Raw genomic sequence first — 72,089 nt, 5'->3', positions numbered from 1 at the left:
TATCTTTGTCTGAAGCATCCTTGTCAATTATTTTTTTTTTTTTTTTTTAATTATCATTATCGTAATTTATTATCTGTACTCGCTGTATAATTTTACCCGTTTTCTACCGATGCTGTTCGATGTGGGTATAAGTCATAGATACTTTTCATTGTTATATCTAGTGTTTTGACCTTTTGAAATTTCAACTGTCATATTAAGTAATTGGCGACACGCGCGACGAAATATCAAAATACATTTCTTTTAGACTTTCGAAATTGTAATCGTTATCTTAGTAATTGCTAACACGCACAACAAAATATCAAAATACATTTTTTTCTATACCTACCTTCCTTTCTACCTAGGTATAGTTATTGGCACCAACTCGTCGATTATATATTATCTGATTTAGTCTGTTTTTAGCAATCGATGTGAAAGGGACTTGTTTTCATACACATTTATATATCTAATAAATACATTGTTTTCCTGGTGAGTAACTACTTAAGTTAATAATTTTAATACCTAGTAGGCACATACTATATAGGTGCAATGGTATGTTTACGGGAGCCGGTAGGTGATCCGAAAGATATATCATGTTTTAGATCCATACTTTAATTTTGAATGAAATTTATTTAATATTATTATTTGTATATTGTCCGGGCCACCTTCTTTTGTTTTAATAGTATTATAGCCCATAGTAGTGGAGCTTGCTTAATTGTAAATATCACTTTGCGTAGTACTTAAAGCTTGATAATACTACACAAAACTCAAATTATAGTTATAATTGGTCTCCATATTATGTTTTTTTTAAATTATATTTTTTCATCATAAATCTACTCATGTTTCATATTGATAAATTATTTATAATTTATAATTATAGTTTTTCACAAATTATCATAATTTTATGCTTCAACAATTTTCAAATGCTAAACTGAATACTATGCTCAGTAAAACAATTTGTGAGTCGATGTTTTTAGAAACGTCACGAGTTGTATATTTTTTGAAATTGAGATGTTAGTAAAAATGTATATACTATTATAGTAATATCATGTGTTTTTGAGTGAAAAAAACCGTCTTTATAGTTGTAGTATTATTAGTAGGTGTATGATATATTTTAATAAATACGTAACTTTTTCTTAAACTAATTTATTTTTCAAAAATATTTATATTATACAGTTTTTATCAATTATCCAAAAGTTTTAAATAATTGTCCCATATGACGCTTTTGCAATCATCGATTCGTGTATATACCTATATATAATATATTAGTACCTATGTCAAGAATTTCCTCATGTATGAGAATAATTTTTTTTCTTTATCAAGTTGTGTAGCGTGTATGTACATTGTACATTTTATGAATACAACAATTAATTAAAATTAATCGCTGAAGAAAAGTCTGTTTTAAAAAAAGTTTGACATTAAGTCTAAGCACATTATTTAGTTTCTAACAAAAAGTCGGAAAATACAAAATATTCTTTATAACTAATATTTATTTTTAAAATTTAAAAATGTCTGTACATATAGGTACGTATTATGTTAAAGTGCGGCCAGCGATACTAGAAGCTTGACGGCCACGCTGCAGGTAGCCGTTTTTTACTAGGGGTACGAAGAATGCTTCATTTCGAAAAAAAAGATCATGCAGCTCCACAAACAACCAAAATATTTAGAACTCCTGGTTTTTACGAAAACGCCCACCGGTAGCGTGACCGTCAGCGATATAAGAAACCCTAGACGCTGCAGAGCGGTCATAAAATGCGAATTTCTTATTGGTCGGCTGATCGTTATCAATAATATTAAATTGTTATCACTCGAAATTTAAATATCATTATTTGTTACTTATCTCTGATAAGAATGTTATATTAATAGTAAATAGGTATATTTGATTATTTAATTTATTTGCATTTAAATTTGAGTTTATAATTTGTTTATTATTTCATAATATATTAACTTATGTTACATTTTACGATTATCTACGAAATTTAAACGCAACATTATGGATATCAAAAATATTATAGATGAAATAAATAATAGTAATAGAGATTTTCGTTGTGAATTAGTGGATATTAAAAATAATATTGCAGTGATACGTTGCAATTTAAATACAGCAGATGATGTTGAAATTTTTTAATCTGTTTAAAGAAAAAAGTGCCACTAATTGGATTGTTCAGGGGCAATTAAAAAATCCAGAGAAGTTTGTTAAATATATAATAAATCTAAAATTTAGAATTTTTAAAATTTGTGTAGGTAATATAATTTAAATTTTGTTATCGTTTTATAGAGTTGTGTATCATAAGTATTGGTTGTGCCAACATAGCCAAAGAAATAAAGTGTATCAACCAAATGTAAAAGAGTTAACTCCTAGAAATACCTTGTGTGGATCTAAAATTGATATTTAAATAGTTAAATAATATTATATAGACTTTATAATAATAGACAAATAAAATGAAGTAAAATAAACAAATAAAATGAAACAAACTTTTCAAGATAAATATTAAATATATAAACAAATGACAACTTTTATAGTAAGTAGGTAATTATTCCAATTTTAAGCTGATCTGCCATGGTAAGTTGCATTCATTTGGTTTTTAGTAATATTGTGGTTAAGATTATGAATCCTTTTTTTAATTTTACATTTTTCTGCTTTTGGAGGTCGCCCAGATGGAACCTTTCTTGAACCTCGAGTTAATCCTTGTCTTCTCCTAGAAATAGCAGTTGGCTGAACTTTTATTTGACCTCTTTTTTTGTTGACTGATGTTAAGCTTTTATTAATATTTACAAGAAACGATGTTAGCTGTTGTGGATTTTTTATACATTTTAATTTGGTAGCAAACTTTTCACGAATTTCTAGTGGTACATGTATTAGATAGTCTTCTAATCTGGAAAATTCATCTTTTATGTTTTTCGTTACAGTAGTATTCCTTTCAGTTTCATTTATGTCATTTACAATAGGAAAATCAGTATAATTTGAACTGTCTTTGAAATTGAAATTAACTTGATCTATTGAGTCATTACTTAAAGTAGTATGATCAATATTAGTGGATATTGAATTACTTTCTTTAAGAGCATGAAACCAGCCACTTGAGGGACATTTTTCTCCAAGAGCCAATTTCCCAAGTAAATGTCGTTCTTCAGATGTTACAGATGGTGCATTAGGAAAAGGTAAATTAAAGTTTTTATGGAGCCAAGCCTGATGTTTACAAAATGCTCCTACAATTCCTACAGAGCAATTACAAACTCCAATACTTATGTTTACTGTGTACTGAACATCAGCTTTTGAGGAGCTAGGTATTAAAAACAATCCATTACCTTGATTTGTAATATCGTTTACAGTTATATTAGACATTTTTTTATATAGTTCAATATATTTTCTTTGAATTTCATCTTTACGGACATGTGCATGGTCTAATATTCTTGTGATGAAGTATTCTTCCCATACTTTTGAAACTGACTCAACTAAAGCAACAACATTGTATGCTTTAGTTCTACATAGAACAATTTCTTTTAAAACCCTTATTGATGCTTCAGCATAATTATTAGTGTTATTCCCGCGTGTTAAAATATTTAAACGATGTAATTGAACCCATTGTGTTCTTCGTTTGTAAAAAATTTCAAAACGTTTAACAAACTTTGGAAAATCATTTGATAATTTTTTAATATCTAACACAGCTTCTTCCAAATTCTTTTCATTGTCTGCATACATGACCTATTAATTAAAATAGTATATCATACCACTAAAATAATTAAAAAAATTTTATTAGTAGGATTATTTTTTTATACTTTTTTAAAAAACTCCATTAAGGACTGTCTTTTGTCTTGGACAATTTGATTTTTTGAGTCGGTTAACCAACGCCATTCTTTCTGACCTACATGGAAATGACATAATAATTGCTTGCTAGTAGGCCAAACTTCATGTAATGCCTGTTTCTCAGCAGCTGAGTCATCTGTCATAAAGACATATGGTGCCTAAAATTATAGACAATGGTTAATCAGTATAATAATAACAAATGTTATCTATATGTTTAAATTAATACAAAATAAACTTACATCAATATTCCCAAAACACTTTGGGTATATTAGCTTTAAAAATCCAAAAGCAGTTTTATAGCTTTCAGCAGATTGTCCCGGATGTAATAAAAGTGCTATAGGTACTGCTCCAGCTTTAGTTACTGTTAATAGAATAGTGATAGTCGTTTCTAAAGTATCACAACTACTACTACTGTCACAAAATATTAATTCTTTTGAAGAACTTAACATTTGAGCTCTTTTCATTACTGATGTTGAAACAAGAACAACCCAATTAGACTTTTCCTCAAGTATATTTACAGAAATTCCTAAGTAATAATTATAAATATTTTGTATTCATGTACATTTATATTTAATTATTCAGTTGATAAATTAATACATTTGATATGGATGTGTATTTTTATAATTGTATTGATTTAACAATAAAAATGCTAATATTTTCATTAAAACCTGATATTTTATATTTTTATACAAGATTCCAAAACTTATTTTTGCAAATTATCAATTTTATACCTTCAATGTGAATTTAATAAAATATTGGTTTTATAATAATGTATATTTATTTAATACAAAATTATATGTATTTTAAACACTTTTAAAAGTATTAGCATTAAAGTATTAATTAAAAATAATTGTAATGCTTATTAGTAAAGTTATTACTACCCACTACATTTTCTAATCATGATATGATCTTCAAACATAATTCTAGCAATATCTTATAATTTATATCGTTGATTAAATAATGAAATAATAATTATTTATTATTTAATCAATTGTTATATTGTTCATTATAAATTCACCTTGGGAATCATACAAATCTATTTTTTCTTTTAACTTCTCCAATGGAGCATCTATACTACCAAAATTTAAGTTTCTCCAAACGTTATGTAAATGATAAACAGTATTTTTTATTGGATTTATAGATCCATTGGCTAGAAGTTTTAATGGACTTTTGTTTTTCATTATTTGATTTTGATGAAATCTACAAGCCTCATTTGGTCCCATTCCATCATTAAAATACTGCATAAATGTTTGTTCAGTCTAAAATGCATATATTATAATAATCATGAATATAGTAATAACATTTGAAGTATTGGAAAACTGTAGTTTATAAATTGTGGATTCAATACCAAAAACACTACTAATTTGATGTTTTCAAAATGTATACCATTAAGTTTAGTAAGTAAGTTTAATTAATAAGTAAGTAAAATTTAGGTGGAATGTATATGTATTAGATAAGTTTAGTATGAGAAGATTTTTAAATGGGTCAATAAATTATGATTAATTTTGCTCCCCCCATGTTAATAAGAGCCAAGTGCCACCTATACATACTACATACTACAATATTTTAAAAAACTAGAACTGCTTACTTCTGAATTAATACGTAAATATTTTAAGGAACCACTTGTATTAATGGTATGATTATGCTTAATCATTAAAGTGATTTTTCCACATAATGGAGGATTCTTTTTTAGAAATAAATCATTTTTCCTAGTATTTCTGTTATTCTTTTTAATCAAAATATCAATTTTAGATTCACACAAGGTATTTCTGGGAGTTAACTCATTTACATTTGGTTGATACACTTTATTTCTTTGGCTATGTTGGCACAACCAATACTTATGATACACAACTCTATAAAACGATAACAAAATTTAAATTATATTACCTACACAAATTTTAAAAATTTAAAATTTTAGATTTTATTATATATTTAACAAACTTCTCTGGATTTTTTAATTGCCCCTGAACAATCCAATTAGTGGCACTTTTTTCTTTAAACAGATTAAAAAATAATTCAACATCATCTGCTGTATTTAAATTGCAACGTATCACTGCAATATTATTTTTAATATCCACTAATTCACAACGAAAATCTCTATTACTATTATTTATTTCATCTATAATATTTTTGATATCCATAATGTTGCGTTTAAATTTCGTAGATAATCGTAAAATGTAACATAAGTTAATATATTATGAAATAATAAACAAATTATAAACTCAAATTTAAATGCAAATAAATTAAATAATCAAATATACCTATTTACTATTAATATAAACATTCTTATCAGAGATAAGTAACAAATAATGATATTTAAATTTCGAGTGATAACAATTTAATATTATTGATAACGATCAGCCGACCAATAAGAAATTCGCATTTTATGACCGCTCTGCAGCGTCTAGGGTTTCTTATATCGCGGTCAGCGATAAGCTTCTAGTTTCGCCGGCCGCACTATATCATATTTTTTTCTATTTTCTTATTCTTATTATTTCGTATAACTAAAAAAAATATAACGGAAATCTACTATAGTTAATTACCTATATATTATATTATATTAAATATCTCTTAGATCGTATATGATCTAAGATATATTTATCGCTATGCTATGTGGCTGTATGTCTACATGTTATCTACCTTAAAGTTATATTATGTACAAGGAATAATCAATATTACCACGATTATTATATAAAAGAACAAACATTATATAGATCTAGATTCTAGATAAATACATGTATCTAGTTACCTATTAAAATTGAATAAAATGAATAATAAATTATATAATTATCTCGATAATTATAAATGAAAATTTTATAGAATTATTTGTATTTTGACACTAAAAATGTGTTCGGACTTTTTTTCCATAGACTTTTTGACCGATTACCAATTAAAAAGTAGGTACTCGTATATTATGATTTTGATGTTGAACAATAATAAATACCTATAATAGTTTAATATAAATAAAGCTCTTTAGTTTTAGATTCTGAACGTTTTTTGTTTCCATCAAATATTTAGCATTTGTTTATTGAATACTATTGTAATATTTATTTATATTAAACATTTAGATCAGTCAATTTTGCTGGGTAATTGAATGGATAATATTATTGTCATATATATGTGTTTAAATTTGTATATCAATAGGTTTGAGTAATCTTGGTTAAGTCACAAATCTGAATAGAGGGATTGATAGTTGTCCAACAACTTATATTATATCATAATATGTATTTATATCCATGTGTTTTCTATAAAAATAATTAAATTTATAATTTTTTTTTTTTACCGTTTAATGAAGTGATAAAATATATTTGAGAGTAATGAACTTATATTAATTAAGTGAATTTATAACAATTACTCATAATACTAAAGTATGATACTAGTTTTTATTAAAAACATAAGAACGTGTGTAGAACAAAAAGCAGTTTATGTTTTTTGTCTAACTAAGTCATTTGAAAAAAATATTAACACATTTTTTATCATAATCAAATAACAATAAATTACAAAATTATATTATTGAATTTATTATTCATTAACTAAATCAATATTCTAATTACTTTTCTTGGTAGTAAAATAACATTAATTTGTTTAAAGAACGATTTATTCATAAGAAATGTAAACAAAACATAATTAATTTTAAAGTTTTTTTTTCTATGTTCCTTTTACATATTTTACTTATTAGATACTATGAGTAGGAGATATTATTAATATTTAATTGTACCTAATTTTTAAAATATTAGATATATTTATTATTTATTAGAGGACGCTACCCATGCATTTGTTGTCTCCGTCTTACACACACCCGATATAGCAAATTTCGTTCACTAGTTTCAATAATGTGCTGTTAGTTTTGATATTAGATTAAATTGACCTATTATCAAACTTTTAGGTAAGAACATGATCTGTGCTTTTGGCGATTTTTCAATTTTTTCAAGCATACTATGAGCAAGTATGCAGAGAAATATCACAAATTAAAAATGCTCATATCCCGCTTGAAAATTAAACTATGGAATAGAAGCCAACGCTTAAACACAGATAATGTTATTATATAAAAATTGTATAATTGGTCAATTTACTCCAATATCAAAATTAACAGCCCACTATTGAAACTAGTGAACGAAATTTTGGTATGTCGGGCGTGTGTATGACGGAGACAACAAATGCACGGGTAGCATCCTCTTAAAAAAATAACTACTTTATTTAATAAAGGAAAATGAATAAATTAGGAATTTAGTATGTATTTGTATATTAATTGTAAATGTAAAATTCAGGTGTTTTTATTATATATTTCTTTTTGGTAACATTCATAATTTTGTTTTAGATCATTTTCGTTTTTCTTGATTCATTTATTGGATTTCTGTGATTTTGACTTGTGTTAAGGTAATTTTCAAGTTAATTATTTCATAATATTATACACTCTAATTATCAGCTAATTTTGTATTTTTTTTTTTGTTTGGTTGACAGAGGTAGCAGTTGTTGTTGTTGTTGTTTTTTTTTTTTTTTTAAAAACTTTTAGTATTAAGGTTTTTTTTTTAATGTAAGTTTATTTTTATTTATTTTTGTCTTATATATATATATATTTTTTTTTTTTTTATAAAATGGGACGTCCGAGTAAACGTACACACAATAAAAAAGAAGCAATAGAAACACTTTTTTCAGAAAACATTGTTCTTCATTTGCAAGAACTTGAAAAGGATAAATTGAGAAAACAATTAAGCCGTGCGTCTGATGATATTGTTGCTACAAATCAAAGAAAATTGTTAAATTTAAAAAGTACAATAAAACAATTGAAAACCCAGTTTTAAAGAAAGCAAACCAGATCGCCAGTCATAAGAGCATGTTGAAACGACTGCAAGATCCGGATTTCAAAAAAGCACATCAGGTCGCCTGTCGTAAGAGCATGTTGAAACGACTGCAAGATCCGGATGTTAAAAAAGCCAACCAGATCGCCAGTCGTAAGAGCATGTTAAAACGACTGCAAGATCCGGATGTTAAAAAAACCAACCAGATCGCCAGTCGTAAGAGCATGTTGAAACGACTGCAAGATCCGGATGTTAAAAAAGCCAACCAGATCGCCAGTCGTAAGAGCATGTTGAAACGACTGCAAGATCCGGATGTTAAAAAAACCAACCAGATCGCCAGTCGTAAGAGCATGTTGAAACGACTGCAAGATCCGGATGTTAAAAAAGCCAACCAGATCGCCAGTGTAAAGAACAGATTGAAACGAATGGAAAATCCAGTTTTCAAAAAAACATATCAAATTCAAAATGTTCGAAACATGAGAAAGCGAAGATTACCATCAGATAGTAGCCTATGTCAAAATGTATCTACTAAAAAGAAAACACCAAATTCAGTATCTTATAAAAAAAGAGAACGGCAAAAATTAAATGAAACTAGGCAGAAGGAAGATGTTTTGATATCTGAATATATTTGAAAAGGTCTCAAGGTTTATCAGAAAAATGTTATTCGTGTCATAGATTACGTTTCCCATCCAGTGTCAATAAATGCAACTCTGATATCTTCAGTCGATTAGGATGTCAATTCCAAGTGATGCCAAGAATACTGTGACGATATGTTCCAGTTGTCTTCCGCATATAAAAAAATCCAAAGTTCCTCCGTTGTACATAGGAAATGGTTATGAGTTAAACAGTGTTCCGTCTTCAGTTACGCAATTAAATCAAATAGAAAAGCAAATGGTTTCCCTTAGATTACCGTTTATGAAATATTCAAATGTCTTCGCAGTGATGGACAGCTAAAAATTAAAGGTAACGTTATTTGTGGTAACGTTATAAATTTGTATAAACTGCGTTACTCCAAAACGTTGTCTGATGATTACTGTCCTAACTTATGCTCAAAAATCAGATTTAATTCGACAAGACCCAGTTTTGTGCTACTTATTTTGATCATAGGTTAGAGCACTTTTTAAATTGATCAAATCCAAAAATGTTATTTTCAAAGAACACAGTGTGAAACATTTCTTTTATCGTGTCGAATATCAACATAGGGGCAGTCCACATGTACACATGCTATTGTGGTTAGACAATGCACCTGTTTTCGACCCAGCCGAACCAGAAACTTTTGGTGCATGTGTAACACTTATCAACAAATACATTACGTGTATGGTAGACGATGGCAGTCCGGCCCGTGAGTATTTGCATAAAAATACTCATAGCCATACACACACTTGTTACAGAACTGACAAAGACAAACAAATGAAAAAGTGTCGCTTCAACATACCATATCCGCCAATGAATGAAACCTGTATATTGATTCCGCTAACAGAAGACATAAGTAATCCGATCACAAGAAAAATTCGTATACTACAATATGAAAAACTTCTGCAATACCTCAGGGACTTCAAGGACAGTGATTCATCTTCAGATCCATCATTAGAAGACATTTTACAAAAATTGTCAATTAAAAATGTTAATGAATATAAATCCATTATTCGAACTGTTATCAGACGGCCAACAGTTTTTCTAAAACGTACAATAAAACAACGAATGGTTTCTGGATTCAATGAAAAATTATTTCCGTTATGGCAATCTAACATGGATATACAGTTCATATTGGACGTTTATTCTTGTGTTAGATATGTAATCGAGTATATTGGAAAAAGCCAACGTGGAATATCAAAACTAATGAGATACATTGTCAAAAATTTTAAGTCTTCTACTGATTTATCGGTTAAAGAACAACTGAAAAAAATAGCGTCAACTTTTTCAGGGAGTCAAGAAATCTCTGCACAGGAAGCAGTGTACACTTGCTTAGGTATGAAGCAATGCAATACTTCAACTGGGTATATATTTATGAACACTAGCCATCCTGATAAAAGAACTCGAATGTTGAAACCAATGGCAGTTAGAGGAGAAATGGATCCAAAATCTGATGACATTTTTTTTTTTACGGTCCCAATGAATACTATTTATGTAGACCACACAGTCTTGAAGATGTAACTTTAGCAGAATTTGGCTCCAATTATGAAGTCCGCGGTAAAAAAAAACCGGCTAACAACAGTTCTGATTCTGACACTGATAATGAACCTGATACCACTTATCCGATTGACTCCACTCTAATCGGAAAACCAAACAAGTATATACATAAACGTAAAATTAGAAAAATCATACGGCATGTTAGGTTTAATGTGGATAAAAATGAACAAGTCTTTTACAGAGAAAATATTATGTTATTTTTACAATGGCGCGGATGAAAAAACTGATTTATTAGATATTAACTGTAAACAAGTGTATGAAACAAACATTGATCAAATAAAAAAGTTGTACCAAAAGTTTAATACAGTAGAAGAAACCCAATTAGACGATAATGAAATCCAAATAGACGGGGAACAAGGCCGTAACAACAATCAGCTTGTAGACGATGAAGATTGGGTACCAGACGATGTACTAATAAAAATGTTGGAGATTATGTTGAAAATACAAACACATCAGATGTAGATTCACCTAAAGATGGTGGTAAGATAATAGTGCACCTCATAGACAATGAACAGTTTAAAGACTTAATCGGATGTCTAAATGACGGTCAACGCCAACTCTTATATCATACAACTAATGTCATAAGAAGTCAATTATGGGGAAAAGGTCATCCTGCGATGAAAGTATTTGTCACTGGACCAGCGGGAGCTGGAAAGTCAATGCTTATACGAGCATTAGCACAATCTGTAATTAGGATAGCAAATCTTAGACCAGATATAGATGATCTGTCACTTCCTCCCGTATTGCTGACAGCACCAACAGGTAAAGCTGCATATGGAATAAAAGAATTAACACATTATTCCGCGTTCAAACTACCATTGAATCAATTTGCCGGATTATTACCAAAGTTAAGTTCAGATATTTCAAATACACTACGTTGTCAGTTTTCCAATGTAAAACTTTTGATAATTGATGAAATTTCCATGGTTGGCATAAAAACACTGGGATACATTGATCAGCGATTGAGGTCTATATTAAGAATAAATAAACCATTTGGTGACATAAAAGTAATAGTGTTTGGCGATTTCTTTCAATTAGCACCGGTATTAGCAATACCATTGTACGATAGTTTTGAAGAAATATTGTCTAAATTTCCAAGTGCTGTAGAAATGTTATCGATTAAATCTATTTGGGAAACATTCAAGTTTTATGAGTTGACTGAAATAATGCGCCAAAAAGATGACAAACAATTTGCAATAATGTTAACAAAGTTGGCCAGAAGACAGTTGGAGGAAGCTGATGTAAAATATTTCCAAAATCTTATAACCCACCTAGACATTACTTTTCAACCACAAGTAATGCATCGTTGGGCTACTAATAACGAAGTCGATGAAATGAACAAGAGAGTGCTTAACTCTATGAATCAAGTTAGTTTCATATCCGAAGCCATTGATACGTCTGCGAAACGATCGGCTATTGAATCTGCCAAGAAACTGCCAAGACAAAAGACTATGGGTTAGCTTTAAGATTATTTTTAAAAGAAACAGAAATACATGGTGATAGCTAACATTTCAACGAAGACGGCATAGTGAATGGTGCAATCGGAGAACTCATGCAAATAAACAAAGGACTGACTGCAGGAGGTAAAGAAGTTGCAAAAAGGGTTTGGATCAAGTTTGATGAGCCAGAGGTGGGGTCACTAACCAGACAGAAATAAGAGACAAACTTAAACCCGAAGGCAAACACACAGATGATATGGCAAGTGGACACCAATTGAAATATAAATTAGAATTTCAACTCGGTAATGCAGAGCACCATAAAGTTACTAGAATGCAATGCCCTTAGTGGAGCTTTGGCATTGACGGTACACAAAATCAAGGTGCCACATATCAATCTGTAGCATTTCATATACATATATAAGTATATATTTCAAATATAAGTGGTTCAATTTGTTTTGTTGGAGAATCCATTAATCATAAAGAAATAATCTGCAGCACAACATTGCTTCAAGATCAAAAGAAAAAGACACACTTAGAAGCAATTGAAGTTATCATTGAAAATATTACCTATATTGGGATATATTCATCGCCAAATTTTCCTGTACAGAAGCTTTGTGATTTCATTGAAACGGTAGCTTCCACCAAAAACAATGTTATCTTATTGGTGATTTCAAGTAAACTTCAACAAACCGCCAAAACAACTAGTTCAAATATTAAAACATTTCAATTACAAAATATTGGTTGACGGTATTACTACAGATCACGGAACAACCATTGACAATGTCATTACAAATGTTGACATTGCAGCTTTGGTGTACGAGTCCCTCATAAGTGATCACAGACCTATTCTGGTTATGGACATAGATACTTTCAAGGAAATAGAAAAATATTCTGAGACTGTTGATGACCAAATTGTACAGAAGAAGTCAAAAACAATTTTATTAAACCAAACGTTCCTGCAATCGATGGATTTCCCATGGAAAAATCTAAAAAATCGATTAAATCAACTAGGTCCTGAATAATAATAACTTGGACGATATTGAGTTATACAGGTTGATAGTGACACTATTTTGGTTCCAGAAACTAAAACTAAATCAACCAAAATAGTTGATTATAATATCATAATTAATGATATTCAATTTATTCAGGTCAATAGTAATACTCTCAAAGTTCCAGAAAATTGCAATATAAGGTCAGATTCATTATTAGAAACAATAAGTGATAATGCAACTGTGTCAAAAAATCCAAAAACAATAAAAATATCAAGTATTAAGAATAAAGTTGACATAACATCAAGTAGAACATTTTGTGGCTTTACTAACACTGATGGTGTATCATGTTATGCGAATTCTGTCATATAGGTTCTTTTTAATTGTCAATCTCTTGTAAATGAAATTCGCAATAATCAACTCGGACCAACACTTCAACATAGCCTACACGTATATACAAGTAACAGTGGATCATGTGATACTCGAACAATCAGAGAATATTTGGACAACGAGACAAAATTATATACTCTGTAACAGCAACAAGATTGTATAGAATTTTTAGAAGCACTTATGGACCGTAGTAGACCTACATTTGAATCTTTATTTGGATTTCAAGAATTATATATACCATTCGTTGCAATACTTGTAAACATACAACGGCCAACAATGCACCTACAGTTTGATTCTACATTTTGAGATTCCACAGCACAGATCACAACTTTGCAAACATTATTTTCAACAAATCAAAATGTTTGGAATACATTAGATGACTACAAATGCAATAATTGTAATAACATCGGAAGTTCTGAAGATAAACATCAGATAATAGTGGCAAATGAGTATATAGTAATTCAACTAAAACTATTTATTCCAACATTTGTAAATGGTCAATTTGTTCCCAAAAAGATAACAGATTTAAAACTTAGTGGCGTACCCACCTCTATTTTGGAAATTGCTGGAGCACAATACAAAACTCAAGCTGCAATATTACATATGGGAGAAAACACGAGCTCTGGCCATTACATTGCATACCTGAGACAAGGAACTTCCAATTGGGTTTGCGCTAATGACACTACAGTTGCAGAAAAAAGATGACCAAACAACAGCAAGGATGTATATGTTATCATTCTAAAAAGATTGTAAAAATATTCCAATTGGTAAAAAAACATAACACAGCTAAAATAAATTATAAACTTAACCTGTATACAATCTGACTGTTATTGGATTAAAAAAGGAACGTGTAAACCGCCAACTATTCACTTAGGTACAATAATATGTATAAGTTGCCAGTCCCAAGCCTGGATAAAAAGTGTGAGGGCACTAACCTTATAATAATTGTTATTTTTTAACATAAACAGAAACCTAGATTTTATTTTTATTTAAATAATATTGAACTATATATTATTATCCTCACTTCTGACCTTAATACCTTATACTATGTATGTTTGTATTCAATCCTCCAAATACAAACTACAATTTTAATTGTGCGGTCTTAAGATTATCAACATTTATTATGTATTCGCCTAGGATCATAACATATTTTAATAACTTATAGAATATCAGTTCTACAGCAAATCCTATCTTCCACTGTTAAGTATTTAGATGACTTATGCCTGTATAATAAGATGTTATTTTCCATACATAATTTAAATTGTTTAGGACATGATATTTTGTAATTTAGTGCCAAGTAAATAATTATAATTTACAGTGACTAAAAATAAATAATCAGATTTTATTTAAATTTATTTATTCATAATACTTCATATTATTTTACATTGTACATTTCACTATGATACAACTCGAATACTAACAATTTATTGAATATTATAATACATATATACATTAAGGTAAAAAGTAAATATTTAAAAAGCCACTTATTATATATGGTAATACTAATTTATTACATTAAATTTGTTATTTTTTACAGATTCAAAATATTTAATCATTTTAACGGTTGAAAGTACATGATCTTTAAATGGCCTTCATTCGGTTTAACAGTTCAAACATTTTTATTAGTTGATATTGTTGATGTACTAAGAACTATGAATCTTATAAAGAATTTATCATTACACAATGTGCTGTGATACGAAACTTTTACCATTCTGTATCTATCTGAACTTAAAATTAAACAAATGTATTAATCCACTGTTAATTTTATGAAATATAATAAAATATAAAAAAAAATTCTTTATTAAATGATTTAATTTGAATTATTAATATTGTAATAGTCCATAGTAATCTAGTCAAATTTATTTGCAATACCTCTATACTAAAGTCTACCAGTTGAAAGGCAAATAACAATTTGTACTACAGTTCACTGACTACTGAGTATAACATCAGCTGAGCTTGGTTACACTATAATAATATGCACATTTGATGATACAATTCAGCCATTAGTAATATCTAAACAATAAACAAAATACATGATTATAAGTAAATTAAGTAATTTAATGTGATAGGTACTTATTAAACTTACATTAATGAAATCTTAGGAAATAGCTCGTCCTGATGTTAATATGTAATTGTTACACAAGGAATCAACACGACGTAGAATCATATTAATTTAAAACGATTACAATTAATACAATATGGTTAATTCATAATAGAAATACAATTTTAAAAACCGTAATCAACCAACAATGTCAATATACGGAATATAAACAAAACATAAAATATCACAGATATAGATAAAGTTTATTATCTATACCAGCAGCTGCAAGGTTTATAGATTATAATCTATAAACCTTGGCTGTGTACAATATTATATGTGATTATATGGTATACCAGGTATATCTATGATAAAATAAGGTATTATGAATTATCATAGATATTATCTATGTGAATTATGATAACTACCTACATGCAATGTTTTTGGAAAAATTGATTAACCATGCCAAATGCAAATGCGTCCTAATTGAAAAATAAAATATATGACAATATTTAAATATAATATATTCTAGACTGACAAATCATCTTCGTTCAGAATCGTTTTTCGTATACAATGATACCTATCATTGCATTCAAATTTAACCTACCCTAGTCCGAGGTCAACCCCACCCCATAATGTACAGCAGAACGGTACCCACTTGCCCGCTTTTTTCAATTGTAATTTAAAAATTGTTTTGAAATTTTAAGAATACATAAGGTTTATATCACACGTGATAAATATAAAAACAGGGTAGGTAAATATTTAACCCATCTTTGAAATCCTTTATTGTACCAATATTTTACATAATTGACCAGTGTCGTGTATTCGTTATATAGTCAGTATTATTAATATATGTGAAGGAAAGATAAATAAAATAAAGAATATTAACAACAAAAGAAAATAATCTTTTGATAATTATAATTTATAGCTCAGCATTAATGAAATATAATAAGTTGTTAAATAAAAATTAGACAATTTATTGTAATAAATGTATTGGTTTATTCAGAACCAATTTAAAAGCAATAATGCTTTGTAAGTGTAAATATGAATGAGTATGTATAATGTTCAAATAACTGGTTTACATTAAACCAGCATTTTAAGCATAACGTCTCATAATATATAAGCTAAAAAAAAACAGTAGTACAAAAAAAACATGGTGCTTAGATGACAGATGTTGTATATTGTGCAATTGCATCTTATTATTATACGTATTTTCCGTGTCTATGTTATCGGTGTTCTAATACATAATATATGTATTTAAGGGGTTCAATGAGGTATTGGTTTTCTACTGTGGAAGTGAAGGCGTATAGTAATGATGGTTACCTACACTAATAATTAATAAATACTAATTTTGTATTGAGTATAACGAATTTACCAACAATAAATAGATTTACAATTCGTCAAATCGAAATCTTATCGACGATAAGATAGTATTACTATACCCAAAGATTAAATCTAACAGGGCCGCCGTTGACGTCCAATTAATATCGGACTGCGAAGATGACAATATATATTATATAAACGCCACGTAAAAATAAAATCGAAATCTCTTTTTTTTTTTTAATGTTTAATAACAATTGCATTTCATCGGTGTGCAAAAACTCGAGATAAACCTGTACGTATATAATACAAACACGAAAAACACGTCGAAAATCGGTATCGAATAACCAATCCGCCTAAAATATATAATTACCCATGTGTACAATATTGCCGAGTTCAAAAAATAATAAATATACATCAATATATAAATAGCGTATAGGTAGTAAATATATGGGAAACTATAAAATAAATATATAATATTCCAGTAATATACGTAGGTATGCATAATATATTAGAGCTTTAACTCTCGACAATCAAACGAAAAAACGAAAAAAAAAAAATCGGAAAAAAATGCAAAAAATCAAGAGCCGTGCGTTTTAAAGCGCCGCCGTCGGATCGACGACGTAACCGCCGGAGCGGGATTCGAACCTGATTACCCTAGCACGGGGACCTAAAGCCTAAACCTATCGACTACAGTTTGAGATAGGAAACCGAGTCGAACGTCGAGCTCTTAAGCCATTTCCGAACCGCAGAGAACACCGCATTAATCGCATCGATTCGCAGTCTCCGTCCTTAACGATCGTAAAAGAAGAATCGCCGTCGTTATCGTACGTACGACGACTATTTAACAGACGCGCGCGCTATTCCGACGTACCTCTCGCGGTTCGAAAATCAAACACAAACGCCCGTCGTCAAGACCAATAACGTTTATGTCGCGGAAACCGAAACGCGTGCATGAGAATCTCCGTGTTTAAAATACGCGTACGATCAAATATCGAGTCTCCGTATTATATTACGCACGGGTACGATGAACAGTAATATATTTTACGCGTAAACCCGCTCCGAGCTCACAAGAGCGCGCGTCGTTATAGACCAATACATGAGACAACAGCATTAAGATAATATTATTATCGCTGTCGAGAACGTTTTAAAGACGTTCACTGTCGAGCTACAATAATAATATACGTAACGTATTTAAGGCGGGAAAAGGTCGAGAAACGGAAAAAAGGTAGAAAAAAACGTATCGAAACGGAGCGGCGGCGGCGGACGACGTTTTCGAAAATGGCTCGGCGGAACGGAATTTTGTGATTGGTAATTGTCTATAATACGGGTGGCGCGGCGCCGGCGGAAAGACGAACCGCTTCACGCTTTATTATATAAGGAGACTACCATAAAATATTTGTCACACTTAATTTAAAATAGAAAATATACATAAATAAATAATTTAAATGTTTTCGTCGTCGGAATCTGAAGTGGTGTCGCCTGTAATTGTTAGTGTATGTTCTCCTGTTTCCGCGTCAAAAACTTCGTCAGACAGATGATCAACTCTCAAAAATTTGTCCTCTTCTTTGATTACGTGGCCAATAAAATTTGTCCACATTTCGCTCGTGACGTGTTCCACAGCATCTTTTAATAAATTATGTACATCTTGCAATTTAAATGTCGTATTGTGCATACGTACATAATGTTTTATCCAAGACCACGTGAGCTCGATAGGATTAAGCTCACAGTGGTAAGGAGGCAACCGTAAGACTATTTTATTATTTTCTTTCGCTATTTCATCAATCACATATGTGTCACTCAGCGGTTTAAACTGGTTAGCGAGTTCTAAAAGTTGGGATTTAAGTAATTCTGGCTGAGCTATATGACCTTCATTTTCTAACCAATCTTTAATCTCTTGTTTATTCCAAGCCATGGTCGGAAATCGATTTTTTTTTACAGAATGGTATGAGGCATTGTCCATTACTATTACGGCGTTTTCTTTTAGAGATGGTAGGATTTTAATGAATCAGTCGTAAAACGTGTCCCCATTCATCTCATCATGATAGTCCGACGTGTTTTTCTTTGATTCAAAACATAGCAGGCCTCCAGGAACGAAACCGTCAGACGACCCGATGTGTAACACAATTAACCGTTTGCCCTTCCCTGACGGTTCTTTTTGTCCAGTTGTTAGCCCTTGAAGAAATGCGTCCCGAGGCGAAGATATTGTTATGTTGACCCATGACTTTGTGCACTTCGTTGCCCGTTAAAAATGCCAATTCTATATAATATGATTCGAATTTTGATTAATTTGTAATTTAATATTCGGTTTAACGGTGTTCAAAACTTAGATATTTTCATTGACCGTTTTGATTCTCAAAAATCTTTTAAAACCACCACTTTAATATGCGAATTTTGTAAAATGTTTTCTTATTGCACACTAAATTTGTGGTACGATTTTACGAATGTACCGTGTAAATTGTAAGCATCGATCTATCATTGTTCAGGCTCTACGTTTATTAGTCAGTAAGTTACTCAAGTCATAATATTATAGTCATTCTGCTTGCCGTTGCCATGAGACTCTCTTATGATTATTGGAGCAGTATATTATCATGTAGGCAATCCACACATGGTGGATTGCGGACCCCGCGAGATGTGTACGTAAGCTTATAATTTCTAACACTTAAGTTTCAAAGTTATATCATTTTTTTATTTTACTACGGTGGGTAAAATACAATAATGTGTCATCTCGTGGTTTTTATATTGTTGCCTGTTGGTAAAACAATAAAACTTGGTATAACTTGTTATGTTAGTTTATTGCTGTGAATTTGAAATTTACTGTAGACATTGACTTATTTTTCTAATTCTTATTTTTGTTGTTATGGTTTTAACAAAATATAACAACAGGTCTATAATTATTATGTTCAATCATAATCAATAGTGACCTTAATATAGTTTATTTTCTTGCTGGACTGCAGTGATAGTTGTTGTTTTTTTTACATCCAGATTCCGAAGTTTTCTGGTGGATTTTCCTAAAATTGTACTACATGAGCACCTTCTCTTGCGACCAATAGGAGCGAATCATCAGTGAAAAATGTTACAAAAATGGGGAAAATAAATAATAATAACAAAAAAATTGTTACCATGGTTACCGAAAATAAAATAATAATAGTAATAGTAGTCATCGATATTTTTTATTTTTCATTGTATTTTTATTAATTTTCCGTGCAATTTTCTTAACTTTTTCTTACATAAGAACCTGGAAATTACGACCCAAATAAAATAAGAATGAGCGAAATCGATCCAGCCGTTCTCAATTGATGAAATGTTATACATTTTTGTCTCCATTTTTATATATATAGATTTTTAATTTCTTTTTTTACTATGAAACGATTTAAGTTTGTATGTCTATTTGCATGTATTTTTAAAAACATTTTAAATAAATGATTTATTTAATTTAAATGGTTGCCATTGACTACCAAAAATAATTTAGTTGACTATTTGCTGGATAGATGGCGCTTCTGTAATTTCATCACCACCGCGTCATATTTCTCTAACCCGATAGTTTTCTCAAATTTTTCGTCCGTAAGAACCTTCTCCTGGCAATTACGACCCAAACAAAAAAAGAATGAGCGAAATCGGTCCAGGCATTGTTGAGTTATGCGCGTACATACAAAAAAGGGGTTTCTATTTTATATAGTAGTATAGATATAGATATAGATATAATAATGAAAAAATGTTCATACACCACTTAAAATATAATTGTATATTTGTATTTACATTTATTCTCTTAAAAATTAATTATATTTCAGGGTTCGGGACTATTCTTTGAATAGTTATTAGATATTTTTATTTTAAACTAGCTGAACCGGCAACGCTTTGTTGTTGCTAAATTTTTGACCCGGTTAATTCACAAATTTTTGTGAATGAGAAACCATTGTAACCATATATATTATTACTACATTATAATTATTGAAACTAATAGCAAATATCTATAAACTATAATTTCCATCATAAATCTCAAAATGTCTGTTTAAGCATCTCACGGGGTTGGTTCTATCATTTTTTAACTTAGCCTATCTTCTACCCATAGGTCTAATATATCTAGAAGGTACCAAATTTCGTCACAATCGGTTCAGCTGTTCAACTCAAAATACAAAGAAACATTTTTTTCGTAATTATCATTTTAAATTCTAAATAAATACGAGTAAACATGCATATACCTACAGAATGAATCAGGACTATTTGACAAATGCATTAACATTTTTTTTTTTAACAGAATTCTAATTTTTAATTAAAAAGTATTTAAATGCAACTTTAAAAAAGCGCAGTGCCTTGGTATTTATAAAAAAAAAAGTTGAAAATAAGTTATTGTAAATGTCAAATAGTTCACTTAACTTTATATACATTTTTTAAAAATTAAATGCTTATTTTTAATTTTTCACGCATATTTTAATGGTTTATAAGTACATATTTAAGCACTTTTAATCATGTTTAATGTGCAATGCAATGAATCCCTGCTAATTATGAATGAAAATAAAAACTGTCCAAATGTTTATTTAAATATAATATCATCTACATACCTATAATATTTAGTTATTTAAGACTCTAAGTGGAATGATGGATCTGTTGGTTTTACAATAATGATAACCTATTTTATGTATTGCTTTTATTAAATTACAATTTAATCAGTTTTATAAGACAATTATTAATATCTAATTCTTTATTTCGTATAGATACTTCTTAATCTAGATAATATAACTAGTTATGTTATTAAAATACATTTTAAGTTATTAATACTAAGTAATTACACATTAAATTCACATATTACATATATTCACAAATTCATATTCAATTTTGAAATAAATGCATTTAATCTTATTTAAAACAAACTTGATGTTACATTAAATACATGTACATAATTACATAATTTAAAATTTAAAAAATATATACATTAAAGAAATAAATATTATAATAATAATAAAAAATAAATAGGTACACTTTATGTTATTTTCATTTTTACAGAATTATTATTAAGTCATTAATCTTTTTAGTTTTTGAAGTTTTTGTAACTGAGCTTTGGCTTTTCTTTTATTGCAGAGTTTAATGGCATGTTGATAGGAGTATTTCATCCTAATTAGTAATCTTTGTTTTATATATGTTCGAACAACAGGTAAATATTTTAATGGCATTTCCATTCTTTTGAAAATTTTATTTGTCAAACGTCTTATAACACCAGAACCTTTTGGTATTTCTTGTTTGGTTATTTTTTTAAATAGCCATTCAATTCTTGTAATATATTTTAAAAAGTCATTACTTGGTATTCTTAAGTCTCCATATGACAAATGACTAATCCATGATGGTATTCCGTAATCATGACCATGGATACTTTGATTTTTGTTAATTTCTGTTGTTGTTGAGCCTAGTTCAGGAAATAGTATTCTATATTTTCTAGCTACCCAACCAGCCAAATATTCGACCGCATCTTGAGCCATTTCTTTACTACCATCAGAAGTGTCGTCCAATATTTCATTATCACTTACAACCGTTTCTGTACTGCTGCCACTGCCTGTTGAATATTCATGGGAATTACTTATTTTCAAACCAATTTGTTTCAACGTTTTGGATACCATGAACTCTTCATTATTGCTATCCATAGTATTTGTTTGAGAAAAAACAACACCAGGGGTTTTTCCTAAAATGATCATCCGTAGTCTATACAAAGCATTTAAAGGAGACGGATGATCATTTAGTCCACCTCTAGTTCAGAGCTGGGAAAATAAATTTTCTAGTGCATCTTGGTTGACTGTTGATGTTAGAAGGTACTTTAATCCATTTTCTTGAATAATTTTTGAAAGTTGTTTTAATCCATTGACATTCATCAGAAGAGCTTTTTGGAAAAGTTGTAGACCATTTTTACCATTGCACCGCATTAATAAAAAGGTTTCATAAACTTGGTCAAGAAGTGAAACTTGTTCTTCTAAAAATAATCCAAGTGGTGCTTTATAAGGGGTGCATTGGTTATTAGGATGAGACACATTAGTCAAATCGAACCAATTATTAACTAATTCGATAAAATTAGCTGTGTCATTATTTAATTTTTTATTTTCAATAGGTTTAAAGTGAAGAAGTGCTGATGCAGTAGTATGCGATAACAATTGTGAGGCTAATTTAACCTTTTGACGCTGAGGTCCTTCACAGGTTAAATGATCAGCAGTTAATTTATAACAAACACTAACTTCCATTGATGTTTTGCTGACCAGTGTCTCCAACGATTTTTTATTAATAATTTGGCCTTTAGATTGTAACCCAGTATCTAAAAACCAATTTCGGATTAATTTAAGAATATGAGGTGCATCAGGAATATAAACAACCTCTGGGCCATTAGGAATAGAAAATTTAGGATATTCATAATTGATATTCAATGTTTTCCACGTACCAATGTTGCCACCTTCACAGTCACTTACACAGCATACTACTTTAAAGACAATATTATCCAGCCTTTCAATAACACTAAAAAGAATTTCTTTGGTCATTTTCTTATCGAAATCAATAAATATTGGCTGTTTCCACTGTGAAGCAAGACCCCGAGCCATGACCACTTGCATTTGATTGTGGGAGCCAACTTCTTCATCCCAAAGCACATCATACTCTAAGGTACTTTCAACCTTCACTTCATCAAATAACAAAACCGTAAGTTTTTCATAATTATTCATTGTTTCACCATTAAGTTGCATTATTTTCAATACATCATCTAAGAAACAACATCGCATATCTATGTTTTTAGCCCACATTTGAAGAGAGGATAAACCTATAACATATTTCAAAAAAGAGAAAATTAGAAAACAAGTATTTTTTCTTATAAAAGCCTTATATAATGAAAATAAATATAATTTACCTGGCAATGGATAATGCAATTCGTCTCTCATGTAAACATATGCTCGTTTACTGAAGTACCTCAAAGTAAAAGCTTTTGAAATTTCGTCCCTCGACCAATGCACTTTTTTTTTTTTTCATTATCAAGTCTAGTTGATTTTGAGAAAATATTGATAACAAATATTTTTTAGCTTTAATTTCAACTGTCTGATTTTTATTTTTTAAAAGTAGTTGTATTTGTTTTGATTGCTTTATAAGTGAGTTAGTTGTCCTTAACTGTTTTTCTAAAAGTCTTATACCTAATCTGAGTGATTCGTTTATTTGCTTTAATTTAGTATCAGATTGTTTAAAAGATAATAGTTTTTCATTCTGCAAGCTACACTTTTTTTTGTAATTCTGTATGTTCATTAAGGAGTTTATTATATAATTGTTCATAGTCAGGTAAACAGGGTGTATTTATATGCAGTGTGGATTCTTCATTATTTATTGTTGTTGATGCACTTGAATTCAAAAATGTAATGATGATATTATCATGATCCTATAATTAAAAAATTAATATATTGTTAGATACTATGAAATAATGAAAAAATAATAATAAACAAACTAATAATACCAATAATTACTACATAATATGTTGATACTTTATTTGTATCATTGATTGTTTATTGGCCTGTCTGTTTTTCAAAACATGAATTGAAGGAAAAGAAATAACTTACATTTATTTTATTACTAGTTTGTAGTTTGAAAGATATTTGCACATTTTATTATAATAAATTATATTATTTATCTGTTTTTTTGATCTTGATTCCATTCTCTGTCGACGATGTAACGTTGATTGAGAGACTTCTTTGATTTGGTTGTGATCTGCTGGCAAATTAATAGATGGAATCGCATCAGGATTCAGTAACCGCACTTTAGGAGTATATCCTTTAAAATATAATAATAATTTTATTTGATTTAAAATAAGATAGTATATTTTGCTACAATTTAAGTAAAAATTATTAGCATCTTGGTTAGTTTAGCATTTACTAATTACCTAGGAGTTCTGCTTTTAAATCACGAACATAATCAACCGTACTAAAGTGTTCAGAACAAATATAGGCCAAACTCGGATTCCATTTATCTCCTTTTCTATACTTTAGTGCCTATAATTTTTGGCGTTCTAAATCTTTTGGAAATCTAAAAATTAATAATCAAGTATTTATTTATTATTTGTAAAAACAATTTATTATTGTTCACAAGTGTTAAAATATTTTTATAGGTACCTACTTAACCAATCCAAGTAAATTTATAATAGATTTATCTATAAATGAGGTGTTTCTATGCAAAACTTGTTATCTCCATTTTTAAAAAAATCGAGCTATACATCAATTCATATTGAAAAAATGGCGAGAAATCGATTAAAACCGTTATTTTTTGTCAAAACGTACTATTTCCCAGCTGAAATCATGCTTAAACTATTACTTTTTTTTCAAAACATAATATTTCCAATTGCTTTTTTTTCTAAAACGTACTATGTACACTTTCCTCAAAAACGTGCTATTTCCTGTACTAAATCATAGGACATACTTCTCATTTTTTTCCAAAACGTAGTATATCCATAATTTTAGTCATAACGTGTTATTTCCGTTTTACATCAAAACGTGTTATTACACATGTTATTAATATAGCAATTAAACTACATTTAATTCAAAAGGCGCTAGTGCCAGAATCGTTGACTCCTTTAAAATTAAAATTATTTTATTAATTTGCATTAAAATATGATGTGGTTTAGTACAAAACCAACAATTATAAATAGAAAAATAATATGCAAGTAAAAAAAAAAAAAATTATATGATAAGCCTATCTATAACTAAATGATTGTAATTTCCCGCCAAACTTCATGATAGCTGCTCTTGGCATCTTTATGATAATACTAAAAGCTGTGTTATCGTTTTAATATTCACAATCCCATATTTCCTTGACAAAAACTTAAAATTTATACTTGAAAGTGTAATAATTATTAATTATGTTAATTAAATTGAATATTAGTATATTACTAACTCCTAAGTTGTAAAAATAATATTAGAAGTTAGAACAATTAGAAGATATGTTGCAATCAAAGCGAGCCAAGCTTATGGCGGATAAAGCAACAAATAACACAGTAAGTACAAATTTGCAAATTTATTAAGTCACAACGTTCGATTATCTTTGACCTAAAATAATATAAAATATGTTCTCAATATCACCTACTAAACTGCTAATTAAATTTTTTTTCTATTAGTTTTCAACTTTTCAATCTACTTCCATTAGAAAAGTAGAAAATAAAAATAGTTAACATATACATTTAACTAAATGCTTATTCCAAGTCAGTCAAATTATAAAAATTAATCATTTTGTATTATTTTAAAAGTTTAACCAAGTATATTTTCTATTAAAAAAAAAGGTTAATTTTCCAAGGTAAAAACAATGGAACTTTTATTTTTGTTTAATAAGAATATTCGTCTATCGTCTATCACACTTAAATAATCAACAGAAAATATAACATTTTTTAAAATAACATAAAATGTTTTCTTTTTATTATTTTTCTGACTTGAGATAGGCATTTTACTAAATGTTTAAGTGGATAGTGAAATTGCATAAAAATTAAATTCTTGACTATTTGCCTAGACATTTAGTAAAATGCCTGATATGACTATGACATATCTATCAATATTAAATCCTTAATATTATAAAAATGTATATTGATTTTTTTTTACATGAAATAATAATAATTTCTACCTATATAGGTAATTTATCATTAAATAAAATATTATGTTTTAACAACATTATTATTTATTTAGAGTAATATTGTGAAAGAGTTGTGGACTACTACAGAACTCCAGACACTATCTAAAAAAAATATTTTAACTGAAAATTCAAATAAATCAATAATTTCTGAATACAGCAATATTGGCAATGAAGTGATTATAATATTATTAAAGTATTTAACTATTATGATGCACATATTTTTTTTTTAATTTTTAGAATACTATGGCAAATGAAGCATGTTCAATGTATGTAACATATAAACAAAACAACAACATAGATTTACCAAATAATTCAGGCGAATGGAATTCTGATAATATTGAAGTACATATTTATTTTTACTGTTTAAAGTTAAAATGTTCATTTATTTTTTTTTTATATACAATATTTTGATCAGAGCAGATGATGTATTGATTTTAAAATGATTCTTTTCCTCTATGACCTGCTATCCACATTATTTTATTTTGTGTTTTATTTAAACTTTTTTTAGCAGGTTGATAATATTTTAAGCATGACTGTATTGAAAGATATGGAATTTGAAATGATAGATGGAATTGAACAACTGGACACTGTTTGCCAAGATGAAATACCTGCTGTTATAGTGGTCCCCCAGGTAATTCTTTTCCTAGAATAAGAGCTACTGGTAATGAGGTAAACATTGATACATTAACAAATTCTGATGAATCCAGTGTAAATCTTGAATACTGTGAAGTTGCTAAACCAACTCAAGGGGGAAGATCAAGAAAAAAAATCAATATACGTCAAAAGAATAAAAATATTAAAAACATGATTTCTACTCAATTTGAAATAAAATGTAAGCATAATATTGAAAATTCTGTCTCAAATACAATTTGCATGCTAAAAAGCAAATTAACTTATAATGATTGTAAAATCTTTAATAAAAAATTAAGTGACATTCAATCAAAAATTGAACAGGATAAATTTATTTTAAGTTTCATATCTATTGATAAAGCTAAACGCACAAATCGTAAAAAGATATTCTCAAATCGAACAACAAGAGCTGTTTATAAATATTTTATACCAACATCAGAAAGTGAACGTGTTCCTGTATGCCTAGATGCATTTGTTTCAGTAACCAATATAACTAAAAGGCGAATACATATCTTGGGTAGGCATTTTTTTGATACCCAAGTATCTCCTGTTGAAAAAAGAAGAAGTTGTCGTATCACTCCAAATACATTAGAAATATCAGAGTCTATTGTAAATCATATTGAAACATTTAGATGTAGAAAAAGCCACCATACTAGAAAAGATACTGGTAGAAGTTACTTGCCTCCTGAATTAAACGTAACTTTAATGTGGTCAAAGTGGCAAGCTGAAAGAAAATCAAATAATTTACCAGTAGCGTCATTCAGTAAATACTATAACATATTTACAAATAAATTTAATATATCATTTGGGCACCCAAGACAAGATGTATGTAGTTTCTGTACGGAAAAAATTTCCAAGATATCTGTAGAAAACGATAAACATCTTAAAAATGAAATGAAACTGGAACTCAAAACTCACCAAGGATTATCCAAATTTTTTTTTAAATTGATGTATGAGAAAAATGAGAGTGAAATTATATGCAGTTTTGATATGATGCAAAACCAAGCTCTTCCCAAACTTTCAGTAACCGATACATTTTACAGCAGACAAGCTTGGCTTTACAATTTGACATTTGTGTCTAATTCGGATCATCAAACTGCTGAAAATGTAGATCTGTACACCTGGCTAGAAACTCAAAGTATAGAAAAAAATAATGTAATATTTTTCTAAAATCTATACAATATTATAAAATAATGGAAATAATACGTTTTGAAAAAAAATTTTACAAAACGGAATAAAACCATATTTTTTTCAAAACGTATCATTTCCGGAAATAACACGTTTTGCAGAAAATCAAAACCTTGAAACCTTAAAAATATGATCAAATAATTTATTATTTTTTATTTCTCAAACTGTTTCCTTTTCTAAAAATAAATACTTAATTTTTGAAATTTACACATTATTTCTAACTTGTCTGGTTCGTTTGCAATAGAAAATCGGTGTTCCTGACAAAAGATATTTTCAATTATGGCAGATGAAACTACTGACATCTCTCAACAAGAACAAATGTCTCTATGTATCCGTTACATTGATCCTGATTTGACGTACCCTTTAATCCGGGAAGATTTTTTAAAGTTTGTAGTTGTTTCTGATTTAAGTGGCCAAGGTTTAGCGACAACTATAATTGAAAATTTACAATCGGCTGGTATTAACTTAGACTTTTTAATTGGCCAGGGTTATGATGGCGCGGCTTCTATGAGTGATCATTTGAATGGTGCTCAAGCTGTAATACGTAAAAAATATCCGAAGGCATTATTTGTTCATTGCAGTGCGCATTCTTTTAATCTCGCAATCAATGATGCTTATAAGATAACTGTTGTCAGAAATACTATGGGTAGTGTATCGTCAGTTTGTAATTTTTTTCGAGGATCAGCTCAACGCACTGATGTTTTAAAAAATCATGTGATTAATCATTTTCCAAGTAGTAGACATACAGTGCTATTATCGATGTGTGAAACGAGATGGATATTAAGACACGATGCTATTAATCGCTTTAAAGAAATGTACATTCCAATAATTCATGCGTTAGAAGATCTCCAAAAATCAATTAATACCGAAACTTCCAATAAAGCTTATCAACTCCTTTCAGTAATATTAAATGGCCAATTTTTTATTACTTTAAGCATAATAGAAAAAGTATTTGCTTATACATTACCACTATGTTATAACTTACTGACTGTGAATTCCGATTTAACTGCTGCATGTGATCATGTTCAAAATATAATTGATGCTCTTAGTAACCTTCGTGAAAACAGTGATTCCAATTTTAATTAATATATGATAAATGTAATCAAATACTTATTGATGTAGATAGTGAAGTGACAATTCCTCGCTGCGTAAAAAAACAAACAAACCGGGATAATACTCCTTCACAATCGCCTGACGCACAATATTTAATTCATTTTTAGACCATACCATTGTTCATTTATCAGACCGTTTTATAAAACATAAACAAATAATAACCGACTTAGAAAAATTAATTCCAAGTTGTATTAATGTAAATTCACTAGATCTATCAAAAGATACTATAATCTTTTATGAAAGTTTATTGCCAGATTCTACAGTATTTAATGAAGAATTCTCCACATGGAAATTAAAATGGTTAAAAGATAACATTGAAAAAAAACCTTCAAATGCAGTAGAGTTTTTATTAGAATTTGATGAAAGATTTTTCCCAAATATAAGAAAACTGTTGGAAATATTAGCAACTTTACCCGTGTCTACGGCAACTGCAGAAAGGACCTTTTCTACTTTACGGCGTCTCAAAACATATCTGCGCAACACAACTGGCGAAGATCGGTTAACTGGGTTAGCTCTTCTTTCAATTCAAAAAGAAATTAACGTTGGTCCTAATGAAGTGGTGAGAAGGTTCGCTTTAATACCTCGAAGACAAGGATTCGTTCTATGATTTTTTTTTTTATATTATCTAATAACTAATTATATATATATATATATCGAAAAATTATTTAAAATGTATTTTAATGTATTATAAATTATTATGTATGATTATTATTTTTTTTAATATTACTATTGAATAATATGACTCGATCTGACATATGTATGTTGTTTGAATATTGTATATATGGCCAATTAATATCTATTATCTAGTAAAATAAATACACTTATACACTTAAAATAGGTACGTGTTAGTAAAAATATTGAACCCTCCCCCCGAAAAAAATTTCTAGGCACGCCCCTGTCTACACAAAAATGTAGGTCAGTGCTGAAAGGGATAAAATATGATTAATGATTTATGTATTCAAGAAATTAAAAACAATTCTCCAATAACCCCAGACCTAAAACAATAGTAAAATTTAAAAGTGGCCCTAATAATATTAACATAAATTATAAATTCATGAAGGGCCTGGATTTTATGAAAAAATTATTGTAGAATATGAACTAATTTGTGCATATCAAAAATGTATTATATGCAGGTATGTAATTACTTACTAAAAAAAAAATGTTAATATTTTAATTTATTACTTTAATATAAACTATTTCTAATATTTAACAATAAACAGGCTACAACACCATCATTTACCAAAACGCAGATAGAAGCTTAGGGCATAGGGGGCAATGCATAGCTGCTAATAGACAACATTTTTTTTTTTTATTATTTAACTTAATAAATATCTTGCCTCCCCCCATTTCTCTAGTCTGTATCAGCCTTTACAAAATATCCAATGTCAGTATTTGGCATCTCACTGAGTAAAACAATACAATTTAAAATTAAAATACATTATATGTTCTTTTAATACTTTATATTGAAATTCATCAAGCATCATAAAAACAAATACTTAGTAGCAATCTAAATATAATAATTTATCATAGATTTTAGATACCAAAAGATTTTTTTTTAAATTATTTATTTGATTTATACTAGAATATTTACTTATTTTATTTTACAATACCTAAATTTCTATTTTTACTCATCAATGCACCAGCAAGCTATAGTATCTCAGAATTATCTTTTAGGATTAAAATTTAAATGATTGATGTTGTAACCTTATTTAAATTTAAGTATGGAATGTCATACAAATTACAATACATTTTTTTCATTTACAATTTTTAGTTTTATATACCTATTACATATAAAATGGTTGGTAATAGTTTTCCTCTGGAATGTTTGGAATGTTGGTTGGATTCAATTGTTTACACTTCTTTCAAATTTAGTTGATAAGGTATCTAAAAAAATACAATAAAAACCTAATTACTTGAATTATATTTCACTTGAAATATGTAGGTACTAAGTATAAAACCATATTTTTTATTTTGTTGCATATTGAAATACTAAAATCCAATATAGAAACCAATATTTTTATTTTTATTGTTTCCAGTTGTAAATTGGAATATTGTTTTAATATGTATCATTCAAATCATCTGGATATTTTTTGTGAATAGGTACAGAAAATCTTAGAATATCATTATTAAGAATTTTAGTAGGTATGCTATAGATTTTCTAAAATAGCATTGGCTATAGAGCAACTATCAATTTTAAAGTCCTACTGGATTGTATTATCAAAATATTAACCATATTGACTGGAATAATTAACAAGTCAATAATCCATATCAATTGCAACAAATATTGTATAGAGCTGATGTATTAACTGAAATCAAAATGTTTATAAATAATTATAACAAGAATTATTTATAATAGTTTTTACATATAACAATATGGTGACCAGAATTACTATTTTTCATAGGATAGTACTCTTTTTTTATGCAAGTCCTAGTGTCATTAAAAATAGTGTTAAGTATATTAAATTGCAATATTTTTTTGAAAATATTATTAGGTACTACACGTTTATGATTTTTATAATTTAGTATTAATTTATATTTTATAGTTCGAGCTAATGCAATCTAATTGGTTGTTAGCATAGTTAATTTAATTTGTTAATGTTTCCTATATTTTAACAAAGTTTTGTATTAATTTATTCAAATTTTCCACTTGGTATTTTACCTTCAAAAAAATAACTAAAATATTTATAGGTACTTTATTTTAAGTTTACTTAAATTTCATAGAATTGTTATCATAAAGACACACATCTAACGAGTTGACATAATAATTTTAAATAATTAGTTTTTTAGTACCTACCTAGGTAATAATAATAATTTTAAAAAATACAATTTTTGTAGAAGGAGATGACCTATGGTCTATATGGGCAAAAAGGGTGTATGCATTGGCAATTACGACAGAGGAGAAGCTAAGATTTAATTTTTATATCTGGTCACCATACATATAACTACAAAATAAGCAATACTTACCAATATTTAATAGGCCTTTCCAAGTATCAAATTCACACGCGTAATCTTAATTTAAATAAGTACTTCTATGTTTAATTAAATTAATAAACAAAATAAAATATAATATAAACAACACATTTTGACATATTATTATAATATAAATAATATAAATATAATGTAATATTGACTGTTATGTCATGTTATTTTATTATAATGTTGATGTCTGATGTTCTATGCTTCACAAGATTACCACAATAGTCATACTACATAGTACAATATGGCGTACGGTCAGACGTTAGTAAAACTTTTACTGTAAAAGTAAAGTTTTCATTTTTCAGTAAGTTGTCACGAGGTATCGTGTAATAATGAAACATTATATAACTGAAATCTGGATGATAGCTTGCCAGTTGCGATCTCGGATATGTACATATTAATATAGGTAATAATAAACCTTATACTAGGTAATAAGTATAAGGTCTATGGTATTGGAATTATTGTTTTGTGATTATACAGAACGCAAGATTATTATTTTGCTTCATAAATTTAAATAATTTAATGTTATAGGTGGGGCGGAGTTACAGAATACAAGGGTATTCATAACTTTTGGCTTTTCATAATCACTAATCGGTATCTATTATTAGAATGACGTATTATGCATCATCGTTGGAGCCGGTAATCGAAAGCGATAAGCGAATAATAGTATTTATAGTAGTAATATTAGTCCAATTAATATTATAATTATATGACAATTGACAATAAAACAGGTAGGTAATAAGTAATAACAGGTACAAATTTAATATTATCACCACTCTCCGCTACACCATGTATCGTTGATATCGAATTCATTACTATTATAGTTACTGGACTTAACAAATAAAAATCCCAATTCTGACTAATTAGTACTGATGTATAACACCTAAAAACTTTCTAAAACCAACCAACTTTGAGCAGCTATAACTCGCCGACGGATTAATGAAAGTTAAAAATGTTAACGTGAAATTTGATGAATGAAAAAAATGGCTTTATTAATTTATGCAATTATTAATATAGGTTGCCATTTTAAAATCAAAAGTTGATAGTTATTTTACTATTAAATATAAGAGCGAAAAAATTAAAATTTTATACAGTTGTAGAAAATCATGTATCTAAAACTATGAAAACAAAAAAAATGAAAAAAAATCTATACCTTTTGAAATAATGAGTGTTGTTTGATAAAAAAATCACCCTGTATAGCCGTTAGCCTATAGGTGAAAAAATTTCTGAATGTAGCTGTGATGACAACAATGTAATTAAAAATATGTCACCACCTAAGAAAAAATTCAAAAGGTTAGTGAAATTTAATAATACTTGGCTTAAAAATTATGTATGGATAATGTCTGCCCAAAATGAATATCAAGCCCATTGTAAATTTTGTTGTTGTAATATTTCCATATCGCATGGAGGTGAAATTGATTTAAAAAAGCATGAAATAACAATAAAACACTCCCAATTTGTAAAAAATCAATCAAAACGTATTTCTACAATAACTTCATACATTCCTTTATCCACTGATGAAGATCAAGTATCTGCTGCTGAAACCGCTTTCATTTACCATATTGTTAAACACGTATATAGTTATAACTCGGCCGAATGTGCTGGAACATTATTTCATTCATTATTTCCTGATTCAAAATTAACTCAAAAATATCGATGTTGTAGAAAAAAGGCCAACAAAATTGTAAGTAATGTTTTAGCACCATATACCTAGTATAGAACAAGTTTTAGACTATCTTAAAGATAATCGACCATTTTCTATAGCAACTGACGCCTCAAATAAAGGAAATATTAAAACATTTTCATTTTTAGTACGGTATTTTAAAAAAAATGTAGGTGAATGTACAAAGCTTCTTTCATTTTATTCATTAGAATGTGAAAAATCAACTTCTATAGCTAATTCTATTTTGGAGAATATAAAAAAACATAAATTAAATATTGAGCACGTAACTGGATACTGTGCAGATAATGCACCAGTTAATTTTGGTAAAAACCAAAGTTTACTTTTTGAACTAAAAAAAAAAAATTCGAAAATCTTGGGAATTGGGTGCCCTTTTCATATCTTACACAATATGGGGAAGTATGCTTGTAAAGTACTGAAGTTTGATTTAGAAATAATTATCATAAAATCTTACAACGAGTTCAGTAATTCAACAAAAAAAACAACCTCCCTAAAGTCTTTTTTCGATTGGTTAAACACGGATTGGTGTGAACTTTTAAGGCATGTTCCGACTAGGTGGCTAGTTTAATACCAGCTGTCGAAAGATTAATAAACAATTTTAAACCGATTAAATCGTACTTTTTATCTCAAGAAAATACTTCAAAAATATTGTCTGATTTTTTTAACCATGAACTAGCAGAAGCTTATTTGGGATTTTTAGCAAATATCGGTAATTTATTCAATTCTATTATAATGAAACTTGAATCGAGTGAATCTTTAATTGTTGATCTATATAATATAATGGAAAAGTTAAGAAATTATATAATTGAAATAAAAAAAGAAAAGTTTTATGGTGCTACAGTTCGTTCTGCAATAATAGGAGCTGAAAATAATAATAAAAAAAAACAAGGCTGATATGTTTTATGATCCTATTTGGATAAGTGGTTTCCTTTGGAAAATAATAAATTACAGTTGTTTCGTTGTTTATCACTAAGTACAAAAAATTACGAAAATATAAATATACACGAAATTACAAAGGTAGCAGACACATTATTAATTAAAATAAAAGACAATTTTTTGTTTGAAGAAATAAGAGAATTTAAGTTATTTTTGATAAAGTATGCATCAGATAATACTTTTGAAACTACTTCATCGTCCTCATTTAATAAAAATGGGTTCAATTTTTAAAAGAAACTAATGCCCCCAAATCTTGAAAAAATTATTAACTATGAATTATCAATACCACATTCAAATGCTATGTCAGAACGTATTTTCAGCTTATTGAAAACTGCGTGGAGAAGTGATCGAAACAGATTATTGTTGCAAAATTTAGAAGCTGAATTAATCCTAAAAACTAATTTTGATGAAACCTGCATAGAGTTTAGAAAGTTTTTGAATACTCCCAAAGGAAAAAATTTATTGAAAAAAAATAAGATCATCTGAAAAATATCTAAAATATATAGTTTAAATATATATTATATATTATTATTATTATACATTTATATCAGTATTCTTAATGTGTTTTATATAATATTATTATTTAATTTGTATCAGTTGTATTAATTTTACAAGTATACAATTATTTTTATTTAATATTATTTATAATAATATTATTATTATTATTTTTATTAGAAAATCACAATTTTTATTTACATATCTTGTTATTTATTAACTATTTATTGTTGAATTGTTCATGCTAGATTTACAACTTGATTTTGATTTTATTGTCCATTAAATCAAGATGATTGAAATTCACAAAAACAAAAAAAATATTAATATTAGCTGCACAAATAATATAATTTCAAGAGTCAATGTTAATTTATTGATTCTAATGATTTATATAGTTAGTTTTATATAGTTTATACTTTACCAGAATATTGTCATGGGCTACTTCACTCAATAAATTCTGTTTCTTCATGTATGCAAACAAAGTTTTCAATGATGACAGTTTCTTTTGTAGCCTATTAACTTTTTGCGTTAATGTTTTAATTTGTCTTCTCTGTTTAATAATTTTTAATTTTGCCACTTTAAAATTCTCTTTTGCTCGTTTAGGAGTACTTAAATCAGGAGTAGTTACATCACCAACATAACGATTTCTCCTTCGTTTTGGAGTTTCTGAAATTAAATTATTCATGATGACGTATAAATAACACTTATAAATTACTATTTATAATAATATACATTAATATTTATTAATATACCAATAATGCACTCAGATGGTGTAGAATTTGTTAGTGATATTTTTCGCTTAGTATTTAATTCAGGAACTCTTTCAGTTATTTCAAGTACTAAAATAAAGTATAAAACGGTTTCAATTAAAATAAAATATAGTCAGTTAATAATTATTCTTACTTTGATCAATATTTTGACTTGTGTCATTACGTGAACAAGATGGTTCACTGTCAGTTATTCCAAGTACTAAAATAAAGTATAAAACGGTTTCAATTAAAATAAAATATAATCAGTTAATAATTATTCTTACTTTGATCAATATTTTGACTTGGGTCATTGTGTGAACAAGACGGTACATATTCACTTTCACTAGGTTCAATCATTTGCATTCTATTTCAAGAAAATAAAGTTATTAAAAATAAAAACACATTAAAAGAAAGGTATGTGGATCAAGAATGAATTTAAAAAGAAAACCATAAAATCTTACTTAGGCTTGTTTACATATAAATATTGTGAAATCCTATAAAATTTTGTAGGAACTGAGCCAGGTTTTAATAACTTCCTTGCAGTGGCCTTATAACAATGTTCTTCAAAGTGAAGAGAACATATTCTCCTATCTGGAGAATAATCATTTTCACTATAGCCACAAGCTTTTAGCCAAGCATTGCGCAAATATTTATCAGTAGGTAACCTGTAAATGTCATTATAATTTATAAAATAATACCTATTACCAGCCAAGTATTCATTCTAAAATTCAACAATAGTTATAAATTTATAACTTACGTGTGCAGTGTTAAGCCAGCAATTTTAGATAGCGTCGATTGACAATAAAAACAGCATACTCTGCCCATGTTGATGAAAAAAGATTAACAATTTGATTTAAAATTTTGATGCCAAATTAGTTAAATTAGCAAAATATAAAGTCAACAAAATTCAAAAAATCAAAAATTTCAACGTTATCGCTTATCACTTTATCAGTATAACAGTATCATTCGCTTAGATTTCTGGGCATGCGCATTTCTTTCGTGTACCGTGAAATTTTGAAGGTGGTGGGGATGATGTTGGACACAATTCGGTATACGCATAACTACATCCATAGTATATGATCTAAGACTATGATGTAAAAACGAGCCGACTCCTGATAATAGATACCGATTAGTGATTATGAAAAGCCAAAAGTTATGAATACCCTTGTATTCTGTAACTCCGCCCCACCTATAACATTAAATTATTTAAATTTATGAAGCAAAATAATAATCTTGCGTTCTGTATAATCACAAAACAATAATTCCAATACCATAGACCTTATACTTATTACCTAGTATAAGGTTTATTATTACCTATATTAATATGTACATATCCGAGATCGCAACTGGCAAGCTATCATCCAGATTTCAGTTATATAATGTTTCATTATTACACGATACCTCGTGACAACTTACTGAAAAATGAAAACTTTACTTTTACAGTAAAAGTTTTACTAACGTCTGACCGTACGCCATATTGTACTATGTAGTATGACTATTGTGGTAATCTTGTGAAGCATAGAACATCAGACATCAACATTATAATAAAATAACATGACATAACAGTCAATATTACATTATATTTATATTATTTATATTATAATAATATGTCAAAATGTGTTGTTTATATTATATTTTATTTTGTTTATTAATTTAATTAAACATAGAAGTACTTATTTAAATTAAGATTACGCGTGTGAATTTGATACTTGGAAAGGCCTATTAAATATTGGTAAGTATTGCTTATTTTGTAGTTATATGTATGGTGACCAGATATAAAAATTTAAATCTTAGCTTCTCCTCTGTCGTAATTGCCAATGCATACACCCTTTTTGCCCATATAGACCATAGGTCATCTCCTTCTACAAAAATTGTATTTTTTAAAATTATTATTATTACCTAGGTAGGTACTAAAAAACTAATTATTTAAAATTATTATGTCAACTCGTTAGATGTGTGTCTTTATGATAACAATTCTATGAAATTTAAGTAAACTTAAAATAAAGTACCTATAAATATTTTAGTTATTTTTTTGAAGGTAAAATACCAAGTGGAAAATTTGAATAAATTAATACAAAACTTTGTTAAAATATAGGAAACATTAACAAATTAAATTAACTATGCTAACAACCAATTAGATTGCATTAGCTCGAACTATAAAATATAAATTAATACTAAATTATAAAAAATCATAAACGTGTAGTACCTAATAATATTTTCAAAAAAATATTGCAATTTAATATACTTAACACTATTTTTAATGACACTAGGACTTGCATAAAAAAAGAGTACTATCCTATGAAAAATAGTAATTCTGGTCACCATATTGTTATATGTAAAAACTATTATAAATAATTCTTGTTATAATTATTTATAAACATTTTGATTTCAGTTAATACATCAGCTCTATACAATATTTGTTGCAATTGATATGGATTATTGACTTGTTAATTATTCCAGTCAATATGGTTAATATTTTGATAATACAATCCAGTAGGACTTTAAAATTGATAGTTGCTCTATAGCCAATGCTATTTTAGAAAATCTATAGCATACCTACTAAAATTCTTAATAATGATATTCTAAGATTTTCTGTACCTATTCACAAAAAATATCCAGATGATTTGAATGATACATATTAAAACAATATTCCAATTTACAACTGGAAACAATAAAAATAAAAATATTGGTTTCTATATTGGATTTTAGTATTTCAATATGCAACAAAATAAAAAATATGGTTTTATACTTAGTACCTACATATTTCAAGTGAAATATAATTCAAGTAATTAGGTTTTTATTGTATTTTTTTAGATACCTTATCAACTAAATTTGAAAGAAGTGTAAACAATTGAATCCAACCAACATTCCAAACATTCCAGAGGAAAACTATTACCAACCATTTTATATGTAATAGGTATATAAAACTAAAAATTGTAAATGAAAAAAATGTATTGTAATTTGTATGACATTCCATACTTAAATTTAAATAAGGTTACAACATCAATCATTTAAATTTTAATCCTAAAAGATAATTCTGAGATACTATAGCTTGCTGGTGCATTGATGAGTAAAAATAGAAATTTAGGTATTGTAAAATAAAATAAGTAAATATTCTAGTATAAATCAAATAAATAATTTAAAAAAAATCTTTTGGTATCTAAAATCTATGATAAATTATTATATTTAGATTGCTACTAAGTATTTGTTTTTATGATGCTTGATGAATTTCAATATAAAGTATTAAAAGAACATATAATGTATTTTAATTTTAAATTGTATTGTTTTACTCAGTGAGATGCCAAATACTGACATTGGATATTTTGTAAAGGCTGATACAGACTAGAGAAATGGGGGGAGGCAAAGATATTTATTAAGTTAAATAATAAAAAAAAAAAAATGTTGTCTATTAGCAGCTATGCATTGCCCCCTATGCCCTAAGCTTCTATCTGCGTTTTGGTAAATGATGGTGTTGTAGCCTGTTTATTGTTAAATATTAGAAATAGTTTATATTAAAGTAATAAATTAAAATATTAACATTTTTTTTTTAGTAAGTAATTACATACCTGCATATAATACATTTTTGATATGCACAAATTAGTTCATATTCTACAATAATTTTTTCATAAAATCCAGGCCCTTCATGAATTTATAATTTATATTAATATTATTAGGGCCACTTTTAAATTTTACTATTGTTTTAGGTCTGGGGTTATTGGAGAATTGTTTTTAATTTCTTGAATACATAAATCATTAATCATATTTTATCCCTTTCAGCACTGACCTACATTTTTGTGTAGACAGGGGCGTGCCTAGAAATTTTTTTCGGGGGGAGGGTTCAATATTTTACTAACACGTACCTATTTTAAGTGTATAAGTGTATTTATTTTACTAGATAATAGATATTAATTGGCCATATATACAATATTCAAACAACATACATATGTCAGATCGAGTCATATTATTCAATAGTAATATTAAAAAAAATAATAATCATACATAATAATTTATAATACATTAAAATACATTTTAAATAATTTTTCGATATATATATATATATAATTAGTTATTAGATAATATAAAAAAAAAAATCATAGAACGAATCCTTGTCTTCGAGGTATTAAAGCGAACCTTCTCACCACTTCATTAGGACCAACGTTAATTTCTTTTTGAATTGAAAGAAGAGCTAACCCAGTTAACCGATCTTCGCCAGTTGTGTTGCGCAGATATGTTTTGAGACGCCGTAAAGTAGAAAAGGTCCTTTCTGCAGTTGCCGTAGACACGGGTAAAGTTGCTAATATTTCCAACAGTTTTCTTATATTTGGGAAAAATCTTTCATCAAATTCTAATAAAAACTCTACTGCATTTGAAGGTTTTTTTTCAATGTTATCTTTTAACCATTTTAATTTCCATGTGGAGAATTCTTCATTAAATACTGTAGAATCTGGCAATAAACTTTCATAAAAGATTATAGTATCTTTTGATAGATCTAGTGAATTTACATTAATACAACTTGGAATTAATTTTTCTAAGTCGGTTATTATTTGTTTATGTTTTATAAAACGGTCTGATAAATGAACAATGGTATGGTCTAAAAATGAATTAAATATTGTGCGTCAGGCGATTGTGAAGGAGTATTATCCCGGTTTGTTTGTTTTTTTACGCAGCGAGGAATTGTCACTTCACTATCTACATCAATAAGTATTTGATTACATTTATCATATATTAATTTAAAATTGGAATCACTGTTTTCACGAAGGTTACTAAGAGCATCAATTATATTTTGAACATGATCACATGCAGCAGTTAAATCGGAATTCACAGTCAGTAAGTTATAACATAGTGGTAATGTATAAGCAAATACTTTTTCTATTATGCTTAAAGTAATAAAAAATTGGCCATTTAATATTACTGAAAGGAGTTGATAAGCTTTATTGGAAGTTTCGGTATTAATTGATTTTTGGAGATCTTCTAACGCATGAATTATTGGAATGTACATTTCTTTAAAGCGATTAATAGCATCGTGTCTTAATATCCATCTCGTTTCACACATCGATAATAGCACTGTATGTCTACTACTTGGAAAATGATTAATCACATGATTTTTTAAAACATCAGTGCGTTGAGCTGATCCTCGAAAAAAATTACAAACTGACGATACACTACCCATAGTATTTCTGACAACAGTTATCTTATAAGCATCATTGATTGCGAGATTAAAAGAATGCGCACTGCAATGAACAAATAATGCCTTCGGATATTTTTTACGTATTACAGCTTGAGCACCATTCAAATGATCACTCATAGAAGCCGCGCCATCATAACCCTGGCCAATTAAAAAGTCTAAGTTAATACCAGCCGATTGTAAATTTTCAATTATAGTTGTCGCTAAACCTTGGCCACTTAAATCAGAAACAACTACAAACTTTAAAAAATCTTCCCGGATTAAAGGGTACGTCAAATCAGGATCAATGTAACGGATACATAGAGACATTTGTTCTTGTTGAGAGATGTCAGTAGTTTCATCTGCCATAATTGAAAATATCTTTTGTCAGGAACACCGATTTTCTATTGCAAACGAACCAGACAAGTTAGAAATAATGTGTAAATTTCAAAAATTAAGTATTTATTTTTAGAAAAGGAAACAGTTTGAGAAATAAAAAATAATAAATTATTTGATCATATTTTTAAGGTTTCAAGGTTTTGATTTTCTGCAAAACGTGTTATTTCCGGAAATGATACGTTTTGAAAAAAATATGGTTTTATTCCGTTTTGTAAAATTTTTTTTCAAAACGTATTATTTCCATTATTTTATAATATTGTATAGATTTTAGAAAAATATTACATTATTTTTTTCTATACTTGGAGTCAAGTAACAGAGTACCATTTTAAAATCTTGAAGTAAATAATAGGCACATGCAAAATATTTATTTATATTAAGCCTAATAAAACATTAAAACAGCTTTGTTCAATTTAAAATTTAGTAGGTATATTATCATACATGTTTTTTTTCATGAGATTATACTAAATACCTAGGTGTATAATAATTAAATAATATACATATATTATAAAAATGTAATTATAATAAAATATAGAAAAAAATATAATATAAATAGGTAGGTACCAACTAAGTACCAATTGTTAATATTAAAACAACAAAATAATAAAGGTATTAATGAGTGTCTTCAGTCTTCACTTTAAATCAAAATTAAATGAATCATGATAACAACTAAGATAGTATATAATATTATTAACATAAAAATAACAAAAAAAAAATTAAAAAATTAATGAGTATCTTCACTTTAAATAGTATCAATTGTTAATATTAGAATAACAAAACAACATAAGAATTAATGAGTATCTTCACTTTAAATAAAAATTCAATGAGTTATGATAACAACTAAAATTTTATATAATATTATTAACATAAAAATAACAAACATTTTTTTTTTAAATTAATGAGTATCTTCACTTTAAATAAAAATTCAATGAGTCAAGATAACAACTAAAATTGTATATAATATAATTAATATAAAAATAACAAAAAAAATTAAAAAGAGTATCTTCATTTGAAATCAAAAGGTCACTAATATTATATTATAATAATATAATATAATAAGTTAATAAGTATAATAATATATCAAATGGCAAATACTATGCATTAATCATTAATATATAATACTGACAAGGTAACGAAAAAAAAAATATAAAAACTAATGACTGTCTTCACTATAAATCAAAACTCCATTTTCATCTTCAAAATCATTATTCGATTCTTCAATGTTGTTTGTGTTCAATATCACTGTAAAATTCTTTGGCATCTTCAGGAATTGTAAAATATTTCATTAAGTTTTTTATATCATTCTGTTTCGGCTCTTTTACATGATTGACTTATGAAAGTTTCAAGACATTATTTAAATTTTCTAAATTTGCACCTCGCTTTAAAACTTGTATTCGTGTTGGGGTAGCTTCATACGAGGATGATATTCCTACTAATTTGTCTCCCTTTTTATAGGTAAATATTTTTTGTTCAGTTGATTTAAATCCCAATTTACTTTTAATAACATTTTTTATGTTTGTTTTAAAATCTGACATTTCAAAATCCTTACCATATTCCCATACCGTGCAGGATTCTCTAAACATATCATGATATGTTTTTGGTGATAAAATATTCTCAATCTTTCTCAGTTTTTGCTCAATTCTTCCAAATACTTGGTCTGGAGGCATGTAACTATGTCCTCTAACGGGAAATATATGTTTAATCGTAGTAAAAATTGTTGATTTATAGTTTATGAAGTATAATAACAATGTCATGACAAACTGGTTCTTATTTTGGGCAGAGCAGGAATCTGAAAATAATTTCAAAACTTTTGGTGACTGGCCTGCTGCTTTTAATTTATTTTCTAACTGTTCCAAACAGTGTAACAATGCACTACAAATCTCATTAGGGCCACGACCACTTTGAGTTTCTAGCCAGGTGTACAGATCTACATTTTCAGCAGTTTGATGATCCGAATTAGACACAAATGTCAAATTGTAAAGCCAAGCTTGTCTGCTGTAAAATGTATCGGTTACTGAAAGTTTGGGAAGAGCTTGGTTTTGCATCATATCAAAACTGCATATAATTTCACTCTCATTTTTCTCATACATCAATTTAAAAAAAAATTTGGATAATCCTTGGTGAGTTTTGAGTTCCAGTTTCATTTCATTTTTAAGACGTTTATCGTTTTCTACAGATATCTTGGAAACTTTTTCTGTACAGAAACTACATACATCTTGTCTTTAAAGACACCACGTCCATGTGAACCAAACCTAATCAAGTTTCACATATAATATATATATTATATATATTATATATTATAATATTATGTAAAACTTTTATTAACAATTATTTTTATTTTTCGGGGGGGTTGAACACCCAACCCCCCCCCCTGGGCACGCCACTGTGTGTAGATGAATAATTTTGTTACTACATGCTGAATATTATTTCAATTTTATATCCATTGTCAACTAATCTACACTTTTGTATAGGTAAATTTTTATCCTCTTTAAATCCTGAACTATTTTTTTTCTTCAAATGGACAATATGTTTCAAAAATGGAATAATTAGGAATTGAAATGCATAGGAAAGATATTTAAAAAAAAAAATGATCATCGGTTTGGCTAAAAAACAACCCACACATTTGTGTAGGTACGTACTGTATTAGTATAATAAAAAAAATAACAATAAATCCATTGTTTATGTAACATATCAAAAATAACAATTTTAATAAAAAAAAATATTGAGCTTTTTAATACACTTTTTTTATCAAACTTTAAAAATAACATGAATACAAAAAAAAAAAGTCGGCAAGTGGGTACCGCTCTGCTGTACATTAGGGGATGGGGTGGACCTCGGACTAGGGTAGATTAAATTTGAATGCAATGATAGGTATCATTGTATACGAAAAACGATTCTGAACGGAGATGATTTGTCAGTCTAGAATATATTATATTTCAATATTGTCATATATTTTATTTTTCAATTAGGGCGCATTTGAATTTGGCATGGTTAATCAATTTTTCCAAAAACATTGCATGTAGGTAGTTATCATAATTCACATAGATAATATCTATGATAATTCATAATACCTTATTTTATCATAGATATACCTGGTATACCATATAATCACATATAATATTGTACACAGCCAAGGTTCTTAGATTATAATCTATAAACCTTGCACAGCAATGCTGCAGCTGCTAATATAGATAATACACTTTATCTATATCTGTGATATTTTATGTTTTGTTTACATTCCATATGTTGACGTTGTTGGTTGATTACGGTTTTTAAAATTTTATTTCTATTATGAATTAACCATGTATTAATTGTAATCGTTTTAAATTAATATGATTCTAAGTCGTGTTGATTCCTTGTGTAACAATTACATATTAACATCAAGACGAGCCATTTCTTAAAGATTTCATTATGTAAGTTTAATAAGTACCCATCACATTAAATTACTTAATATTTACTTATAATTATGTATTTTGTTTATTGTTTAGATATTACTAATGGCTGAATTTTATCATCAAATATGTATATTATAGTGTAACCAAGCTCAGCTGATGTTATACTCAGTGTACTATAATACAAATTGTTATTAGTTTCTCAACTGGTAGACTTTAGTACAGATAGGTATTCGAAATAAATTTGACCAGATTACTATGGACTATTTACAATATTAATAATTCAAATTAAACCATTAAATAAAGGATTTTTTTTTTTATATTTTATAAAAATAACAGTGGATTAATACATTTCTTAAATTCTAAGTTCAATAGATACAGAATTGTGTAAGAATTTTGTATCACACAGCACATTGAGTAATGACAAATTGTTTATAAGATTCATAGTTCACAGTACACAACGATATCAACTAATAAAAATGTTTGTACTGTTAAACCCAATGAAGGCCATTGAAAGATTCATATACTTTCAACCCTTAAATTGATTAAATATTTTGAATCTGTAAAAAATAACAAATTTAAAGTAATAAATTAGTTTAAACATATATAATAAGTGGCTTTTTAAGTATTTACTTTTTACCTTTAATGTATTATATGTATTATAATATATTCAATAAATTGTTAGTATTCGAGTTGTATCATAGTGTTGTGTACGTCTACACGACAATTTAAATAAATATAATAAAGTACGCTTGGCGAAATAACCGACTATATCCTTTATTTATAACCACATAAAACAAAATAATTTTACACGAGTTCGGAGGTTCGGACTGATGTTCTGCTAGAATACGACTACTTCCCCCTGGTGACGAGCGCGGACGGCTGCCCCGCTTGTGGCTACTCAAAACTGTCCACTCAGCGGAATGCCATAGGCTGTCGCAACGCTCGTTCCCACGGATACTTGGGTACATATATATAGATACATATACAATAAGAAACTGCTTACATACTACTTCTAAAGGAAATGGTTTATAACACCCCCCAACTTAATTGAAAGATGGTGGCTAAATAGTTACCATTTTTCTCCTTTGCTTAATTAAGTAGTAATTTTTGGAAGACTGCAGGCCAAGGCCGTGCGAGACTGTACAATTTATTTTTCTACATGAGGTTCTGCAATGTCCGGTACATACAATTTCGGTATACTACATTTATATTTAATAATTAAATACAAACTTATGATAACTAGCATGATCACAATAACATAAAGCATTATAATATGATGCTCTGGTTTTACAAAAATGTTAGTTGTGGTATCCTTGTATAATTCCTCAAGTTGATTTAATTCTTGGGCATCCTGAGCTAATTTATTGAAATTTGTATGAGACACGTGATTGCCGATTTTCTGAGGTTCATGATATTCAATGATTTTCTTAAGGGATATCGAATAATTAAGATTCGGGCTAATTGGTATGTAGTCATTATGTACCTGTGTTCTTAGGTTCCTAGTTGGCGTGAGTATTGAGTAGTCGGTGTAGACTACGCAATACTCCGGAATCTCTAATTTTCCTACACCAGTTAGTACTACTTTATATGTTTCTTTGTGACACGCGACTGTGACTACCTGATGAGTAACATAATATAACTACGAGTTCTGATTTTGGAGCTTATGCCATATGGCTGTATTCACACTCAAGTATCGGAGGTTACATATGTCTGACAGTTTTTCTGGATTATTGTACAAGGATACCTCACAATTATCTGTTTCCGTACGCTTAAAAATAAATTCTAGTCCTAAACATAACTTGTATGAAAACAATGTTTTACAATTTAGGTACTGAGATTCCGTTAAACTGAAGTGGAATTCACTATTTAAACTTACTGCTAGATATTGGGTATCTGGTTTTATTAAAATCATTTTTTCTTGTGCTACCATTAATGGCAAGGGGATGTTATGGTAGATGTTATAAGGTATAGTTGACAACAACGGTATTCTTGATATAAACATGAGGGTCTGTTGAGAATATACTACGCTTAAGGTAGATGCTCTGAAAAGTTCTGGAAGTGCTAAATGGGATTCCATGGCAGGGAGTTCTAATGTCGGTGGTAACGTAAGTTGAATTTCTCTTAGTTCATGGTATAGTTCTGAGGGCGGATATACACTGGTGTGCATTAATCCGTTCAACGCGAAATTAACTATATTCTGCAGATTCTGGGTTTCCCACGCAAACTGATTTAACAGAAGGGATAAGATAGTAGTATGCTCATCGAAATTTGTTTTTATACTTAAGATATCGATTGCGTTTAACATGCGTTTGGCTTGTTCGGAGAGTCTGTCGATGGTTGATCTCGTTTTTTGATAATCTGTAGCTAAGTCATGAATTGTAGAATTCACTTCTTGAACAACGGATGAAACAATACGTAATTGTTCATGGGCGAGATGTAGGGATTTTTCGTTTGAATATCGTAGGTTTTGGATATTCGTGTAGAAAAAATTGGCGTCCTCGTCTGAGCAGACACCAAAGAGAACATTTGTTAACCTACCCACCGCATTCATTAGACCCCGCGTTCGCCGGGTTAGTTGTTCTGGGTATTTCCTACTGGGTGCTAAGACTTTCATGACTGAGTGAAAATTAAGTTCGATTTCATGGATAAATGGGTATGTGGTTTGCATGAAAGTGATACATGCTTTATTTAAGGTCTCGTCATATTGGTCTTTTAAAAGTACACATATGTCACTAGTTGACTGAAAGTAACTCTGGAGTGTCTGAAATTTAATGTCATAAGTAGTTAGGTTGACGTATGTTACAAAATCCCAGTTGGTGTTAGAGGTTCGGAGCGGACTTATCGATTCGAAATAAAGGCCTGACGCATTCTTGAGGTTCGTCACATGGATGTTCTTGTCTAGATTTTCTGATTTTCCGGATATGATCATAGTGGTCAATCTGAAAAATACTAGTAGTTATTCATGGAATAGCCTTAACAGGTTTCTATGCAGTTGCATTTGTTTGTTTTTCTTTAAGATAGTGACATTGGGAGAATCTACTTTTACTTCTACTACTGGGAATGGACCTAGCCACTTGGGTGCCAATTTACCCTTGCTGGCTTTTTCTTGTATTATCACTTTATCACCAACTTTTAGTTCTATTGAATATGCTTTCTGGTCATAGCGATCCTTGGATTTCTCTTTGGATTTAATTTGTTGCTCTCTGACCATTTGGTGAGTTTCCTGCATCAATCGTTTCATCTCGTACTGGTAATCCTGGTAGTTATACTGAGGTTCTGTATTTCGTGAAAACGATGTAGGGACTATCAACGGATAACCATATACCACCTCATGCGGCTGAAACCCCGTGGCTGAATGTATGGATGAGTTGTGACAATACATGGCATAGGGAACGTAGACGTCCCAATTTTGAGGGTTCTTACTAGCGTAATTCCTCAAGTACTCTCCGAGAGTTCTGTGACTGCGTTCCAGGCTTCCGTTACTCTGCGAATGGTATGGTGTCGTTGAAGTCTGCGTTATTTTCAAAAGCTTACAAACTTCTTTGAACACTTTACTCAAGAATTCCGTGCCACAGTCGGTCACCAGAGACTGTGGTTGCCAATGTAAACAAATGAACTGTGTGACAAAATGTTGTGAGACCGTATTAGCCTCGTGATCTTTCATAGCTGAAGCCCAAGAGAATTTCGAGAAATCGTCAATTAGTGTTAGGATGTAAGCGTTACCGGTGTAGGACTTCGGTTAAGGTCCTACAATATCCATATAGATTTTCTCGAAGGGTCTAGTTGCAGTGGTCGTTATAACCATGGGCTCCCGGATAGTCTGATTCGGAGTTTTATTGACTTGGCAAACTGGACATTTTTTTATATACTCTCTGATTTGTGCCCTCATCCCTTTCCACTGGTATAATTGGGATATCTTGCTATACGTCCGTGAAATCCCTTGGTGCCCACCAAGTGGATTTTCGTGATGCTCTTGTATGACCCGTTGCTTGCCTTCTTCCGTCAGCTCATCTCGTGTGTATACTAGAATATGCACCGAGGAACCACGGAAGAGGAATCGTAGCATGTCACGGATGACTTCCCACTTGCGTCCATCTAAACCACAGCTTAGTTTGGGGCAAGCGAGTCTTGTAATACCATTTTGTATGCAGTACGCCTTGAGGTTCTGTAAACTGTGGAAAATTGTCTCATATGTTGGTTTATGATAGAACAATTTCTTGATGATGATATAGAGTAACTTCCGATGTTCTGCCTGTGACATTAGGATGTCTGATACTTTTCGATTTTTCTTCTGAAGTTCCTTAAGGTTTCCAAATCTTTTGCGGAATTCCAACGCAATTCCTTTATTCATTTTAGGTCTTCAGAAACACAAAGAGCCAGAGGAATATCCGACTGTGTGTCGAATATGTCTCCGGTGATTTCTTTAAGGTTTGGTGTTGGTGCTATATATTCTGACTTGGCCTGAAGAAATTTCTGATATTCTTCAGTGGCATGCGAGTCATCGGAGCTAGTGGATGGCTCATGTTGCGAAAGGGGCCATTGGTCAACCTGAGTTTCTGAGATATTTTGGCCTGGAGTATCTGGATATGTTTCACTAATTGCTGCACTTTCATTTCTGGTAGTGACCCTGTGAATTCGGCTTAGCGCATCGGCATTCGTGTTGTTCACTCCGGGCTTGAAATGTATTGTATATTGATACTCTTCCAGCTTGAGGCGCCAGCGAGTGAGTCTTGATCCTGGATCAGTAATATTAAACAACCATACTAATGCTCTATGATCGGTCACTATGTTAAACTTCTGTCCGAATAAATAAGGTCTATACATCTTAATTCCCCATACAATACTGGTCAACTCCTTCTCGGTCGTGTTGTAGTTGACTTCTGCCTTATTTAAGGTACGGGATGCAAATGCTATCGGTAAATCTTTCCTTATCGGGCCTTGTGACAATACACATCCGATCGCGTAGTCACTCGCATCACAAGTCAAGTTAAACGTTTTTGAGAAGTCCGGGTACTGTAATATTGGAGCCTGTGTCAAGAGATCTTTTAACTGTTCGAAATACTGTTGGCATAGGTCGCTCCATCTAAACGTCACGTATTTTTTCAGCAGTGAGGTCAATGGCTTAGCGATCTGCCCGTAGTTTCTGATGAATCTTCTGTAGTAACCTGACAGTCCTAGAAAAGACTTAACCTCTTTCACATTTCTGGGAATTGGGAATTGTTGCACACAACTTATCTTCTGAGGATCTGGCTTGACTCCTTCGTCAGTGATTTGATGTCCGAGATAATTAACTTCTTTCCGTAGAAATTCGCACTTCAATGGTTGAAGTTTGAGATTGTATTGACGGAGCCTCTGAAAAATCTCAGTGATTTTCTGCGAATGATCATTTAGATCTTTTGCGTAGATGATGATATCATCTAGATAGACGAATGCTTTGATTCCATTTATACCCATTAAAACTTTGTTCATAAGCCTCTGGAAAGTCCCTGGGGCTCCCTTCAAACCAAAGGGCATTTGTTTGAATTCGAAATGACCTCGGTCTGTAGAGAACGCCGTCTTGCTACAGTCTGCGGGGTCCATCGGTATTTGATGATACCCATGGGCCAAGTCTAAGGTACTGTAATATTTTGACTTCCCTAACTGGTCCAAAATATCAATAATGTTTGGAAGTGGGAACGCATCACCTATTGTGACCTCATTCAGTCGGCGGAAATCCAAGCAGACACGGTATTTAACTTGGCCATTGACGTCGGGTTTCTTCGGGACCACCAGGAGTGGAGCGTTCCAAGGTGAGTCACTAGCTGTAATCACACCTTCCCCTTCGAGGGCCTCCATTTGGTCCGTAATTTCTTGTCTATGCCTTTGTGGTAAGCGGTATGGCTTCACATGAATTGGTGCTATCGCTTCTGAGGTTTTGATCCCATGTGTTACTGCCGTAGTCGCCGATACTCGATCTCCTTCTAAAAAAAATATATCCGAGTGATCCTGACAGATGGCCACTATCGATTCCCTTTCTTCAGAATTTAGATGATCCATTCTAAGTGCTTCTTCCAATCGTCTGAGTCGACTACTGTCTGCATGAGGTTCTGCTAGTCGATCCGTGACTTGTACTGAATGGATCAGTGCTTCCTTGAACTCTTCGTGGACCAGCTCCTTTAAATTAGGGGTCTTTAGTTTTATCGCTTCTTCAGTTGGGTTGATGAGTGTGGCTATCACCCTTTTGTTTTGCACCTTGGTTACAGAATTACTGCACATGACTGACTTCGTGATTTCTTGATATAACTTTTTTGTCGCTTCTTGTGAGTTCCTGACTCGTTCTTCTTCCCTTGCTGACTGTATAGCTTTATCTAGCGTTAACGGATTCCTGGCCTTGATAAAGTCTTTTAGAGGTCCTAGTCCTTCTACGAATACTTGGATCGTTTGCTTCCTAATACTTGTTCCTAGGGCTTGTGCTACCTCCCAAATTCATCCACTTGTCTCCTGTTCTATTATTAGTGTCTGGAAGTGCTCAATCCTATTTGCGTAGGTAGTAATATCTTCTCCAACTTTCTGCCTTGACGAATACAACTCGGAGAATAGATAAGTGGTTGTCCTCTGTGGTTCCAATGCGGACTTCAAAACGTCCTTTAGTTCAGCCCAGTTTTTTATTTCCTTAAACTTGACTGCCTGACGGGCTTTTCCTGTCAGTCTAACTTGTATCCCTTGGAGGAGTCGCGCCTGTACATGGTCATGTGCGCATGCTAACGCAAACTCGCATTTTTCTAAAAAGATTTCTAATTCTTCCTGCTTGTCTCCACTGAACGAACCTGGCAAGAGTTTTAGAGCAGCTTTCAGTCCTATTGTCTCTCCTCTCGGCCCGTATGAACTTCGTACACCCGATTGATCTGGATTTTCTTCAATTAAATGAAGATTTGGAATCGGTTTGTTGCGCCGGCGATCCTAATGGACGGTTGTCGCCTGACACACAGTCCTTGGGATTAATGTAGGTAGGGCAAATAAAACAATAACTATAGATATATGAAATAATACAAATAATACGTGTATTAATTTGCTACACGCACAACAAAACAATACTATAAATATTATAATACAATGTACAAGGGGAGGGGGCGGGGATCACCGTCTGGCCTGTACCGCTGCAACTGTGACTGGCGCCTTGAGTTGGAGATGAACGGCTTTGCTGCTGGATGTCGCGAGCAAGCGATTGCTTGGCAAAACCCCTTGTCGGATCAGACACTGTGGAGCAACACGTTCACGAGCAAAGTGAACGTAGCGGAGCAGCTCATTGACACGTGGTTTTCTTGAATGTGTGCACTCGAGAGGAGGGCGGGTCGAAAGCAACGACCACCGATCTCGTGGAGCAACGAACACTCGGACTGTACAACAACAGCCTTCGCGAGCGAGCGGATTAAGTGGAGCAACGAAACGCTAATATTAACCACACAACACACGTAATGGCCGTCAAGCACAAAAGGCACAAAAAAACGTGGTTAGCGAAAGAAAAGGTACGGACGGGCAAAGACGCGTACTCTTTCACGGACGGAGCAGAACGAACCAACGGACAACGAACGCACCGGTTCGCCGGCGGAAAGACGCCGTTAACGACAGTCTAGCCACCATAGCTGACGGCGCGCAGCGAACATGATCATGGTTACAAAGCGCGACACCTGACAGTCAAAAAGATCGAACATACTCCCCCGTTACAAGTTCCAGCAAACTTGTAACCAGAAACTTCGATCGGGCAAGTGGTAGAGCAGGTGACTATTTGAACAGAGCAGTTGAACAGATGAGCGGTCTGTTGAGCGGATCAGCTTGAGTAGATTAACGGAGCAGTTAAGCGGAGCAGCTTGAAGAGGTTAACGGAGCAGTTGGTGTAGATGAACGGAACAGTTCAGTTGAGCGGAGCAGCTTGAGCAAACGGACGGAGCGGTGGCCAACAGTGATGAGCGGGATTTAACAAGGGGGGAACATTGGTCATGGACCATTACAATATCAAATATTAATAGAACAATTAACAGATATAAAATATATTAAAAAAAAAAACATAAACAAATACATATGTTTGAGCATGAACGTAAAAACGATTTTTAATGGGTATCACTAAGTTCAATAGGAACTACAAATATAACATTTTTTTTTTTTTAATACAAAAAGACATACAAATGTCAACAACTTAATACCTGAAAAAATGATAAATAAAATACAGGGAGAAAAAATAAAACAATAACAATTACCATACCTTGCACTAGTCCCTGAGGCGGATCAGCCGACGTAACATCCAGTAGCAGGCATGATGATGGTTGAAAAGACAATTAATTATTTACATAATGAACATAGCGATAACATACAAAAAGTAAAGTGTAAACAGATAACGGATACAGGAACGAGGAATCTTTGAATACCTACGGATCTGTGGGCAGAGGAACTAGTTTTACCACTGGTCTAGTAAACACCCCCTGTTTAGTCATCACCTTAGCTACCCGTACCACATTATCGGTTCCCGGATACACCTCGATGATTCTTCCCAGTGGCCACGATAGCGGAGGTGCGTCATTAGTCTTAATGATAACCATAGACCCAATTTCGAGATTAGTCTCGGTCTTCGTCCACCTACCACGAGCTTGGAGAGTGTTCAAATATTCCCGAGACCAACGCCGCCAAAAGAACTGGAAAGACTGCTGGAGGAGCTTCCAGCGAGTCTGCAGTCCCAATTGCGGACTGGTATCAACAGGCTCTGGAATAGCCATCAAGGGACGACCAACCAAAAAATGTCCAGGTGTTAAGCACTCCAAGTCATTTGGGTCAGATGATTCTGGCACCAGCGGACGCGAATTCAAGGCGGCTTCTACCCTACACAAGACCGTCGCGAACTCCTCCAACGTCCAGATTTGAGAATTCATAGCCCGAAGAAGCAATGACTTGGCCGACTTAACGGCGGCTTCCCAAATTCCCCCAAAGTGGGGAGCACCAGGAGGGTTAAAATGCCACTCACAAGCAATATGACCCGATAACTGATCCCTACTATCCGGATGATTAACCAATTGACGCAGCTGTCTGGCCGCACCAACAAAATTGGTGCCACAATCTGAATAGATTGACGTCGGTAGGCCACGACGAGCCACGAACCTATCTAGGGTCAAGAGAAATGCCTCAGTCGAGAGGGCAGACACTAGTTCCAAGTGCACTGCTTTAGTGGTCATACAAACGAATACCGCAATGTAAACTTTCACGATACGTGCCTTTCTCAGGCTTAGTTCCTTCATTTGCAAGGGACCTGCATAATCTATGCCGACAATCGAAAACGGGTGAGCTTCTCGAACCCGGAACCCCGGCAGAGCAGCCATGATGGGTTGTGGATTGTCAGATGACATTTTGGCACAGATCACACACTGACGAATCACCCGATGGACTATTCGGCGAATGCCAATGATCCAGAACCGCTGTTGAACCAGAGCAATAAGCAACCGTGGTCGAGCGTGACATGCATATAGGTGCCAATGCCGGGTTATTAGAACAGCTAAATGCGACTCTTTCGGAATCAAAATTGGGTGTTTTCGCCTTTCTGACCAATTCGAATTCTGTAGACGACCGCCAACTCGGACTATGCCGTTCGAATCCAAAAACGGACAAAGACGAGCTAGCGTCTTGGACTGAACCGGGCTCCCCCATTGTAGACCGCATACTAAAGAGCTTAGATAGCATTCTTGGGAGCATCTGACCACGATTTGTAAAGCATCATCCAACTCGAACTGCTTTAAAAAACCCACCTCAACACTCTTCTTCCTACAAACCAGCATGAACCGACGCAAACGAGCTATCACGCGAATCATGTGATTGAAGGAAGAGAAGCGAGCGAACCATTCCCCGGGAGGAGCTTCCCGGGTCAATAAACTGACCTGTTTTGTCTCTGGCAATTGTTCCATTCCTAAGCAAGGGATCTCTTGCGACCAAGTTTCAATAGGAGACTTAAGAAAGCTGGGTCCCTTCCAATATAGCTTACACTTCCGGAGCTCGGAAGGAGAGAGCCCCCGAGACGCACAGTCGGCCGGATTATTTTCTGACCGAACATGTTTCCAGCTGCAACCAGGAATCGTTGACTGAATTTGGAATATCCTATTTGAGACAAACGTCTTGAACGATGTATGTGGATTGTTTAACCAAGACAGCACGATCGACGAATCCGACCATGCAAAAACATCAGACAATGGCAGTTGACACTCCAAGATTCGTTTGAGCCTCGCCAGCCACAGTGCGAGGAGCACCGCACCGCTCAACTCTAAGCGAGGAATCGTTATAGGTTTCATTGGAGCCAATTTTGTTTTAGCACCCAGAAGGAATACGTCTGTAACTCCGGACGGATCAGTCACGCGGAGATATACTACAGCAGCATATCCCTTCTCGGAAGCGTCACAAAAACCACAAAGAAGATAACTACATCCGGTGGAGCAACCGATGTATCGAGGTATCCTGATTTCACGTAACCAACTCAGTGAATGGTAGAAGTTGCACCATTCTTCAGAAATATCCGCGGGGAGCTTACTGTCCCAATCAATCTGGGCAATCCACAGACGTTGCATGATCGTCTTGGCATAAAATATTGTCGGAGACAGCATCCCTAACGGATCGAATATTCTAGCGATCATTGACAGCACGCCTCGCTTGGTAAGAATTAACCGGAACTGGTTAGTGTGAAAAGAAAAGAAGTCTTCTCCGGCATTCCACCGCATTCCCAGCACTTGTACTGAATCGTTTTGATCAAACGACAGTGGATCCCTTGAACAATCTTCAGGGTCCAACTTGGACAAAAGCTCCGGAGAATTACTGGCCCATTTCTTCAATTGCAGCCCTGAACGAGCGAGCGTCTTGATCAGACTCGACTGAAGAGCTTGAGCCGCTTCTAATGATTCAGCTCCAACTAATCAATAATAAATCACCCGGTGCAAGCGTTGAGCAACGATGCCAAATGAAGATGAATAAATAGTAATAAACAAATTACTTGAAAGTCAAATGCTAAAATTGATATAGGCAACACCTATACAACCCCCAACTTGCACTATCTAAACACCTGACAAAATAAGATAACAATCAGAAGATAAATGACACTAAACAACAACAATAAGAATAAAAACAACTGATATTAATCGGGGAGCACCAACTAATACAATTGAGTCAAACCCAAGTGTAACCGAACAACACAGTACCTGAGATAACGATAAAATTAATTTTAATAACTATTATCCAGCTAGAGAAAAAACAAACAATTATGTAATATATAACCCTCAGACTTCAGTTGAGCAACAGAGGATAATATAGTATAAAACAATAAAATAATAATATATAAAATTTAAATTTAAAATAATAGTACAGTACCTGAACGATGACACGACCCACGACGTACACCTAAAATCTTATACTATACAAAAATATGATAAATAGATGCGTTGACAGTGATACTGTTAACACTCCGCTGTCAGCAAGAAAATAATAAACTTAAAATAATAATATGAACACCCAATCAATTCAATAACCCATAATCACACTAATATGAGTGTTAACTAGACCAGCAATTGAAATAAACACCTATAGTTTATAACTTATAATAAACAAAACAATAAATAATAAATAAAACCAATATATTATAGATAGGTGTATATTAATAATATAACAATATATTACTATATTAAGCTTAATCAATGAATAAATTTAACCCAGGGAGCACCAGTATAAAACTAATTATAATATTCAAATTAAATGAAAGCTAGTTAATGATAATGAAAAAAGGAAAAGAACTTAACCGCATCAGCAACGGATATAACATAACACCAAAACAATATGTTTAATTATTAATATTAATAAAACAATGACAGAGCAGTCGATTGAGTTAAATAGTTATTTCTAATCCTATTAAATAGCACTACCCTATATTTTAATATTGAGACCCCATAATCCCATATATAATATAATAAACAAAGGCAATACTATTAATATAGATCTAAAGCTACCAACTAGATAAAAACAAAGGTAGGAGATAGGAATAGGATAAATAAATTTATACACTTTATATCTATATGCTATAGCTACAAACAAAATGCTCTACTCACATGAATCCAAAGTACCAAATCTGTTGATGGACCAATCAACCACGCTCTGCTACCAAAATGTTGCGCCGGCGATCCTAATGGACGGTTGTCGCCTGACACACAGTCCTTGGGATTAATGTAGGTAGGGCAAATAAAACAATAACTATAGATATATGAAATAATACAAATAATACGTGTATTAATTTGCTACACACACAACAAAACAATACTATAAATATTATAATACAATGTACAAGGGGAGGGGGCGGGGATCACCGTCTGGCCTGTACCGCTGCAACTGTGACTGGCGCCTTGAGTTGGAGATGAACGGCTTTGCTGCTGGATGTCGCGAGCAAGCGATTGCTTGGCAAAACCCCTTGTCGGATCAGACACTGTGGAGCAACACGTTCACGAGCAAAGTGAACGTAGCGGAGCAGCTCATTGACACGTGGTTTTCTTGAATGTGTGCACTCGAGAGGAGGGCGGGTCGAAAGCAACGACCACCGATCTCGTGGAGCAACGAACACTCGGACTGTACAACAACAGCCTTCGCGAGCGAGCGGATTAAGTGGAGCAACGAAACGCTAATATTAACCACACAACACACGTAATGGCCGTCAAGCACAAAAGGCACAAAAAAACGTGGTTAGCGAAAGAAAAGGTACGGACGGGCAAAGACGCGTACTCTTTCACGGACGGAGCAGAACGAACCAACGGACAACGAACGCACCGGTTCGCCGGCGGAAAGACGCCGTTAACGACAGTCTAGCCAACATAGCTGACGGCGCGCAGCGAACATGATCATGGTTACAAAGCGCGACACCTGACAGTCAAAAAGATCGAACACGGTTGAATGTCTGTATTCGATGACCCCTCGGAATTCACCGCGAGGTTTTTCTGGTTGTTTCCCGTAACAACCGTTGTTTGGGCTGTTTCCTGAATATCTGAATTCATTATTTGATCGTTGGAGTTTAGAGAGGGGGGAGTATAGTCTGATTCAAAAGATTTTCTTCGATGGAATTGTCTATGGAAAGTAATGTCTGATCTACCCCCCTAAGCGTTTCGTGTACGTCAATCAATATTTGTTCAATATTGGTTAACGTATTGAAAAATTGTTCATCGGAGGTAATGTCTAATATAGGTCGTTCGCTACCAAGCACTTCTGGATTTGAGAACCTAACTGGTAACTTGTACGTGGTGCTGGGTTTGGTTGTAATTGGTCAGGAGTGTCAGAATTCTGAAGTTGGGGATTTAGTTCAGGAGATTGTGATCCGCTCCTAGTATCACGGGAATCACTCATTAACAATGCTTCTCTTATCCTTATTAACTAAATCTTAATATTATTTCAAATAATAAAAGTACCCAACTTATTTAACCGTTAATTATGTTCTTATATACTAATACTCACATCACTGCCATTATTATAATTACTTCCATGATTGAGACTGGTCGGTGTTGCGTACTTCGCTGATGTCAATCGGCTTGAATTGGTTGGTTCGTGAGCTGAAACCTATGAAATATGACGCCTTCCTCTTCGACAGCCGAGTTTAAATTGAAGTTCGCAAGCCCCGAAACTGCTGGCGCGGGGACCACTGGACTATAGTGGGTTTCACTGCTTTATCACGATTTGTCGTTAATAAACAACGGTCGCGTACTATTTTAGTAAACAACAACCGCGTATTTTTGCTGATAACAACGATCGTGTATTTACACTGATAACGCGAGTTGTGTTGTTTACTCACACTTCGCGGCGGCTCTGATTACGAGTGTCGTGCATTGGCGCGCAGTGATACTTGATAGTAGTGCTGCGGCGGCTATCTGCCGGTATAGGCGGCACTATATAGTATATACACGGCGGCGGCACTGACGTTCGGTTTCGATAACACACACGGCGATTGTGTGCGTGCGTAAGTGGGTGTCCTTCGTTTTGGGTGGCACCACGGATACGGCGGCGGCGGCGCGTGTGTTACGAGTCGTTTGAGTGTGTGTGTGCGCTGCTTATCGTATTTCCGGCGGCGCGACGAGTACGGTGGTACTACGTGTTGCCCTTCCTCGTCGATTTATACTCTGGAGTTTTTGGTATAGGTACCTTGATGTTTTAGATTTCCTGGACACTTCGGATTTTTCTGAGACCTTCAATTCTTCTTTACCGCTTCGGATTCACTTGACACCTCGGATTTTCTGGACAATAATTGCTTTACGGATTCGGTTTAATCTATACTAAAGAAATATAGCTTTACGTGTTATTCTTAATACTTTGCGTACAGATAGGTACTGGAATCGAATGGTGATCCCACCGCTGCCACCAAAAATGTTGTGTACGTCTACACGACAATTTAAATAAAAATAATAAAGTACGCTTGGCGAAATAACCGACTATATCCTTTATTTATAACCACATAAAACAAAATAATTTTACACGAGTTCGGAGGTTCGGACTGATGTTCTGCTAGAATACGACTACTTCCCCCTGGTGACGAGCGCGGACGGCTGCCCCGCTTGTGGCTACTCAAAACTGTCCACTCAGCGGAATGCCATAGGCTGTCGCAACGCTCGTTCCCACGGATACTTGGGTACATATATATAGATACATATACAATAAGAAACTGCTTACATACTACTTCTAAAGGAAATGGTTTATAACAATAGTGAAATGTACAATGTAAAATAATATGAAGTATTATGAATAAATAAATTTAAATAAAATCTGATTATTTATTTTTAGTCACTGTATATTATAATTATTTACTTGGCACAAAATTACAAAATATCATGTCCTAAACAATTTAAATTATGTATGGAAAATAACATCTTATTATACAGGCTTAAGTCATCTAAATACTTAACACTGGAAGATAGGCTTTGCTGTATAACTGATATTATATAAGTTATTAAAATATGTTATGATCCTAGGCGAATACATAATGAATGTTGATAATTTTAAGACCGCACAATTAAAATTGTAGTTTGTATTTGGAGGATTGAATACAAACATACATAGTATAAGGTATAAAGGTCAGAAGTGTGGATAATAATATATAGTTCGATATTATTTAAATAAAAATAAAATCTAGGTTTCTGCTTATGTTAAAAAATAACAATTATTATAAGGTTAGCACCCTCACACTTTTTATCCAGGCTTGGGACTGGCAACTCATACATAATATTATGTAAGTGAATAATTGGCGGTTTATACGTTCCTTTTTGAATCCAATAACAGTCAGATTGTATACTTACAGGTTAAGTTTACAATTTATTTTTAGCTGTGTTATGTTTTGTTTTTTTCCAATTGGAAAATATTTTTACATTCTTTTTAGAATGATAACATATACATCTTTGCTGTTGTTTGGCCATCTTTTTTCTGCACTTATTGTGTCATTGGCGCAAACCCAATTGGAAGTTTCTTGTCTCAGGTAGCAATGTAATGGCCAGAACTCGTGTTTTCTCCCACATGTAATATTGCAGCTTGAGTTTTGTATTGTGCTCCAGCAATTTCTAAAATAGAGGTGGGTGGGTACGCCACTAAGTTTTAGATCTGTTACCTTGTTGGGAACAAATTGGCCATTTACAAATGTTGGAATAATAGTTTTAGTTGAATTACTATATACTCATTTGCCACTATTATCTGATGTTTATCTTCAGAACTTCCGATGTTATTACAATTATTGCATTAGTAGTCATCTAATGTATTCCAAACATTTTGATTTGTTGAAAATAATGTTTGCAAAGTTTGTGATCTGTGCTGTGGAATCTCAAAATTTAGAATCAAACTTGTAGGTGCATTGTTGGCCGTTGTATCTTTACAAGTATTGAAACGAATGGTATACAATTCTTGAAATCCAAATAAAAATTCAAATGTAGGTCTACTACGGTCCATAAGTGCTTCTAAAAATTCTATACAATCTTGTTGCTGTTGCAGAGTATATAATATTGTCTCGTTGTCCAAATATTCTCTGATTGTTCGAGTATCACATGATCCACTGTTACTTGTATATTCATGTAGGCTATGTTGAAGTGTTGGTCCGAGTTGATCATTGCGAATTTCATTTACAAGAGATTGACAATTAAAAAGAACCTGTATGACAGAATTAGCATAACATGATACACCATCAGTGTTAGTAAAGCCACAAAATGTTCTACTTGATGTTATGTCAACTTTATTCTTAATACTTGATATTTTTATTGTTTTTGGAGTTTTTGACACAGTTGCATTATCACTTATTGTTTCTAATAATGAATCTGACCTTATGTTACAATTTTCTGGAACTTTGAGAGTATTACTATTGACCTGAATAAATTGAATATCATTAATTATGATATTATAATCAACTATTTTGGTTGATTTAGTTTTAGTTTCTGAAACCAAAATAGTGTCACTATCAACCTGTATGAACTCAATATCGTCCAAGTTATTATTATTCAGGACCTTAGTTAAGTTAATCGATTGTTTAGATTTTTCCACAGGAAATCCATCGATTGCAGGAACGTTTGGTTTAATAAAATTGTTTTTGACTTCTTCTTGTACAATTTGGTCATCAACAGTCTCAGAATATTTTTCTATTTCCTTGAAAGTATCTATGTCCATAACCAAAATAGGTCTGTGATCACTTATGAGGTACTCGTACACCAAAGCCGCAATGTCAACATTTGTAATGACATTGTCAATGGTTATTCCGTGATCTGTAGTAATACCGTCAACCAATATTTTGTAATTGAAATGTTTTGATATTTGAACTAGTTGTTTTGGCGGTTTGTTGAAGTTTATATTGAAATTACCAATAAAGATAACATTGTTTTTGGAGGAAGCTACCGTTTCAATGAAATCACAAAGCTTCTGTACAGGAAAATTTGGCGATGAATATATCCCAATGTAGGTAATATTTTCATTGATAACTTCAATGGCTTCTAAGTGTGTGTTTTTCTTTTGATCTTGAAGCAATGTTGTGCTGCAGGTTATTTCTTTATGATTAATAGATTCTCCAACAAAACAAATAGAACCACTTTTACCATTTGCATGTATACTGTCTATTCTACAGCATTCAGTATGGTTCTTAATGGTATATGTGTCAGTTGATTTTGAACCAGTTTCTTGGAAGAACATTATTTTAGATTGTAAAAGAACGATATCCGCATTAATATGAGCTTCATATTTTTTTAAAGACCTTATATTGTGTGACATGCAGGAGAGTGGCATGTTGTGTGTCATAATTCTAGAAAAGCGCGGAATAAGAGCACAACTTGGTGTTCTGAGTCTACACATTTCATGTTCAACTTTTGCAGAAGGTTTTGGTGGCTTTGCAGGAAAGTAGTCTATACGCAAACCTTGAGCCGAAGTTGCTCGACTACATCCTACATATAACATATTGCACTTCAAGAGTTTTTGAGGTATATGAAATGCTACAGATTGATAGGTGGCACCTTGACTTTTGTGTACCGTCAATGCCAAAGCTTCCACTAAGGGCAATTGCATTCTAGTAACTTTATGGTGCTCTGCATTACCGAGTTGAAATTCTAATTTTATGATTTCAATTGGTGTCCACTTGCACATATCATCTGTGTGTTTGCCTTCGGGTTTAAGTTTGTCTCTTATCTTCTGTCTGGTTAGTGACCCCACCTCTGGCTCATCAAACTTGATCCAAACCCTTTTTGCAACTTCTTTACCTCCTGCAGTCAGTCCTTTGTTTATTTGCATGAGTTCTCCGATTGCACCATTCACTATGCCGTCTTCGGTTGAAATGTTAGCTATCACCATGTATTTAGCTGTTTCTTTTAAAAATAATCTTAAAGCTAAACCCATAGTCTTTTGTCTTGGCAGTTTCTTGGCAGATTCAATAGCCGATCGTTTCGCAGACGTATCAATGGCTTCGGATATGAAACTAACTTGATTCATAGAGTTAAGCACTCTCTTGTTCATTTCATCGACTTCGTTATTAGTAGCCCAACGATGCATTACTTGTGGTTGAAAAGTAATGTCTAGGTGGGTTATAAGATTTTGGAAATATTTTACATCAGCTTCCTCCAACTGTCTTCTGGCCAACTTTGTTAACATTATTGCAAATTGTTTGTCATCTTTTTGGCGCATTATTTCAGTCAACTCATAAACTTGAATGTTTCCCAAATAGATTTAATCGATAACATTTCTACAGCACTTGGAATTTAGACAATATTTCTTCAAAACTATCGTACAATGGTATTGCTAATACCGGTGCTAATTGAAAGAAATCGCCAAACACTATTACTTTTATGTCACCAAATGGTTTATTTATTCTTAATATAGACCTCAATCGCTGATCAATGTATCCCAGTGTTTTTATGCCAACCATGGAAATTTCATCAATTATCAAAAGTTTTACATTGGAAAACTGACAACGTAGTGTATTTGAAATATCTGAACTTAACTTTGGTAATAATCCGGCAAATTGATTCAATGGTAGTTTGAACGCGGAATAATGTGTTAATTCTTTTATTCCATATGCAGCTTTACCTGTTGGTGCTGTCAGCAATACGGGAGGAAGTGACAGATCATCTATATCTGGTCTAAGATTTGCTATCCTAATTACAGATTGTGCTAATGCTCGTATAAGCATTGACTTTCCAGCTCCCGCTGGTCCAGTGACAAATACTTTCATCGCAGGATGACCTTTTCCCCATAATTGACTTCTTATGACATTAGTTGTATGATATAAGAGTTGGCGTTGACCGTCATTTAGACATCCGATTAAGTCTTTAAACTGTTCATTGTCTATGAGGTGCACTATTATCTTACCACCATCTTTAGGTGAATCTACATCTGATGTGTTTGTATTTTCAACATAATCTCCAACATCGTTTATTAGTACATCGTCTGGTACCCAATCTTCATCGTCTACAAGCTGATTGTTGTTACGGCCTTGTTCCCCGTCTATTTGGATTTCATTATCGTCTAATTGGGTTTCTTCTACTGTATTAAACTTTTGGTACAACTTTTTTATTTGATCAATGTTTGTTTCATACACTTGTTTACAGTTAATATCTAATAAATCAGTTTTTTCATCGCGCCATTGTAAAAATAACATAATATTTTCTCTGTAAAAGACTTGTTCATTTTTATCCACATTAAACCTAACATGCCGTATGATTTTTCTAATTTTACGTTTATGTATATACTTGTTTGTTTTCCGATTAGAGTGGAGTCAATCGGATAAGTGGTATCAGGTTCATTATCAGTGTCAGAATCAGAACTGTTGTTAGCCGGTTTTTTTTTTACCGCGGACTTCATAATTGGAGCCAAATTCTGCTAAAGTTACATCTTCAAGACTGTGTGGTCTACATAAATAGTATTCATTGGGACCGTAAAAAAAAAAAATGTCATCAGATTTTGGATCCATTTCTCTCTCTAACTGCCATTGGTTTCAACATTCGAGTTCTTTTATCAGGATGGCTAGTGTTCATAAATATATACCCAGTTGAAGTATTGCATTGCTTCATACCTAAGCAAGTGTACACTGCTTCCTGTGCAGAGATTTCTTGACTCCCTGAAAAAGTTGACGCTATTTTTTTCAGTTGTTCTTTAACCGATAAATCAGTAGAAGACTTAAGATTTTCGACAATGTATCTCATTAGTTTTGATATTCCACGTTGGCTTTTTCCAATATACTCGATTACATATCTAACACAAGAATAACGTCCAATATGAACTGTATATCCATGTTAGATTGCCATAACGGAAATAATTTTTCATTGAATCCAGAAACCATTCGTTGTTTTATTGTACGTTTTAGAAAACTGTTGGCCGTCTGATAACAGTTCGAATAGTGGATTTATATTCATTAACATTTTTAATTGACAATTTTTTGTAAAATGTCTTCTAATGATGGATCTGAAGATGAATCACTGTCCTTGAAGTCCCTGAGGTATTGCAGAAGTTTTTCATATTGTAGTATACGAAATTTTTCTTGTGATCGGATTACTTATGTCTTCTGTTAGCGGAATCAATATACAGGTTTCATTCATTGGCGGATATGGTATGTTGAAGCGACACTTTTTCATTTGTTTGTCTTTGTCAGTTCTGTAACAAGTGTGTGTATGGCTATGAGTATTTTTATGCAAATACTCACGGGCCGGACTGCCATCGTCTACCATACACGTAATGTATTTGTTGATAAGTGTTACACATGCACCAAAATTTTCTGGTTCGGCTGGGTCGAAAACAGGTGCATTGTCTAACCACAATAGCATGTGTACATGTGGACTGCCCCTATGTTGATATTCGACACGATAAAAGAAATGTTTCACACTGTGTTCTTTGAAAATAACATTTTTGGATTTGATCAATTTAAAAAGTGCTCTAAACCTATGATCAAAATAAGTAGCACAAACAACTGGGTCTTGTCGAATTAAATCTGATTTTTGAGCATAAGTTAGGACAGTATCATCAGACAACGTTTTGGAGTAACGCAGTTTATACAAATTTATAACGTTACCACAAATAACGTTACCTTTAATTTTTAGCTGTCCATCACTGCGAAGACATTTGAATATTTTCATAAACGGTAATCTAAGGGAAACCATTTGCTTTTCTATTTGATTTAATTGCGTAACTGAAGACGGAACACTGTTTAACTCATAACCATTTCCTATGTACAACGGAGGAACTTTGGATTTTTTTATATGCGGAAGACAACTGGAACATATCGTCACAGTATTCTTGGCATCACTTGGAATTGACATCCCCAATCGACTGAAGATATCAGAGTTGCATTTATTGACACTGGATGGGAAACGTAATCTATGACACGAATAACATTTTTCTGATAAACCTTGAGACCTTTTCAAAATATATTCAGATATCAAAACATCTTCCTTCTGCCTAGTTTCATTTAATTTTTGCCGTTCTCTTTTTTATAAGATATTGAATTTGGTGTTTTCCTTTTAGTAGATACATTTTGACATAGGCTACTATCTGATGGTAATCTTCGCTTTCTCATGTTTCGAACATTTTGAATTTGATATGTTTTTTTGAAAACTGGATTTTTCGTTCATCTGTTCTTTAACATGGCGATCGGTTGGCTTTTTAATATCTCTTGCAGTCGTTAACATGCTCTTACGACTGCGATCTGGTTGGCTTTTTTAACATCAGTTGCATCGTTTCAACATGCAGACTCGATCTGGTTTGCTTTTTTAACAACCGGATCTTGCAGTCGTTTAACATGCTCTTGACTGCGATCTGGTTGGCTTTTTTAACATCATGGATCGTTTTGCATTTCGTTTTCAACATTCTCGCTGCGTTCTGGCGATTCGTTTTTTTTCTACGCTTTACATCTCTTGCATTTTCTTTAACATCTTATTCGCTGGTCATTTTACCATTTTTTGCACTTTCTTTTTTTAACTCTCGACTGCTTTGTTTTCAAACTGATTTTCAATCTTTTTCTAACATGCGGATCTTGCAGTCGTATTAACTGATTCTTTTTAACTGGATCTTGCAGTCGTTTCAACATGCAGCTGGCGATCTGATTAGCTTTCTTAAAACTGGGTCTTTCAATCGTTGTATTGTACTTTTTAAATTTAACAATTTTCTTTGATTTGTAGCAACAATATCATCAGACGCACGGCTTATTGTTTTCTCAATTATCCTTTTCAAGTTCTTGCAAATGAAGAACAATGTTTTCGCGTGATATTTTTATTGCTTCTTTTTTTTTGTGTACGTTTACTCGGAGTCTATTATATAAAAAAAAAATATATATTATAGACAAAAATAAATAAATAAAAATAACTTACAGCTAAAAAAACCTTATACTAAAAGTTTAAAAAAAAAAAAAAAAACAACAACAACTGCTAACTCTGTCAACAAAAAAAATACAAATTACTGATAATTAGAGTATATAATATTATAAAATAATTAACTTGAAAATTACCTTAACACAAGTCACAATCACAGAAATCCAATAAATGAATCGAGATAAAACGAAAATGATCTAAAACAAAATTATGAATGTTACCAAAGAAATATATAATAAAACACCTGAATTTTAGTAGCACCGCTATTATAATATGATAGAGTGTAAGGACACAACCTTAACATATTTGACATTTACAATTAATATACAAATACATAATAGATTCCTAATTTATTCATTTTCCTTTATTAAATAAAGTAGTTATTTTTTTAAGAGGATGCTACCCGTGCATTTGTGTTTAAGCGTTGGCTTCTATTCTATAGTTTAATTTTCAAGCGGGATATGAGCATTTTTAATTTGTGATATTTCACTGCATACTTGCTCATAGTATGCTTGAAAAAATTGAAAAATCGCCAAAAGCACAGATCATGTTCTTACCTAAAAGTTTGATAATAGGTCAATTTAATCTAATATCAAAACTAACAGCACATTATTGAAACTAGTGAACGAAATTTTGCTATATCGGGTGTGTGTAAGACGGAGACAACAAATGCATGGGTAGCGTCCTCTTAATAAATAAATATATCTAATATTTTAAAAATTAGGTACAATTAAAATATTAAATAATATCTCCTACTCATAGTATCTAATAAGTAAAATATGTAAAAAGGAACATAGAAAAAAAACTTTAAAATTAATTATGTTTTGTTTACATTTCTTATGAATAAATCGTTCTTTAAACAAATAATGTTATTTTACTACCAAGAAAAGTAATTAGAATATTGATTTAGTTAATGAATAATAAATTCAATAATATAATTTTGTAATTTATTGTTATTTGATTATGATAAAAAATGTGTTAATATTTTTTTCAAACATGACTTAGTAAGACAAAAAACATAAACTGTTTTTGTTCTACACACGTTCTTATGTTTTTAATAAAACTAGTATCATACTTTAGTATTATGAGTAATTGTTATAAATTCACTTAATTAATATAAGTTCATTACTCTCAAATATATTTTATCACTTCATTAAACGGTATAAAAATATTTTTAATTTAATTATTTTTATAGAAACCATGGATATAAATACATATTAATCATATTATGATATAATATAAGTTGTTGGACAACTATCAATCCCTCTATTTCAGATTTGTGACTTAACCAAGTTTACACTAACCTATTGATATACAAATTTAAGCCACATTCATATGACAATAATATTATCCATTCAATTAACCAGCAAAATGACTGATCTAAATGTTTAAATAAATAATTATTACAGTAATATTCAATAATCAAATGCTAAATATTTTATGGAATCAAAAAAAAAACGTTAAGAATCTAAAATTAAAGAGCTTTATTTATATTTAACTATTATAGGTATTTATTATTGTTTTAACACGAAAATCATAATATACGAGTACTTTTTAATTGGTAATCAGACAGAAAGTCTATGGAAAAAAAGTCCGAACACATGTTTAGTGTCGGACAAACAAAAAGTCCGAAAATACAAATTATTCTATTAAATTTTCATTTATAATTGTATAATTTCGATGGTTGCACGACAAAAGGGGATAAGCGACATATATCAAGGTTTTCAGGAGAGCAAAAAAACGATTTTTATGTTGTTTTTGATTTCAAGCCCTAATAACTTTTTTTTATTGAGTTTTCAGATTTTTTTATAAGTACATTTTTAATAGTATTTTTGTTGTTTATATGGTCGTGTAATTTTTAATTAATTATATTAATTATTTAAGGATGAGGAACAATTTTTATAAAATAATTTAAATTTTTGTCGCTTGTACCCCAATTGTTAATTGTTGATAAATATTTTGTCACTTAGCCCGTTCTAATTTTATTCGTATTCATTACATAATTTTAAAAAATAAATGCAACTGTATTAGATACATTTCCTATAGGTAGAAAATTAATATAACAAGTAGGTTTGTAAATATAAAATATGTACAATTACGTATTGTGTTAAAAAAACGATGTATTTTAAAAATTTAAACTTATACATAATATATTGATAACAATCAATGGATAGTAATAAAATATACTTAAAGGTTGGTAAAATATTAAATTACTACTGATAAGTAAATTGTTAATTTATAGGAACTTGTCAAGTCACTTATGAAATAATATAATGAAAACAATCTAATATAAAACATAATATAAAAAAAATAGAATAATAACAAAAATTAAAAAAGCTATCTCTTTTAGCTTACTATAGAGTAGGTATAGATGGATAGAAATAAAATTAATTTAACGTTTGGTAAAATATTAAATTATAACTACTTGTCTTACTCTACTTTTCACTAACTTATGTATTATGATAAAAACAATCTAATATAAAACATATAAATAAAATTATAACAAAAATCAAAAAAGCTATCTCTTTTAGCTTACTTTAGACTAAGTATGCACTATTAAGTACAATTATAAAACATGATAAAATTAAAAGAATTTTAGTCTGATTCCGATTTTGATAACCTGACGTCCTCATCATCAGTCTCTGGCAATGCATCATTTATGGTAAGATCTGATTGCATTTGTAGATATTCATCATGATACTTCTGTGGTATTATGCCATCATTGCAAAGCTTAACGAGGTCCACTCTCTTTTCATTAGATATATTCAAACTTGTCTCATAGCACTGTGATAATTCTGCAATATTTTTTTTATTTTTCTTTAGCTTCAAAATTTTAGGATTTTCTTCGGATTTATACGTAAAATAAACATGAATTTTATGGAGTCCATCTAAAGGCTTTATGAAAAGGAAAGACTTGACTTTAGTAATGTTGACTACTTCTTCGTCTGTGGTTTTCAATACCTGAGTAAAAAATTGAGACGCTAATTTTTTCCAATCAATAAAATCCGAATATTGTAGATTTTTAACAACAATTGGCAATGGCTTAATTCTTGCATTGGTAATTAAAGTGGACCACTCACTTGGTACCCAAATGGTTTTATTTTTGACAAAACGCTCAATGATAGCGTGAATTGAGTCCACTGGCATATAGGTATGACCGGGTAAGAGAAAAGTAATTTTAACTTCTTCAATGTATTCAAAATGTGTAGAATGTATCATGGCTAACATAGCACGGTTTTTATTTTGTCCACTACACGAGTCGCAAAAAAAAGAAACTGATTTATAAATATGTTTTTCATCTAAGTCCAATAGATATTTATACACACAAGTAACAATTTCATTGCAACCGCGTGCTCCGGTAGTCTCACCCCATAAATATGCCAATGCGTTCTGTGAGCCAGATTCATAGATGGTTAGATTAAACGTAGAATACTTCCGACTGTAATATAAATTCATATTTTGCCCTTGTGGAGTACTCGACACTTTTTGAAGGTCAAAACTTACACAAATGAAGTTCCCATTAGCTCTTGATAATTCTTGTTCAAATAGAAACATATCTTTAACTTCATTTTTTTCTTTTTCGTGGTTTTTTTTAAAATTACATTCGTCTTCAGTTAATTCTCGTGTACTTTCAATATTCTCGTATTTTGAACAAAATCGGCATTTATCTTTTTTGGGATAATGAAAACCAATATTGTATTTTTTTTTAAAGATTTTCCGAAATAAACTATTTTTAACGATTTCTATTTTATTTTGAGCACAATGACACTTGTAAACTTGATATAGTCTTGATACATTTCCCATTTCAGCTGGTAAGTACTTTTTGTTGGATGATGCACGGCAATAATGTGACTTGACCGCAGGAAGTTTTTGTATAAAATCATCGATACTTTTCATAATATCATATGATTTTTTATGTTTCGGTGAATGCCTGCCACGCTGGTCAATTTTTGAAGTTGTGGGTGACAGAGCATTATCTATTGTATAGTTTAAGAATTTTTTTGTAATATTTAAGGTACTTAAAACATACTGAAGACATACTTTTTTTCTATAGTTTTCAAATGGCAATGAATATTCTTTTGTAACATTTCTTTTTGAGCTTTCAATTACTCGTTTTCTTTTTATAGGCATTTCCTTCACACAGTTTAATATATAATCTTTTTGTCTGATTGGGTCAGCTAGTTTCCAAAATTCTGAAAAAATAATTTGTCTTTCATTTTCACTAAATTTTTCCCTACACTTATTTTGACATTTTTTGTTAGCACACGGATTTGGTTGAAGCTTTTTTCCAACACCTTTGGATTTCTCTAATTTAGTTATTTCACGTATGTTAATTTTTCTTTTAGGCCTAACACCCTCCATTCCCACTACAAGAACTTCTTCTACAGTATTCTGTGTATTTTGATTCTCATCTATACTCAATGGTATAAAATCCATTGAGTTTTCAGCTGAAACCGGATCGACAACAACGTTATCTAAATTAAAATTTATTGGATTTTGAGTTTTTGAAGAACTAGACGTATCTGATTCATAATTTAAATTTCGCGGTAACCATTCTGTGGTACTTCGACTTTCAATTGAAGTGGAAAGACTGTCTGATAAAATTGGTCCGGATTTTTGTTCCATGATTTCATTGAAAATTATATTGTTTAAACCAATTTCAACTAAAGGAACTGTTGTCAATGTTGTGTACTCTAAATCAGGTTCGAAATCAGGTATAGATACGTCATTATTATTATTTAGAGGATACTGTACTATTTCATTATGAACGTTAACGTTGGTTGTTGAAGTGCGGCCTTAACTATTTTCCTACTTCTTGAATTCATTTTTAGAACTGTTTAAATAATGAAAAAAATGTTATTAGTTAATTACCAAATAATTAAAAAACAACTCCACCTTAAAAATGATTTTGTTAAGTTGGCGTAAATTATTTTAATGTAAATTATTAATGAATTTATTTATA

The 72,089-nt window shown here is 31.1% G+C and overlaps 5 protein-coding genes across 5 annotated transcripts; all 5 read right to left on the bottom strand.

Moving 5' to 3' along the window:
- Positions 1–18,390: 18,390 nt before the first annotated feature.
- LOC126550696 (uncharacterized) lies at positions 18,391–18,861 on the bottom strand. Its single transcript, XM_050202690.1, has one exon. The coding sequence runs from the start codon at positions 18,859–18,861 to the stop codon at positions 18,391–18,393; it is 471 nt and encodes a 156-aa protein (XP_050058647.1).
- Positions 18,862–21,958: 3,097 nt separating this feature from the next.
- Positions 21,959–22,497, bottom strand: LOC126551190 (uncharacterized). Its single transcript, XM_050204012.1, has one exon. The coding sequence runs from the start codon at positions 22,418–22,420 to the stop codon at positions 21,959–21,961; it is 462 nt and encodes a 153-aa protein (XP_050059969.1). The 5' UTR covers positions 22,421–22,497.
- Positions 22,498–35,924: 13,427 nt separating this feature from the next.
- LOC126551184 (uncharacterized) lies at positions 35,925–37,423 on the bottom strand. The gene is made up of 6 exons (XM_050204006.1): positions 37,093–37,423; positions 36,797–37,000; positions 36,620–36,699; positions 36,490–36,555; positions 36,339–36,425; positions 35,925–36,252 (listed from the first exon to the last, which is right to left on the bottom strand). Exons 1-6 carry the CDS (start codon positions 37,158–37,160, stop codon positions 35,966–35,968), a joined length of 792 nt encoding a protein of 263 aa, XP_050059963.1. The 5' UTR covers positions 37,161–37,423; the 3' UTR covers positions 35,925–35,965.
- A 3,003-nt stretch (positions 37,424–40,426) lies between these two features.
- Positions 40,427–41,868, bottom strand: LOC126550695 (zinc finger MYM-type protein 1-like). The gene is made up of 2 exons (XM_050202689.1): positions 41,049–41,868; positions 40,427–40,779 (listed from the first exon to the last, which is right to left on the bottom strand). Exons 1-2 carry the CDS (start codon positions 41,866–41,868, stop codon positions 40,427–40,429), a joined length of 1,173 nt encoding a protein of 390 aa, XP_050058646.1.
- Positions 41,869–49,029: 7,161 nt separating this feature from the next.
- Positions 49,030–49,641, bottom strand: LOC126550694 (ADP-ribose glycohydrolase OARD1-like). The gene has a single exon (XM_050202688.1). It carries the CDS (start codon positions 49,639–49,641, stop codon positions 49,030–49,032), a length of 612 nt encoding a protein of 203 aa, XP_050058645.1.
- Positions 49,642–72,089: the final 22,448 nt, after the last annotated feature.

This window comes from Aphis gossypii, chromosome 3 (genome assembly GCF_020184175.1).
Source record: "Aphis gossypii isolate Hap1 chromosome 3, ASM2018417v2, whole genome shotgun sequence".
Lineage (NCBI taxonomy): Eukaryota > Metazoa > Arthropoda > Insecta > Hemiptera > Aphididae > Aphis > Aphis gossypii.
The sequence above is the reverse complement of the archived record's forward strand: the minus strand, read 5'-3'. Positions and strand labels throughout refer to the sequence as shown.

Coding starts and splice junctions, on each gene's coding strand:
- LOC126550696 (XM_050202690.1), bottom strand. CDS start 18,861: ATGGCTTGGAATAAACAAGAGATTAAAGATTGGTTAGAAAATGAAGGT.
- LOC126551190 (XM_050204012.1), bottom strand. CDS start 22,420: ATGGCTCAAGATGCGGTCGAATATTTGGCTGGTTGGGTAGCTAGAAAA.
- LOC126551184 (XM_050204006.1), bottom strand. CDS start 37,160: ATGGGCAGAGTATGCTGTTTTTATTGTCAATCGACGCTATCTAAAATT. Junction 37,001..37,092: donor GCTGGCTTAACACTGCACAC/GTAAGTTATAAA, acceptor TGACATTTACAG/GTTACCTACTGATAAATATT. Junction 36,700..36,796: donor TTATATGTAAACAAGCCTAA/GTAAGATTTTAT, acceptor TTCTTGAAATAG/AATGCAAATGATTGAACCTA.
- LOC126550695 (XM_050202689.1), bottom strand. CDS start 41,868: ATGGCAGATGAAACTACTGACATCTCTCAACAAGAACAAATGTCTCTA. Junction 40,780..41,048: donor TAAATTAATATATGATAAAT/GTAATCAAATAC, acceptor GTTTATTGCCAG/ATTCTACAGTATTTAATGAA.
- LOC126550694 (XM_050202688.1), bottom strand. CDS start 49,641: ATGAATAAAGGAATTGCGTTGGAATTCCGCAAAAGATTTGGAAACCTT.